The sequence below is a fragment of the Coregonus lavaretus genome, assembly GCF_964263955.1.
Source record: "Coregonus lavaretus genome assembly, chromosome: 10".
NCBI classification, from domain to species: Eukaryota; Metazoa; Chordata; class Actinopteri; order Salmoniformes; family Salmonidae; genus Coregonus; species Coregonus lavaretus.
The window spans coordinates 56,595,348-56,667,436 of record NC_139997.1 but is presented as its reverse complement, the minus strand read 5'-3'; the positions used below and the strand labels follow the sequence as shown (position 1 = coordinate 56,667,436).

Here is a 72,089-nt window from a genome sequence, read left to right as displayed (position 1 = left end):
ATCATCTAGGCACCTCTAGAATCCTGGCTCCGGACCCCTGTAGGGGTTCACCGGTCCTCCAGATGATTTTGACTGGCCCCTGTATCTTCCTCTGAAATTCCCTCTAAGGTCTCCTCCTGACCAATTACACTCACGGGCAAAGTGACCAACATGTCCACAATTATAACACACATCTGGAGACGGCGGGAAGACTGGCTTACCTCTTCCTCTTCCTCTCCAATTCTGTGTCTGCCCAGAAATTGGCTGTGGGTATGAATTAACTGGTGCCGCCATTGGTGGCTGGTACAATTGCGGTTGGAACTGTTCTGGTGGAAGCTGTGACAGCGCTTGTTGGTTCGGTGCACACGGACTCTGCATAACCAAAGCTTGTTTCTTCTCCTTTTTATTCTCTCCCAGTTGTATTAGATTCAGTTTCCGGAGGGTTTCCTCGTCCTGCTCTTTCTGGTTGAGTTCTTTCTTCCTGTACAGATCCACTTGATGAGCTATGTGATCTGTATAGACCCCTTTTGTCATGCTTCCCAGTCCAACCACTTCTGCCAGTTTGTTTCTTACTGGGGAGGGCAGTCCCATTTGCAGTTTAGCTCTCAAAATTGACTGCTCAATTTGACTCACATCTGGATCATTTCCAGTAATATTTCTCCACACTTGATGAACTCTTGACACATAAGCTCTCGGATTTTCTTGTTGTCCTAGTGGATCAATCAGAATATTATCAGGATGCACATTTGTTGGAAATGTATCTTTCAATGCTCTCCACAGACGATTCCTACTTGCAGCCAACAATTCAGGATCGTTCACTGCCGTCCCAACATATCTCATGAGTCCAGCCCTCTGGAAGACTTCTTCCATATCCGGAATCCCAATGAGATTAGCCAACAGTCTCTTAACGTCTCCTATGGCAGACTGTGTTCCCACCGTAATTTCTTCCAATTTCGAAATCCAAGGATAGGCCCCATTCTGAAGAATAGGCAGCTTCTCAAGTATGTTCGACATATCGGTATTTTGCAACGGCTTATATTCAAAGTTTTGACCTCGAATGATAACTGGTACCATTTTGCTCGGGGTATCTTTACTTGACCTTAATGCATATTTTGTCTCATCTTTTTCAGATTCTCTTCTCAGCTGTCTCTCCTTCCGTATGGTCAGCGTCTGAAGTTGTTCCTGTACCTCTCTTACTTCTCCTGCAGTCCTTGCACTCTTCAGTTCTGATAAGCATTGGTCTATATCTCCGTCTATTTCTTCTGCGACAGTCTTTGCAGGACAAACTCCTTTCGAATACGCAGCACCGTCAGTCTCCTCTTTATCGCTGTCTTCATCTTTGCTTCCCTCAGCACTCGAAGATATTGTATCCTTCTTCTTCGAATCTTCCTCAGCACTGTAATATCTTGTATCCTTCTTCTTCAAACCTTCCTCAGAATATCTTGTATCCTTCTTCTTCAAACCTTCCTTACCCCTTCTCTCCGTTCTGGCCAACCTCCGTTTGATGACCGGATCATATCCACCCATGATCCCCTCTAAATCACTCTGATCATCATCGTCCTCCTCCAATTCCATCCTACTTAACCTCATACCACCCTTAGTTTTCAGACTTCTCGTTTTCTTTCCACCTTTGGTGCTTGGATGCATTTTTACGGTCGTTTCTGCTTGTCCTCTCTCTATAATTTGTTCATCTTCATCTCTGATGTAATAATCCCCCTGCTGGAGGATTACTGGAAGCTGAGGATAAGCATCCCTAAGCTCGACTTCCTTCTCATACGGTGGGGGTCTTCTCGCCGAATCCGTATGTGAGAAAGGTATACCGACCTCTACCCTCAGTTTCTCTGTCGACGTCTCTTCCTGTAGCTTTTTCTCCATACCTTTGCTTCCCTTGTCTTTGGTATCTTTCCTCAGTTTTTGTCCTTCATCTTCAAACAATTTAAGAACACCCAGCTCCCTTTGTCTCTTCTCTTTACGTCGTTCCTTTTGTTTTCCCTTCTTCTGATCTGCCTTGTAAATTGACAGAAGTACTTTCATGATGTTGATAACATCCGGATTAAGAGTCCCTTCCTCTGGCCAGGGTTGTTCAATGTCAGGCCAACGTTTGTTCCATTTGCCGGATAATCTCGCAATACCCTTAACTAAAGGATTACTATGTTCGACTATATTAACTGGTGTAATAACTTTCATAGCCTTGCTATCCTTTCTCCCCATTGTAAGTCCTCTTTTATCTTTCTTTATTGTGAACTATTTATTTTAGCCTATATAGCCTATGGCTTCCCCCCCTTTAATTATTAATATAACCTAAACAACCCAAGAGAAAACCAAGATTTTTTTTTTTTTTTTTTTTTTTTTTTTTTTTAATATGACTAGTAAAAAAAATTAAAATATGAATAATAAAAAATTTAAAAATCTGAATATTAAAAATTATGAATATTAAAAAATTCTAAAAATCTGAATTTAAAAATTTCTCAAAAAATATGAATATTAAAACTTTTTGAAAAATATGAATATCAAATTTTTTGAAAAATATGAATAATTAAACAAATTAAAATATGAATATTAAAATTTTAATTAAAAATAAACCCCCCTAAAAAAAATCCATTAAATTATTCAATTAAAATCTTAATTAACAACTATGAATAATTATGAATAATGAAGACCAATTTTTATTTCTACACCTATTTTACCAATTTAGGACCCACTTACCTTAACCCCTCCGGAAAGTGAATACCAGTAGTCAACTTCCACAGCAATCCAAACAACATGGAATTCTAATCTACAACACCATCACCCCAATAAATTCCATTGTTTAATATGCACCCAAGTATTTTAATATCACAGAATAAAACAATATGCACCCAAGTATTTTAATATCACAGACTAAAAGACTTCCAATCTACAACAATACCACACCAATATAAACCATTGTTTAATATGAAGCCAAATATTTCAATATCACAGAATAATGTCAGTACCTGCTTTCCAACCGAATCCCCCAGTCAGGTCCAGTAATGCACAGAGACCCAAAACTGCAACTTTTATTCCCTGATCAGTCCGTTGCCAAGCGTGTAAGAGAGTATCATTGCATCCAACATCCTAGGGAAAGATTTGTAGACAAAAAAGTACTAGCCTGAGTTTGAATGCTCCTCTGCCTGCGTCACACCTTGTCACGTCAAGTCACGTCCCGCACACGTTAGCCTCTCTCTCTCTCTCCTTTGCTCCGTTCTATAGCCTCACATAACAAGGGAAGAAAACAATACAGCCAAGCATTTAAAGTTTACACTTAACCAAGGTATTCCCCACTCATATTTGCTACCAAACGGAACCCAGGAAGAAATAAATCACTCAAAACATTTTAAAACCTGACCCCAAGAATAAATAGATCGCTCAAAACATTGTAATTTTATTTTAATCCGTCATTCAAATCAATGCATTATACTTCGTCAACATATATTCAATTTATAAATTTACTACATCTCTACAAAGAGTTTAACGTTCACATAACAGTTACTTTAACAATTTTAAAAGAGTCGTGTTCACCTTTCTTTTCCGGTAGCCATTAAACCCCTAAAAGGAAACCCCAAACAATCATATGACCCATGCCACCATTTTGTTCCGTCGACTCAGCACGACCGCATGTCGTAGCTCTCGCCCTGTAAAATCACACGCATGCGCACATCCAATCAAAACCACATTTTCACCTCCACGAAACGGATACCAGTCCAGCTGTACCTTTCGTTCCCCTCCTAGTCAAACAACATTTAACAGCGCTCACAAAACATACAACCTGACTTACAGACAGTGACAAGTTTAAGAGACTTTAATCCATCGCAATGGAATCTCTAAGGATATCCGTTAGCATGTAGCATGCAACACAATTAGCATTAGCAGTTAGCATTAGCCTGAGGTACACTGTGACACAAAACCCAGTTAGCCTTTAGCCTTAAGTATTAACATTAGCCTTTAGCCTTAAGCATTAGCATTTAGCATTTAGCCACGATGTACCACGTGGCCCAAACCATACAATCAAGCCTTAGCCACGAGGCACCACGTGGCTGAAACAATCCAGCATTAACACCAACCTCCAGCTAACTGCAGCCTACTAGCTATACAAATGAACACCCCGCACCGCGGCCCAATCATTGTCCATGATTATCAATAATATCTCCTTCTAACTTTGTGTTGCCGTAAGTTCTGGATAATCATAGAGAGGTTACCCCAAGCATTATAGTTCGTCAACCATACGATGAGTATATAACATACATATAATTCGTCCAGCTTAATAATTCCCAGAATTAACCATACACCACATAACGCGTTGCAAGGATTTTATGGCCCATTCCTAAAGAATCGCCTCGATTCGAGGGCTTTTCCAGATCCCCCGGTGCCCTAACTATGCAGACGTCTTCCAACCTTTATTCTCTACCAATCCATTGTCCTAAACCTGCTATTATTCCCCGTTACCCATCAACCAAATTTAGAATATTTGTTATCAGACTCCTAATCGACAACAACACTCCACATCAACCACGACCCAAGTACTTTTAACTGTACACCGTCAAAGCCCTCTCATGAATCAGCGGGATAACCAATGGCCAAATTTCTTTGTGAGTAATCTCTCACCTTTAGAGCCGGCTTGGCCAGTAGTCAACTCGCGAATCCAGGAAAGGGACCAACAACGATGCAATCAATATCTCAGCGGAGCCTCCATTTGTAGTGTAGGTTATTCGTAGGTGTTATCATCAATCAAGGAGTCTGCTTAGGCTGGATCGTGTTCAAAGGCCTTTATTCAAACCACGAGGTTCCAGCGTAAGTACGGACACAATATCCGGAGAACCAGACCCCAAATAAATCTTGCTGTATTCTAACTCTTCGTCACCGCTCCCCCCTTTATATAGCCTTCCAAGAGTTGAATAGCTCCCTCTACTGTTCAATCCCCGTATCTTACCACCCACTTCCTGTTTGTCATATGTGACGTCACGCTAAAACCTTCCCTCTTAATAGCAATAATCAACCTTCCATTTCTTCATGAAAAACCGTTAACAAAGACATAATTTTAATATACTACACGTTGAAATGCGACTCCACTTTGTCTCTATACTGATGTTTTGCCAGTTAATTGCCTCGCGGAGTGAGTAGCTACACTGTTTGTATTCTGCCATATTCCTAGTCACCTTGCCATGGTTGAATGCGGTGGTTCACACTTTCAGATTTGCGCGAATGCTGCCATCTATCCATGGTTTCTGGTTAGGGTAGGTTTTAAGAGTCACAGTGGGCACAACATCACCTATACACTTCCTGATAAACTCAGTCACCGTTTCAGTGTATTAGTCTAAATTATTTTCGGAAGCTACCCGATTCCGATTGGTCAGACCAGCGTTGAATAGTCCTTAGCACGGGTATTTCCTGTTTGAGTTTCTGCCTATAGGAAGGGAGGAGCAAAATGGAGTCGTGGTCAGATTTGCCGAAAGGAGGGCAAGGGAGGGCCTGATAACCATCCCGGAAGTTCAAATAGCAATGGTCGAGGATTTTGGCAGCGCGACTACAACAGTCGATATGTTGATAGAACTTCGGCAGCCTAGTCCTCAAATTTGCTTTGTTAAAATCCCTGGGTACAATAAATGCAGCCTCAGGAAATGTGGTTTCCAGTTTGCATAAAAATATCCACGGCCGTGACTATAACCGAAGAAAATTATCTTGGGAGATAATACAGTCGGCATTTGATTGTGAACAAAATGACTCGAGTTCCTGTATGTTACTACAATTACACCATGAGTCGTTAATCATGAAATACACACCTCCGCCCTTCTGCTTCCCGGAGAGATACAGTGGGGAAAAAAAGTATTTAGTCAGCCACCAATTGTGCAAGTTCTCCCACTTAAAAAGATGAGAGAGGCCTGTAATTTTCATCATAGGTACACGTCAACTATGACAGACAAAATGAGAAAAAAAATTCCAGAAATTCACATTGTAGGATTTTTAATGAATTTATTTGCAAATTATGGTGGAAAATAAGTATTTGGTCAATAACAAAATTTTCTCAATACTTTGTTATATACCCTTTGTTGGCAATGACACAGGTCAAACGTTTTCTGTAAGTCTTCACAAGGTTTTCACACACTGTTGCTGGTATTTTGGCCCATTCCTCCATGCAGATCTCCTCTAGAGCCGTGATGTTTTGGGGCTGTCGCTGGGCAACACGGACTTTCAACTCCCTCCAAAGATTTTCTATGGGGTTGAGATCTGGAGACTGGCTAGGCCACTCCAGGACCTTGAACTGCTTCTTACGAAGCCACTCCTTCGTTGCCCGGGCGGTGTGTTTGGGATCATTGTCATGCTGAAAGACCCAGCCACGTTTCATCTTCAATGCCCTTGCTGATGGAAGGAGGTTTTCACTCAAAATCTCACGATACATGGCCCCATTCATTCTTTCCTTTACACGGATCAGTCGTCCTGGTCCCTTTGCAGAAAAACAGCCCCAAAGCATGATGTTTCCACCCCGATGCTTCACAGTAGGTATGGTGTTCTTTGGATGCAACTCAGCATTCTTTGTCCTCCAAACACGACGAGTTGAGTTTTTACCAAAAAGTTATATTTTGGTTTCATCTGACCATATGACATTCTCCCAATCCTCTTCTGGATCATCCAAATGCACTCTAGCAAACTTCAGACGGGACATGTACTGGCTTAAGCAGGGGGACACGTCTGGCACTGCAGGATTTGAGTCCCTGGCGGCGTAGTGTGTTACTGATGGTAGGCTTTGTTACTTTGGTCCCAGCTCTCTGCAGGTCATTCACTAGGTCCCCCCGTGTGGTTCTGGGATTTTTGCTCACCGTTCTTGTGATCATTTTGACCCCACGGGGTGAGATCTTGCGTGGAGCCCCAGATCGAGGGAGATTATCAGTGGTCTTGTATGTCTTCCATTTCCTAATAATTACTCCCACAGTTGATTTCTTCAAACCAAGCTGCTTACCTATTGCAGATTCAGTCTTCCCAGCCTGGTGCAGGTCTACAATTTTGTTTCTGGTGTCCTTTGACAGCTCTTTGGTCTTGGCCATAGTGGAGTTTGGAGTGCGACTGTTTGAGGTTGTGGACAGGTGTCTTTTATACTGATAACAAGTTCAAACAGGTGCCATTAATACAGGTAACGAGTGGAGGACAGAGGAGCCTCTTAAAGAAGAAGTTACAGGTCTGTGAGAGCCAGAAATCTTGCTTGTTTGTAGTGTCTTGTTTTGTATGCTTTGTACAAAATAATAAAATGCAGGACGACAGGATCTTTATAAACGTAGCTCTTTATTAACTAGCTATAACTTGCATGTCCATGTGTCTCTGGCCATGATCATCTTAGAATGACCTCACAACCTGGGTGGTCTTAACCAATCATAGCACAGTATAATGCATCCAATTACAATTCAGTATGCTGACACATGAATATTACATCCCCCTTCTTTAAAAAAAAGAAAAAATATGTAGAACAATAAAGCGTTTCTTTTGAATATATGCTCTGTAGTTTGAACTCGAGGTAAGTAACCATTTAAACTGCACCAACTGCATCAACATAACAGACAAACAATGATTCAGCATACTGTTACTTTTGGAACAAATATTTCTCAGCAACTCAGCTTTTCACTGTAGCAATGACATCTCAACATATCAAACAAATACCATACCAAAGCATTTCAAGTTAACTTTCAATAACAAGTTTACAGTCTGGAACTCTTTTAGGGCAGCGATCCGCCTACACCCTTTGACATTTCACAGGTCTAGGACAGCTCTAGGCTTGACCTCTCTTCCTGACCTTGTGTGATATGAAGCTGAGCATGCTTCTGTGTCAGTCAACAGTTATTGTGGTGTTGCAGGTAAGTATGGTGTATGTTGTGTTGTGTCTGTGTTTAGTCCACCCCGTTCTCTTTCAGGGGAACAGTTCATCTCGTCAGTGTGTTGTTCTTTTGTGTTCAGTAGGTGACGACGATTGCGGCGGTACACCGCTCCTTCTGCGGTGCGAACGAGATATGAACGTTCAGTGTCAGCTGGTTGGATGACGACTGCTGGCTTCCAGTAGCCATGTTCCTGGATTCTAACTGACTCTCCGTCGTTCAGTGGTGGCAGTGGTCTGGCTGACCTGTCGTAGTATCGCTTTTGCTGTTGTTGTCTCTGTGCACGTTTTGCATGCACTTCCTTGTAGCTGACGACCTCAGGTTGCAGCTGCTGGTTGGTGCTGGGAAGGATTGAGCGAAGTCTGCGGCTCATCAACAGCTGGGCTGGTGATTTGAAGTTGTCAACTTGAGTGTTGCGGTATTCAAGGAGACTGAGGTAGGGGTCTCTCTTGTCTGCTTTTGCTTTGTCCATGAGTGATTTAGCGATCTGCACAGATTTTTCAGCAAGGCCATTACTTTGAGGGTAATGTGGGCTTGTGGTGACGTGTGTGAACTCCCATGCTTTTGTGAAGGATTCAAACTCATTTGATTTGTAACAGGGCCCATTGTCAGATATTAAAGTCTCTACAATGCCATGCCTGGCAAAGGCTGCTTTCAGCTTGTGTATCACAGCTGCAGATGTGGTGCTGTGAAGCTTGTCGAGTTCGAAGTATCTGCTGTAGTAGTCCACTGTTATAATGTAGTCCTCGTTGTTCCACGTGAACAGATCGGTTGCCACGACCTGCCAGGGTCGGTCTGGGATACGGTGAGGTAACATTGGCTCTTTGGTGTTTGAGGGGCGTTGTTCAAGACAGGTGGGGCATTTACCAACCATGTCCTCTATTTGTTTGCACATTCCGGGCCAAAACAAAATGTCCCGTGCTCTCTGTTTGCACTTTTCCATGCCCATGTGTCCAGCATGGATCTTTGTCAAAATCTCTTCTCTGAGACTGGTAGGAATGATGATTTTCTCTCCTTTGAAAATTATTCCGTTGATCTGTGATAGTTCGTCACGATGGTTCCAGAACTCTGAGATGCTCTGAGGGCATTTTCTCCTCTCCTCAGGCCATCCTGACTGTATGACTTTCCTCAGCTGTGTGAGTTGTGTGTCTTTTTCTGTTTCTGCTCGGATCTCCTTCAGTTTTGTGTCACTAACTGGTAAGTTGCTGTACACAGTGTGCACCTGCATGTCCATGCCTTCACTGAGGCTGCTGTCCTTGTAGGTAAGAAACTTCCTGGAGAGTGTGTCTGCGACAGGGATGTCTTTGCCTGGACGGTGAGTGATTGTGAAGTCGTATTTTTGTAGTTGAAGGATCATTCTCTGTAGCCTTGGCGGGGCTGCGGCTAACGGTTTCCTCATGATTGACTCGAGGGGCTTGTGGTCTGATTCCACAATGACTTGTCGTCCATAGACATACTGATGGAAACGCTTACATCCGAACAGAATGGCGTACAGCTCCTTTTCGATTTGAGCGTAGTTGATTTCACAGTCTGTGAGAGATTTGGAAGCGTAGCCGATGGGTTTTCCTTCTTGCAGTAGCACTGCCCCTAGTCCATACTTTGACGCGTCCACCTGGAGTCAGAGCTCTTTGTTGGGGTCGTAGTAGGCAAGGATTGGTCTTGGTTCTCTCGTGATCAAGTCTTTCACTTTCTGGAAAGCGATGTCGTGTTGGTTGTCCCAGAGGAACTCACTGGACTGCTTTAGCAGCTGACGCAGGGGTGCATTAGCATTGGAGAGGCTGGGTGCGAACTTGGCTAAGTAGTTGACCATGCCAAGCACTGTTTCCAGCTCTGCACGGTTCTTTGGTGGCTCCATTTCCTTTATGGCTGAGATCTTCTGCGGATCTGGCTTGATTCCATTCGCTGTGAGAAGATGTCCGAAGTAGCTGACCTCTGTAGCGCCGACTGTGCTCTTCTCGGGGTTGAGCCGGACTCCTCTCTCGCGGGACCTTTGCAGCATCGTGTTGAGGTTTCTGTCGTGTTCCTCTTTGGTTCGACCATAGACAAGGATGTCGTCCACAATTGCCACGACTCCGTCGAGGCCTTCGTACACCTCGTCGATCTTTCGCTGAAACTCGTCTTGGGCTGAGATAATCCCAAAAGGCAGGCGACGGAACCTGTAGCGTCCAAACGGTGTGTTGAACGTTGTGAGCTTAGATGACTCTTCTGTGAGCTTGATAGCCCAGTAGCCTGATCTGGCGTCCATGACACTGAAGTAGCGTGCGCCCGCTAGCTTGTGTGTGATGCCATCTAGCGTCGGTAAGGGGTAATGGGGGCGTTTGATAGCCTTGTTCAAGTCTCTTGGGTCGAGACATACTCTGAGCTTGCCTGTGCGTGGTTTCTCCACCACCACTAACGCGTTGACCCAATCCGTCGGTTCTGTAACCTTGGTGACGATGTCAGATTGCTCCATGCTCTCCAACTTTCTTCAGACGGGCGCAGAGAGCAAGTGGAATCTTTCTCGTGGGTAGACCACAGGGGTTGCGTCTGGGTCAAGGTGAATGGTACATTCTCCTGGGAATAGTCCTATTCCTGTAAAAACATCAGCAAACTCCTCCATGACATTCTCTATCTCTACTGGTGCTGTCACTGATAAAACTAGCTTGATAAGGTCCATGTCTAAACATGCTTTAAGACCTAGCACTGCAGGTGCTCGAGTGTCAACAACGTAAAAGTCCAACATCATGTCCCTTTCCTTGTATTTGCATTTGAGAGTGCATGTGCCTTTTACTGGGAGCTGTTCACCACCATAATCAGTCAGTCTGCGCGTGGTGGGCTGTAGCTCACACTCAGATGTCAAGCTTCTATACTTACTCAGAGGAATAATGTTTACTTGTGCACCAGTGTCTAGTTTGAATTTTAGCTCTGTGCCTTGTCTTCCTATCTCAATGTCAGCAAAGGCTTGCTCTGTCTCTGATATCTGACTTTTCTGTGTCACTGAATCAATAAACAGTTCATCAGCATTTGACTCTTTGATTGACATTTCATCTTCACTCACTGTATGTACTGTTTTTCCACGGTTAACTCTGCACACTTTTGCAAAGTGATTCCATTTTCCACATTTAGTACACTGTTTGCCTTTAGCTGGGCAATTCCCCTGTTCGCCATGCACTTTGTATCCACAATATCCACATGTTTTGGGGCGTTTGGAGTCTGTGTCGCTCTGTCTGTCTCCGTTCTGAAACATGCTCTCTGCGCACTGGAGGTGTGCTTTGATGTCTGCCTGACTGCGTGCACTGCTTGTTCACGTGATGCGCTCGTGCTGCCGAAATGGTTTTCATCTGAACCTGTGCTAGCTCGTGAGATCTGGCTATGTCGATAGCTTTGTCCAGCGTTAACTCTGATCCAAAATTCAAAAGTTTCTCTCTCACTCGCGGTGAGTGTATTCCAAATACAATACGGTCCCTGACCATCTCATCCTTGTTTGCATAATCACAGTCTTTCACAAGCAGACGCAGCTCAGTGACAAACTGTTCAAACGATTCGCTAGCGCCTTGTACTTTCTCATGGAATTTGTACCTAGCGAAAATTGTATTGGTCTTTGGCACAACATATGCTTCAAAACGATCGTAGTATGTTTTCAGTACCTTTGATTCAGCCTCGGTAAGTGTCCATGTGTTGTAAATGTCTCTCCCTTTTTCACCGATCCAGAGGAGCAGGTAGCTGCACTTTTCCTCTTCTCCTCTTTCCTTCAGAGGACCCGTGAACATCAGCTCCACATGCTGTTTGAACTTACGCCATGCATCGGGTAGATTTGTAGACCCCCAATCCATTCGAGGTGAAGGAACTCCAGCAAAATCCATCTTTTAGTCCTTTTACTCTGACACCATGTCTTGTTTTGTATGCTTTGTACAAAATAATAAAATGCAGGACGACAGGATCTTTATAAACGTAGCTCTTTATTAACTAGCTATAACTTGCATGTCCATGTGTCTCTGGCCATGATCATCTTAGAATGACCTCACAACCTGGGTGGTCTTAACCAATCATAGCACAGTATAATGCATCCAATTACAATTCAGTATGCTGACACATATGAATATTACATGTAGGTGACCAAATACTTATTTTCCACCATAATTTGCAAATAAATTCATAAAAAATCCTACAATGTGATTTTCTGGATTTTTTTTTCTCGATTTGTCTGTCATAGTTGACGTGTACCTATGATGAAAATTACAGGCCTCTCTCATCTTTTTAAGTGGGAGAACTTGCACAATTGGTGGCTGACTAAATACTTTTTTCCCCCACTGTATTTATTCCTGTCTGCTCGATGAACTGAGAACCCATCTGGCTGGACCAATTTCGACAGATTATCCCAGAGAGCTATGTTTCCGTGAAACAAAGTATGTTACAGGCCTTGATGTCTCTCTGGAAAGAAATCCATGCCCGGAGTTCATCGATCTTGTTAACCAGAGACTGAACATTAGCGAGTAGTATACTTGGAAGCGGTGGGTGGTGTGCGCGCATCCTAAATCGAACCAGCAGGCCGCTCCAAGTGCCTCTGCTCCGCCGGCGATGTTTTGGGTCAGCCGCTGGAATCAGTTCAGTTGCCCTGGGGAGAGCAAACAAAGGATCTGCTTCGGGAAAGTCGTATTCCTGGTCGCAATGCTGGTGAGTTACCGCCACTCTGATATCCAAACGTTTTCCCTGGCTGTATGTAATGATACAAAACACTTTCTGAGCTAATAATGTAAAAAATAATATAAAAAACAAAATACTGCAAAGTTTCCTAAGCGCTAGTCGCGAGGCCGCCATCTTCGTCGTCGGCGCCACGGTCGTCGGACCACAGAGCAGTGGCGGCTCCTGAAAAAATTCTCAGGAGGGGCAATTTTTCTGATGATTTAGGTGACCTACACACATTTAAAAAAAGATATGTCCAGCAACAACATGAAGACAGGGGCAGCATATAAGTCAATACCAGAAGCATTTATTGACTGATCTGGGGAGATGGATTCCAGTTTCTGTGACAGATTATAAATAATCTCTGATGCCTTTGTTATATTAGCTTTTGGTTGAATGTACTGTCGTAGTAAATATATAATGTTATAGCTTGGTCTGACTAAAATCTTGTGCATGACCCATTTTGTGTTGGGCGTTTGTTTTCAATCAATGCTGTTCCTATCCTATAACAATGGACAAAAGAGTCCTATCTTGTCAGCCTTGTCAGCAGGTGGCCAAGGACAACACCCACGCCATAGGTCTCTCAGTTCTTCCAACTCACGAGTTCTTGCTCTGAGGACACACACACACACACACACACATCATCACTGATAACACACACACACACACACATCATCACTGTTAAACACACACACACACACACATCATCACTGTTAAACACACACACACACACACACAAAAATCCCCTCTCTTTAGGCTGAACATTTGAAGACAGAGAACCCGACTCAGAGCCAATGCAACAGTGGAGGGGACCTCGCCCAACTCATCAGGACCAATCAGAAGATCAGAACTACTAGATTCAACCTACATCATTTATTGTATAAAATGTCAGCACACAATGTTTTCGGGGCTCTCTTCAGATAGCTCCCTAAGAGTTTGACGAACGAGTCCGTGCACGCGATTCCAGATATCTTTACCTCTGAATAAACTGCCTTTATTATACCATATCCACCCTGTCCAAAGTCTCTACTTGGTCTCAGTTCTCCAGTAAACTTGTGATTATCAACAGTACACAACGGTAACAAACAATTGGGGGAACTCACGGGGCAGAGAGTAAGGTCGCAGTGACACAGAAAGCAGTTCAATGTCGGGGCTCGGGGGTACAGAGTCGCTCTCTTACCAGGATCGATTTTCCCTGTGACTGTCAGATCGAGGTCCGCTCCGACCAGGGTGAAGCCGGCCGGCTCCACTTCTCTGTCCGGGACTCTGTCATCCAGCCAAGTCTCCCAGCTGTATTGGATTCCGCTGCCAGCAACGTTTTCATTATTTAGTCCGTTCGTAGCGGGTATGTACACGATCAACAAGATCAGTCCAAAACCCACCACTGGAAATCCATGGTTGGCAGAATGTTTGTAAACTAAGTGTACAAATTAAAAACATAAAATAACGCCACTAAGTGTACAAATTAAAAACATAAAATAACGCCACACTGCAGGTCGCAACAGAGACGCTGCTAGCCGCTATTTGCTTAGTTACGTTCATGGTTACGTCACGTATGACGAAAGCGCGTAAGTGCAAGCCCACAGACACCCATAGAGAATGTATTGAAAGCTTTGAAATTTGAAAAAAATAGATTTTACATGACAGGCTATGAGAGACTTCTGGGCGATTTTCAACCTGACTGAAATCGCCCAAAAACGGGCGGGGCCATTTGAAGCACGACTTTAGCCTGATTTGACATTTAGTGGCAGTCAGATCAGATTACAACACTGATAACTACTGTTGCCGTGATATAATTGATTAGAAAAAAAATCCCTTCCTTTTCCCGTTTGGCAGTGCGTCGCCCATATCGCCCTATTGAACAGGCCGTCCCTGCCACAGAGTGAAGGAAAAGCAGCCAACAACTGCTCAGCATATGTGGGAACTCCTTCAAGACTGTTGGAAAAGCATTCCAGGTGACTCTGGTTGAGAGAATGCCAAGAGTGTGCAACGCTGTCATCAAGGGAAAGGGTGGCTATTTGAAGAATCTCAAATATAAAATATATATTTTGATTTGTTTAACACTTTTTGGGTTACTACATGATTCCATATGTGTTATTTCATAGTTTTATGTCTTCACTATTTTTCTACAATGTAAAAAATAGTAAAAATAAATAAAAACCCTGAGTAGGTGTATCCAAACTTTTGACTGGTAGTGTATGTTTCAATAAGGTTGGATTCTTAACATTCATGGTAATGGTCATCAACTGTACCGCAGAAATGGAATGTAGATCTCTGGCAGCTGCAGAGAAGTATTTGTGTATACGAGATTTGACTTCAGAAGAGTTACAGGGTGGTGGTGTCCTGTCCTCCTAGGTCGTTGGCATGGTGCAGGTACAGATAGGGTCAAGGTAGTGGAATGGGGTTGTGGGTTTTTAATGAGTGAAGGGTTTGTTGGAAGGGTGTATTTTTGTGTACATTTATTATTATTATTATTATTACTTCTTTGGGGTTTAACGGCAGTTGGCATCCAATATTTTCCCCTTTGGAATCACAAAGTATAATGGATTGATATTATAGTCCCGTTGGGGGCGGAAATGCAAAATATTGGATTCCAACCGCCGTTAAACCCCAAAGAAGAAAAAGAAGAAGCAGAAAGGTTTGCGTTTCCGGTGTTGCAAGTCGCATGCGCTCTGGTGCAGAAGTTGAACGCAATCCCAGACAGCAGCTACCGCCGAACACCCATCTAATCAGAAAAGAGAAATCAAGGTATTTTCATATTGGTTGCATTATATTAAAGAAGAAAGGTTAGCTAAGTTAATGCATTTGTAAGAATTCATGGGTCAAGTATTTATACTTTCGTTTTCTAATTGACGTCGATTAATGGATAAGCCATGTGAGTCTTGTTGAGGCCTGCGAGGTCTTTGTCTGCGTGCGGATAGCATGCTTTGTCTAACTAGCCAGCACCGTGTTTAAGACTAGTTTTGAATGATTGCTAACTTGCATTGTTGCTGGTTTCGTAAATTATCATTCAGGCACTTACATACTTGCTAGTTTAGATAACATACGTTCAAGAGAATAATATCAGAGCCTAACAACTGATATTAGCTACCTAACTATACTCATTCTTTGAAATGTTCGCGAGCCGCCTAACGTTAGTTAGTTAAATAAACACTCACTGGCTGTTTTTTTGTTTTTTTTTTATAGGTCAGCCCATCCAAATCATGAAATGTTACTTTTTAGTTAGCATTTCAAATGGCCATGCCGTTGATGCAAGAGTTGAATAAACTCTGTCACAATTTCTTAGCTTAACTAACATGTGGTTCCGAAATAAAATGTATTCAGATTCTGCGTTTCTCGAGTTCTGATTTGAAGATATATTGAGTGATGCGCGCTGGCTTTACCTCTAAAAGCCAATGCCGGCTGATGGCGATGTTGAGTCGTTTCATCTTATCATCCAAAGGGAATGTATACAACCGGCTGCACGCTCGTATCCCCCGTGGACCGGTTTGTACATAAACATTCTCCATTCAGGCTGCAAATCCGTCGATATCCTCATTAACTCGTTCTAATGGCGGGAAACAATGCATGCTTTCTTTTCCACCACACCATGCTACTGTGGCTAATGCTAGTCTACTCAGATGGTGCAGGCCTGACCCGTTTGTTCTCATTTACATTTTAGTCATTTAGCAGACGCTCTTATCCAGAGCGACTTACAGTTAGTGAGTGCATAAATTTTTCATACTGGCCCCCCGTGGGAATCGAACCCACAACCCTGGCGTTGCAAGCGCCATGCTCTACCAACTGAGCTACAGGAGGCCTAGGGTTCTCCTTACATTTTAGTCACATAGCAGACGCTCTTATCCAGAGCGACTTACAGTTATTGAGTGCATTCATTTTCATACTGGTAGTCTGTGGTTCAGCAGAATCCCGCACTCTTGTCAGATGGCCAATTTATATTGAGCTACAACCCTAAACTACATGGTCATCTGGAATATGGTAACTTTTCATTAAATGTTAGTTAGCCCATCTAGATGCACTTTGACTGTATAGTATCTTACTTGTTGATTCTGTCTCAAAGGGCTGTCCGACCATAAGCCAACCATGGCAGATGGAGAGGGTTTTGTGGTGCGTATTCGTGGCCTTCCCTGGTCTTGCGCGGTGGACGAAGTGTCAAGATTTTTCTCTGGTAAGAGAACCTGGCTACTTATATTGTTCAATGAAAATGAGCCTCTAAGGAAGTCTGACCTGATTTTTCAGATGACTAAATTGGTATAATTATATTCCAGATTGTAAAGTTGCAAACAACGGCACAAGCATCCATTTCACATACACTCGTGAGGGCAGGCCAAGCGGAGAGGCCTTCGTAGAGCTGGAGTCGGAGGACGACCTGAAGATTGCCGTCAAGAAAGACAGAGAGACCCTGGGTCACAGATATGTGGAAGGTATTCATTAATAAGGTTTTGTCTCCCTGTGCCAATAGTGTCTTTTAAGGTGATTGTGCCAACATTATGTTCTGATATAGGATTAGATGCCAAAGAATCCTCACGTTCAGTTTTTTCTCAGTATTCAAATCGAACAATGTGGAGATGGACTGGGTCATGAAGCACACCGGTCCAAACTGCCCAGAGACTGAGGGGGACGGGCTTGTGCGGCTGCGTGGCCTTCCCTTCGGCTGTAGCAAGGAGGAGATTGTCCAGTTCTTCTCAGGTGTGTTTGGTGCCCTTTTCCTCCACTCTGATTAATTATTAAGCCTGTCACATGAAGCAAAACAAATGCAATTGAAATTGCATGCAACATCCAATCTTGTCATACATCATGGTTTCATAAATGATTTGTTTATCCAACTATTTGGTAATTGTAACATTATCGATATAGACAAAATGCTGGATTCAATTTAGCTAACTAGACAAAATGTAGCCTATTTGCTAACCATGTTTTACCACGCTAGCTAGCTAACCAAGCTAGAAACGAGCTTAGCTAGTGCAGTTCATGTTGGACAATTTCAGTTGAAACTGGACAGAATGGTCTGGGTTCACTATTCAAATTGTATTTATTGACTGCAGGACCATCTACATAAACCATGATGACTAACCGTGATGTCTAGAATGTTTTATACATTTCCCATTTGGCAAGTCTCATCATTCGCGGATTGTAGCAGCACTGACAGCTGTAGACATGACAACTGGGTCGGCGTTGCGAACGGAATGATATGACTAGTCATGTAAAAGTTTCTCTGCTCACTGATTGGACATTAAGTACAGTAGGTTAGATTTTTATCTCTTGCAATGCAAGTGTGACACACTGAGCAACACATATGCTACTTTTTTGCAAGCAACATAAATTGCATCCGATTGCTTCATTTGACATATGCTTTAAGATAATCACCCTTAGTTGATATGAACATGGCTTTGAAAATACACTGCCCGTAGTTCAAGATTTGGCTGAAGGAAAACTCTAATCTCAAAGTCCTCTTGACATTGAATTGGCATCTGAACTCTTTGATATGAGCATACTTCACCATGATAGTCAATCAGAACTGAGACAGATTAGATTCAAGATGGATACTATTTTTTTTTTTTTGGATGATTCTTAAAGTAACTGTCCAGTGAGAATCTCACTTTTTAAAAGCTCATGTGTTAATTTTATTTGTGGCCAAAAGCATATATAATTAAAAAAGCACTTCGAAAACCCCACTTCGAACTTGTGTATCAAACAGACCATTTTGAAAATGCTTGCTGTTTCCTCATAGATTATGTCATGTTTTTGGCCGAGACAACTCAGGTGTTTACTTGTAATTTTTATGGACCGGTAGACACCCACTCAATTTTGCTGTTGGTATGCCCATACCATTCAACACAAAAGCTTATTTTTGTATATACATAAATGAACTACTTCACTCATATTGTAATTAATTATATCATATTTAATAGAAAACTGGAAACACTGGGCAGTTACTTTAAATTCAGACAGTCATACACAGCAGTAGCATCACCTGAAACTGGTATAAAAACTTAATTTCTCTCTAATATTCTATGGATCCTTTTATTTGGTTCATGTTCCCAGAATGAATAAAATAAACACTAAGTTAAGAATCAAAGTGGTGACACCGATCTCGTACGCTGTTCATAGGCTTTCCTTTTCATAGGGTTCTCGTGTCTGATGTGTTTTCATCTTGTTCTTTTTGAATGAAAAGAGCAACAACTCTGAATGGGCATGTCATTTAATATGTCCCCCGCTGGGGTTATCTGTCCTTGGGTTGAAGGGTTGGAAATCGTGCCAAATGGGATTACATTGCCGGTGGACTTCCAGGGGAGGAGTACGGGGGAGGCCTTCGTGCAGTTTGCTTCACAGGATATAGCTGAAAAGGCTCTAAAGAAACACAAGGAAAGAATAGGTCACAGGTGGGGATGGATGGTTGGCTGGTTAAGCTGCTTTTCTTATGGTATTCATCTGTTGCCACAATCATCTTCTGTGGTAATGACACATGTCAAGAACCTGCACATGCTACAAGGACATTCATACATGTATCCATATGAGATCATCAACAATAGCCTCTTCGAATTCAGAGATGCACTTATTTTTTGCCAAAAAATACTTTAGTGCTGAGTGATTATCCTGGACTCAGTTTTTAGTTTTTGATTGACTTCCACTCAAGGTGGTCAGGAAACACCTTTTGTAGATAGAGAATTCACAATATATGTCACTAAACTGGGTTGGGCACAAATAACATTGCTTTTCATCTTCACATCAATCCAATATGCTAGTTTTTAATGTTATTTAAATGTGGCATCTCAACCAAAAAAATGCACTTTGATATCATGGTGTTTTTTTCCGTAGAAGGTACCAGTTTTCACTCGGCACTAATCCACAGACCCTCATGTCACACAATGTGTAACTGAGACCAAGTCTTCCTTGGGCCATGGATCCTGCAGTCACAAGGAAAGCTTTGGTTGTCTGGGGTCAATGATAGCATTTCTACACTGACAAGTGTAATTATCTGGTTCTTTTGAGTGATAGTTTATTTTAAACATCAACAGGAAAATAGCTTTATCATTCCAGGGGCTATGTATGTTTGTCATTAAACCTAATAAGTAAAACATTGATGTTCAGTCAGTAAAAATACATAGTTTCAGAGGCATCAATTAGCTTATAGATACTATGATTGACGATTGACATGCATGGCTGTGAGCAACAGGACGAACATGCAACAGACCTATGTCCTTAGTACTGGCAGATTATTTTTCATTTTTTTCTCCATGTACAGTATTCGCCTCAATAGCCGTTAAACATTTTGGGTCCGGGACCCTGTCCTAATGCTTGTCTGTGTGCCTGTAGGTATATTGAGATATTCAAGAGCAGTGATGCAGAGGTGCGGACGAATTACGAGCCCCCACGCAAAACGATGGGTGGCATGCAGAGACCAGGCCCCTACGACAGGCCCGGTGGTGGTGGTGGCGGCCGTGGCTACAACGGCATGAGCCGCGGAGGCTCCTTCGACAGGATGCGCCGTGGGGGCTACGGTGGAGGTGAGGCTGGTGAGAATAAAGGCTATTGTCAGTACTTTGTCCCTTCCATGCTTCTCTCTAAAAAAACACTTTCTGGTTTCTGTTCTATCTTATTTGGAAATCACAGGTGGGTGGTGATGGGACATAGCAGCAAGGGAAAACTGAAAATGTTTATTGAACGCATTGTATATTAGAATGCAAGGTTCGGGAACAAAACCAGAAAATAAATGTTTTTCAAGTAACGGAACCTGGAACCTAACCTGGAACGGAAGTGGTTCATATTGTTCCGGAACAGAAACGTTATTTTAAAAGCTTAGGAACCTGTTAAAAATTAAATGTTACATTCCAAATACTTTTTTTCTAGTCCCACAACAAAGTGCCTATGTAAAGCCCACACTGTCACTCAAACTTATTCCGGTGTCTGCCTGCAAGCTGAAAATGTTTGCCTGTGCAGGCAACCAGCCCCTCCCCCCTCCCCCCTCCGAAGCATAGGCTACTGTACAAGCTTGATTCAGAAGATGGGGAGAGATTTTTAATTAGGTAGAGATAACTCGCATTGAAGTTCATCCATTTAAGGATACTATAGATCTAGTTATCACGTTGGAATTAAACAGGTAAGATGTGTTTTTAATTATTGTACCAGTCTGCACACACAAACTTGTTAGCTAGCTAGCTCAAAGGTCATTCAAAGTTCTTCCATGGAAGCGGCTCCTCCTAGGTATAATCCTTTGGACCTAATTCAGATAATGCCATAACAAGATGCCCAGCGCTTCAAGCTGCCTCAACCCTGTCTCGCTCTCTCCCCACCCGCAAAAGTTGTCCTATCTTACGCCATAGGCTGCACTTGTCTGTCCACCACACATGTAAACAACTAGTTTGCCTGATCAATCCACACTGATTGGTAAAGTAATTTTAATGGTATAAAAAAAAAACTATTGTATTCACAGGTTTAAAAAAGGAAATGTTAACCGGTTATTTGGGGCGGGGTTGAACCAGTTCCAAACTTTATTTTGCTGGTCAGAACAATGGAACAAAACTTTTTTGGGGGATTCTGTACATTGTGAAACGATTGGGAAATAATTTCGGTTCCAACCCCTGGTAGAATGCATACTGGAGTTGCTTTGAGTTGGTATATTTCTAATGTTTTCGTAGGTGAAACAATTCATAAGCTTTCTACCTCTGTCGACTTTCCTAACGACTATAGGTTCAGATCGTTATGGCGATGGTGGTTCAAGTTTTCAGAGTACGACCGGGCACTGTGTGCACATGAGGGGGCTTCCTTACCGGGCAACAGAGACTGACATCTACAGTGTGAGCACCAGCACTAGTTACATAATATACACTCATCCGTTGACGGTCACTGATGGCAAGGTAAACTGGGAATGCTAATGGTCTCAATTTTCTCCCATGTAGTTTTTCTCGCCGTTGAACCCAGTGCGTGTGCACATCGAGGTTGGTCCAGATGGGAGGATGACTGGAGAGGCTGATGTGGAGTTTGCCACACATGAGGATGCTGTGGCAGCTATGTCAAAGGATAAAGCCAACATGCGTGAGTCTGCAGTAATTTGATGGGGGGGGTCATCACTTTTACATGATTTACTGTTCCTGTCTGGATAGTTGCATCCTAAATCCTTTGTCTTTTAATCCAATGAAGAAGTTTGAGGTAACTCCGCCCTCTTTCTCTCTTCCTCATCAGAGCACCGTTATGTTGAGTTGTTCCTCAACTCAACAGCAGGGGGCAGTAATGGAGGCTATGGCGGTCAGATGGGCGCTATAGGTGAGTATTTTCAGTTGGGAGTAGATGAAGGTATAAAAGTGGATATTCTGGGCCAATGGGGGTAGAGTTCTCTGTGCAGAATTTGGCATTAATTGGACAAACACCATATTGTTAAGTTATTTTATTTGAGAGTTCTATTTTCCACAGCCAACCAATCTTCCTATGGAGGCAGCCAGCAGATGAGCGCTGGTTACACGGGGGGCTACAGCAGCCAGTCCAGCATGGGGGGGTACAATGATTACAGTAAGTGTCAGCTCTCTGCTGCCTGTCACAGGAGGGTTGTTACTAGGGCTGTTACGGTGACCTTATTACTGCGGTCACGAGTCACGACCGCAGTCAAATTCTACGTGACCGTTTAGTTACGGTAGCTAGGCTTCTCCAAGCTCTGCTGCTGGTCATTACTAGCCTACTAAACTTGCTAACTGCCGGGTACTCAGCACTGTTGTCCTGCTAATCACTCTGACATCAATGCAAATGTTTTCGAAAACGTGTGCCACATTTCTATAGGTTATGCAATTGCGTGAGAACTGTTTTGATGGCCTCTATTAAAAAGAGGATCTCATCAGCTTTCTATAGGCTATTGATCAACATTCCTAATATTAAGCACATTGCTTTACAACAGGAGTATAGCCTACCTGGCTGGTATGAAAATGAACCATGGGAAAAGCGTCCTCCATTCATTATTTAAGTGCATAGATTACGTTTTTTTTTCTTTCCATGTCCCTGTTCCAAGACGGGTGCATGAAAATGGTCCATTTTAAATGAACAAATTTCACACGTATATTATTTAGCATACAGTACCAGTCAAAAGTTTGGACACACCTACTAATTCAAGGATTTTTCTTAATTTTTTAAAACTATTTTCTACACTGTAGAATAATAGTGAAGACATCAACTATGAAATAACATATGGAATCATGTAGTAACCAAAAAAAGTGTTGAACAAATCAAAATATATTTTATATTTGAGATTCTTCAAAGTAGCTACCTTTTGCCTTGATGACAGCTTTGCACACTCTTGGCATTCTCTCAACCAGCTTCATGAGGAATGCTTTTCCAACAGTCTTGAAGGAGTTCCCACATATGCTGAGCACTTGTTGGCTGCTTTTTCTTCAGTCTGCGGTCCAACTCATCCCAAACCATCTCAATTGGGTTGAGGTCGGATGATTGTGGAGGTTGATGCAGCATTCCATTACTCTCATTGGTCAAATAGCAGTTACACAGCCTGGAGGTGTGTTTTGGGTCATTGTCCTGTTGAAAAACAAATTATAGTCTCACTAAGCACACCAGATGGGATGGCGTATCGCTGCAGAATGCTGTGGTAGCCATGCTGGTTAAGTGTTACCAGCAAAGCACCCCCACACCATCAAACCTCTATGCTTCACGGAGGGAACCACACATTTGGAGATCATCCATTCACCTACTCTGCGTCACAAAGACCCAGAAGTTAGAACCAGAAATCTCATATTTGGACTCATCAGACCAAAGGACCGATTTCTACCGGTCTAATGTCCATTGCTCGTCTTTCTTGGCCCAAGCAACTCTTCTTTTTATTGGTGTCCTTTAGTGTTTTTTTGTTGTTGCAGCAATTCGACCATGTAGGCCAGTTGATGTTGATTCACGCAGTCTCCTCTGAACAGTTGATGTGTCTGTTACTTGAACTCTGTGAAGCATTTATTTGGGCTGCAACCTGAGGCTGGTAGCTCTAATGAACTTATCCTCTGCAGCGGAGGTAACTCTGGGTCTTCCTTTCCTGTGGCGGTCCTCATGAGAGCCAGTTTCATCATAGCGCTTGATGTTTTTTGCCACCGCACTTGAAGAAACTTTAAAAGTTCTTGACATTTTCCGTATTGACTGACCTTCATGTCTTAAAGGAATGGACTGTCGTTTCTCTTTGCTTATTTGAGCTGTTCTTGCCATAATATGGACTTGGTTTTTTACCAAATAGGCCTATGTTCTGTATACCCCCCCTACCTTGTCACAACACAACTGATTGGCTCAAATGGTTGAGAGAATGCCATTAGTGTGCAAAGCTGTCATTAAGGCAAAGGGTGGCTACTTTGAAGAATCTCAAATATAAAATATATTTTGATTTGTTTAACACTTTTTATTTGGTTACTACATAATTACATATGTGTTATTTCACAGTTTTGATTTCTTCACTATTATTCTACAATGTAGGAAACAGTAAAAATATAGAGAAACCCTGGAATGAGTAGGTGTGTCCAAACTTTTGACTGGTACTATATGTAAAGACAACATTCAATTAAGAATAGTGTGACAGTATTAGCCTATCACTTGTGAATGATGTATTATCACTTTTGAATGATGCCCAATGTGTGCAGTAAGGCAAACAGCTCATGCCTTTTTTTGCGACTTTCAAATCATAGTCACACGCATCATGTAGTCTAGTCCATAGGCCTGTATGTTTTGATAAGGTTTATCAGAACTAAAGTGGCCAAATAACTTCTTAAAATTAAGCACATTATTCCGTTTTACAGCCGGTGTGGAGCCTAACTGGCATACATACATACACAGCATGTGAGTCAAGTTTGGGGAAGATAATTTTAACAATAAAAATGTACCTTTTATAATTAAGCATTACATGCATAATAGCATTTGCGGTGACTTTAGAGAAGTGTTTTCCCGCCAATTGATTGCATTTTGGAACATTCGTGCTTACAGCCTACTGCCGTGTGCGTATTGCTGGCTTATAATGTGAAGAAATGGCCTAATAGTTTATAAACACTTTAAGCTAAACGTTCTGATCTGTTGCATCAGCCTCATTGCTTTTAAAATGTTTTTTAATGCGTGTGGTTGTATTAATTTGGGTTCTATCGCCAGCTGTTAATGCTTGACAATCACCGGCTGAATACATTTTATGCCACCACAGCCCTAGTTGTTACAAACATTAAGCCCTAGTTAAACTCCATAACAGATGAGAATAACTCCTGGCACTACATAGTTCACTATTTGTATCTCTTACCAAAATACGTGGTCATATCGTTTGGAAAGTGGAGACATCATAGAACATCAATGTAAACATTGACACCTTCCTGTTTTTGAGACAGCGTCCCGTTTGCTATCAAAGAGATTTGCGGTCGGTAAATAACTGAATTGTTTCGCCCTATGGTTAACCAAGAAAAGTACCGCTGCTGTGTCAATGTCTCTGACTTTGTCTCCCACCTTGTTTACATTTGACCATTGTGATGTGCATCCATGCGTGTTGTTGCGTAGTTTTGTATTGGAGAAGGTAAGCCTGCGTCGGTCCTAATGTGGATATTTCTTTCTCCTGTTAGGTAATCAGAGCGGGATGAGCAGCAGTTACTATGGCAGCAGCCGCGGCTCCATGGGCATGAACGGCAGTATGAGCATGGGAGCCGGATGGGGCATATAAGAGTTCCAGTGGGGTGCTCCGCTGTTGGCAAAATGTTTATTTTTTTGAGATGGTTACAGATTTTGTACAGATTGGGGTGGTTTAATTCTAATGTATGAAAGATGAGGGGAGGACAAGTTTTTACCCCAGCCTTTCTTAAACTTATCATTGGAGCCAGTGTGTTATGTTTTTGGGATTGTGAATGAGATGGCATGGGGTGACGGATTTTGGTTCCACCCTAGTTATACCTGTAGTTCAACTCTGAATGACTGGATGCTGTTTGTGAAGCCACGTGTGCTTTTGTAAATATGGTAATCATGACTGCTTGTAATTACTCCTCGGTGTCTGCAACAATGTTTTGCTCCTTTTTCATGGTTCCTATACACTTGGTTTGAGCCAGAGGGATTTTTATAATAAAGAGCATGTTGAATTTGCCTCTTTTTATAAACAGGATATTATTTTTGTTGACTCACTACAAATTGCTAACCGTTTTAAACATTAATGTCTCAACCCCGCTCACTGTTTTGATTCTGCTAATGAGATCGTTAATAAACATTTATTCACTGATTGATTATTTTGTCTCCTTATAGAGCAATATGTTTTGGGGCATTATATAGTGGTGTAGGACTAAACACCATGGGCTGGTTTCCCAGATGCAGCTAAAGGCTAGTACTGGAATAAAAATGATGCTCATTTGGCATTCTACTGTTAGATTTTCAATTGGCCGAAGAAAGGCCTTTGTTCCTGTATCTGCCCCATTCTAACACTGGGTGGTGCTTTTGCCCTATTTTCCTCAGTTGCACTTTCTAGGCTAAACCATTCCCTAGGGCCATAATTCCACGCTATCTTAAGCACATGTTCAAGAGTTTAGGAATACCATTCAGTAATGCAAGGTGCGTACCACCTAACACCTATCAGAACCTTGAGCTCAGAGCATTGCAGAACACGCGCCAGTATTTGTGCCAATATCGACTGTAGGCCTACCTGTTGATGTGCCCACCTAGCTTGTCTGTAATCTTTTTGACTATTCCATCATCTTCTATCCTCAAAAACATTTAAAGTCTTCAAATGTAGATTTGTTGACTGTCATGATTATTAGGTCTACTATAAAGGATTCCTTTATTATAGGATAACGCAGCACGGTACCTGTCATTGCGGTGGAGGCTGCGTAATGTCAGAAGTAACATTTGAATGTCCACTCATTGAATAGGCCTATATGTTACAGTCCATGACCAAAAGTATGTGGACACCTGCTCGTCGAACATCTCATTCCACATTCTTGGGCATTAATATGGAGTTGGCCCCACTTTGCTATAACAGCCTCCACTCTTCTGGGAAGGCTTTCCACTAGATGTTTGAACATTGCTGCAGGGACTTGCTTCTATTCAGCCACAAGAGCATTAGTGAGGTTGGGCGATTAGGCCTCGCTCGCAGTTGCCGTTCCAATTCATCCCAAAGGTGTTCGTTGGGGTCAGGGCTCTGTGCAGGCCAGTCAACTTCTTCCACACCCATCTCGACAAACGGTTTCTGTATGGTCCTCACTTAGTGCACGAGGGCATTGTCATGCTGAAACTGGAAAGGTTTTTCCCCAAACTGTTGCCACAAAGTTGGAAGCACAGAATCGTTTAGAATGTCATTGCATGCTGTAGCGTTAAGATTTCCCTTCACTGGAACTAAGGGGCCTAGCCCGAACCATTATTCCTCCTCCACCAAACTTTACAGTTGGCACTATGCAGAGGGGCAGGTAGTGTTCTCCAGGCATCCGCCAAACCCAGATTCGTCCATTGGACTGCCAGATGGTGAAGCGTGATTCATCACTCCAGAGAACACGTTTCCACTGCTCCAGAGTCCAATGGCGGCAAGCTTTACACCACTCCAGCCGACACTTGACATTGCGCATGGTAATCTTAGGCTGCTCGGCCATGGAAACCCATTTCATCCGATGATGCTCATAGATGTTTCCACTTCACAATAACAGCACTTACAGCTGGCCGGGGCAGCTCTAGCAGGGCAGAAATTTGACAAACTTACTTATTGGAAAGGTGGCATCCTATGACGTCACAGAGCTCTTCAGTAAGGTCATTCTACTGCCAGTGTTTGTCTATGGAGATTGCATGGCTGTGCGCTCGATTTTAGACACCTGTCAGCAACGGGTGTGGCTGAAATTGCCGAATCCACTAATTTCAAGAGGTGTCCACATACTTTTGTATATGTAGTGTATCTGCCATGAAATTCATACTTTACAGTTTAGGCTCTGCCCCCGTTATTGAAAGGTGTGGCCATGGGTCATTGGACGGCAACATACATAGGATTATTGCGCCACAGGGGAATGAACAGTTATTTTTCAAAATTCTGTGCCAAGCACTGTGATATAGAGGCCACTAACTGAGAAGCAGCGACACCTTTCCTGGACAGAGAAACTTAAAAAGGTTTATGGAGCATTGAGTTTATTATCAGTAGCTCCAAAAAAACAGCCATGAACATTGTATATCTCATATTTGCGCTTTTTATCTTCCATGGATCCGTTGAGTTAGTTGGGACTGTTAAAATGTTGCAGTGGTCTGTTTATCTTGGTGTAGGTTATATTATATAGCCCAGCCTATAGTCATAACAATGTATAGGCTAATCATGGGCGTATATTCTAGGAATATATAATATATGATATATATAAACATTTATAACATGATTATAAAATAGGTGTATAGCCTAGTATTAAAATGTAAATTAACTGGAGTCAGAGCATATGTTTCCTCTGACTCTTTTTGCCTTGACTCGGGAGGGATTACTTTGTGTGGCTGCGTTCAATCTTATTCCCTAATAGTATTCAAATAAAAGTTTCCCCATGTGTGTCTCCAGTGTCTTTCAGGCTATCCAGTGGTGCCAATGCCACTGACAGGCAGGAAGATAAGTCTCCTGCCCAGATATCTGTGGACAGTCTCCTCCACAATGATAACAAAATAACCGACGAACAGGTGGAATATGACAAGGAGGAGGGATACTATTATGAACACGGTGAAGACGACCATCGGTCTGGGGATTATGGAATGCAATTTCCAAGAGGTACAGTAGTTTACCACCGTTTATTAATACGTATTCATCAGCCTCTCTCATCTAAAACGTTTTGTGGGAAACTGTTTGCAAAGATTCACATAGTTTAGTAGTAAACCTATTTACAATGTAAAGGGATCTTATATACTGAGTATACCAAACATAAAGAACACCTTCCTAATATTGAGTTGCCTCAATTTGTCGGGGCATGGACTCTACAAGGTGTCGAAAGCGTTCCACAAGTTGGCTGTATGGCCTTTGGTTTGAGGACCATTCTTGATACACGGGAAACTTTTGAGTGTGTAAAACCCAGCAGCGTTGCAGTTCTTGACACAAACCGGTGCACCTGGCACCTACTGCCATACCCTGTTCAAAGGCACTTACATTTTTTTGTCTTGCCCATTCACCCTCTGAATGGCACACATACACAATCCATGTCTCAATTGTCTCAAGGCTTAAAAATCATTATTTAGCCTGTCTCCTCCCCTTCATCTACACTGATTGACGTGGATTTAACAAGTGACATCAATAAGGGATCATAGCTTTCACCTGGATTTACCTGGTCAGACTATGTTATGGAAAGAGCAGGTGTTCTTAATGTTTTGTATACTCAGTGTATATTATATTGTATAAATATGTTGTACATTATTTTACTTTCCTCTCTCCCGCTTATCTCCAGTGGCATTTTCCACCCAACCGAAAGATCTGCCGGTGCCCCCCTTCACAGACAGGAGAAGGCAGGGCAAGAGAAAGGGCAATGGTAAGAAGAGGAACCCCTGTCTATATGTGGATATATTCAAATAAACAACAATTTTGTACTATTTTTCTGCTACTGTATAATACATTTCCTAGTATTTTTCTCAATTCCCCAATGTCAGGTTGTTACTACTACTGCTCTACATACAGTGGGGAAAAAAAGTATTTAGTCAGCCACCAATTGTGCAAGTTCTCCCACTTAAAAAGATGAGAGAGGCCTGTAATTTTCATCATAGGTACACGTCAACTATGACAGACAAAATGAGAAAAAAATATCCAGAAAATCACATTGTAGGATTTTTAATGAAGTTATTTGCAAATTATGGTGGAAAATAAGTATTTGGTCAATAATAAAAGTTTCTCAATACTTTGTTATATACCCTTTGTTGGCAATGACACAAGTCAAACGTTTTCTGTAAGTCTTCACAAGGTTTTCACACACTGTTGCTGGTATTTTGGCCCATTCCTCCGTGCAGATCTCCTCTAGAGCAGTGATGTTTTGGGGCTGTCGCTGGGCAACATGGACCTTCAACTCCCTCCAAAGATTTTCTATGGGGTTGAGATCTGGAGACTGGCTAGGCCACTCCAGGACCTTGAAATGCTTCTTACAAAGCCACTCCTTCGTTGCCCGGGCGGTGTGTTTGGGATCATTGTCATGCTGAAAGACCCAGCCACGTTTAATCTTCAATGCCCTTGCTGATGGAAGGAGGTTTTCACTCAAAATCTCACGATACATGGCCCCATTCATTCTTTCCTTTACACGGATCAGTCGTCCTGGTCCCTTTGCAGAAAAACAGCCCCAAAGCATGATGTTTCCACCCCCATGCTTCACAGTAGGTATGGTGTTCTTTGGATGCAACTCAGCATTTTTTGTCCTCCAAATACGACGAGTTTAGTTTTTACCAAAAAGTTATTTTTTGGTTTCATCTGACCATATGACATTCTCCCAATCCTCTTCTGGATCATCCAAATGCACTCTAGCAAACTTCAGACGGGCCTGGACATGTACTGGCTTAAGCAGGGGGACACGTCTGGCACTGCAGGATTTGAGTCCCTGGCGGCGTAGTGTGTTACTGATGTTAGGCTTTGTTACTTTGGTCTCAGCTCTCTGCAGGTCATTCACTAGGTCCCCCCGTGTGGTTCTGGGATTTTTGCTCACCGTTCTTGTGATCATTTTGACCCCACGGGGTGAGATCTTGCGTGGAGCCCCAGATCGAGGGAGATTATCAGTGGTCTTGTATGTCTTCCATTTCCTAATAATTGCTCCCACAGTTGATTTCTTCAAACCAAGCTGCTTACCTATTGCAGATTCAGTCTTCCCAGCCTGGTGCAGGTCTACAATTTTGTTTCTGGTGTCCTTTGACAGCTCTTTGGTCTTGGCCATAGTGGAGTTTGGAGTGTGACTGTTTGAGGTTGTGGACAGGTGTATTTTATACTGATAACAAGTTCAATCAGGTGCCATTAATACAGGTAACGAGTGGAGGACAGAGGAGCCTCTTAAAGAAGAAGTTACAGGTCTGTGAGAGCCAGAAATCTTGCTTGTTTGTAGGTGACCAAATACTTATTTTCCACCATAATTTGAAAATAAATTCATTAAAAATCCTACAATGTGATTTTCTGGATTTTGTTTTCTCAATTTGTCTGTCATAGTTGACGTGTACCTATGATGAAAATTACAGGCCTCTCTCATCTTTTTAAGTGGGAGAACTTGCACAATTGGTGGCTGACTAAATACTTTTTTCCCCCACTGTATTGTATGGTTTGAAACTTAACGTAATATTTTCAACTTATAATACAGTTATTCAAATGTAATAATAACCAGCAACATACATAGTTAAAAACTGGTTTTGATAAAAAAGTAGGCATGAAATGTCAAACTGAAATTAATCAATCTCCACTCTACAAAATGATGAAAAATAAAAGATAATCATGGCTGCCTCTCTCCTGCATGAAGTTACCACATACAATAAACCCTCTAGACCAGGGATGGCAACATTGATGGGGTGGGTGCCACAAATAAATCTGAACTCATCACGAGGGGTTGCAGTGGCTCTTGGGTCTGCGTACCAACATACATACCCGCACATGCAGTCAGAGCAAAACATTTTAGCGGCCCCCCTCTTGACAGCGGAGAGAAAAATTGTTTTAACTGCAATATGTTACTTTTTGGGTGACTTAACCAAATTCACATAGAAATGTGAGTTATCGATCTGTCATTCTCATTGAAAGCAAATCTAAAAAGTGGTAGATCTGTTCTATGTGTGCTATTTCTATGCAAAATACATCATAAGGGTATGCTTGCCTTTAAGAGTTTTCCTTTTAAGTTTTGTTTTTGCATCTTTTACTTTTGGTTTTGTACACCAGCTTCAAACAGCTGAAAATACAATATTTTTTGTTATGAAAAATATATTTCACAGCGGTTTAGATGGTACACTATACTTGCTTGTTTTGTCACATAAACTGAAATTAGGCGAACTATTAGAATTTTAGCAACCAGGAAATGGTGAAGCGATTTCTGCATATTGCATCTTTACGTTTTATAGTTAATTTCCTGCAATTCTACATATTTTGTCATGCGGCTTAGAGAAAATGTTGCAGTTTTAAATTACGTTTGTTGCAATTCTACACCTTTTGCCATGGAGTGGAGAGAGGATTTTGCTATTTTATAACTCATTTCATGCAATTCTACTTATTTTGCAATGGGGCAGAGAGAAAAGTGTGCAGTTTTACAGCTAATTTCCAAAAATTCAACATATTTTGCCGTAGGGTGAAGATAAATTTTGCAGTTTTTAATATGATATCTGAGTGAGAGTTACTAACAAAATCAATGGGGCCCCCCGGGTCGGTAATTCGACCATGATTACTACAAGTTTAGACAGCTGGCTAGACTAAATAAAAAAACTGTTAGCTGACATGGGCTAATTGAGTGAATACAACCTTGAGGACAATGAGGAGAAGGTCAAACTGAAGGCAGATGCACATCCCTGAGAATCTAGTGACAGAGTGAGGGTCTTTCTATTACGCAACGATAATGGCCTGATCAACTTTTTATCAGGGGTGTCAAACTCATTTTGCCCCGGGGGCCGCATTCGGTCTTCAATGAGGTCCGCAGGGCTGCACAATTTTTAAAAAATATTTCCTTGCCGTCAAAATAAAAAAATTAATAGTCCTCTATCCATCGTTTAATATCACATTTACATAAGTATTCAGACCCTTTACTCAGTACTTTGTTGAAGCACCTTTGGTAGCGATTATGGCCTCGAGTCTTCTTGGGTATGACGCTACAAGCTTGGCACTTCTGTATTTGGGGAGTTTCTCCCATTCTTCTCTGCAGATCCTCTCCTACCGCAGCCCTCATACTCCACATACAACCCCCGTTCTGCCAGTCACATTCTGTTAAAGGTCCCCAAAGCACACACATCCCTGGATCACTCCTCTTTTCAGTTCGCTGCAGCTAGCGACTGGAACGAGCTGCAAAAAACACTCAAACTGGACAGTTTTATCTCCATCTCTTCATTCAAAGACTCAATCATGGACACTCTTACTGACAGTTGTGGCTGCTTCGCATGATGTATTGTTGTCTCTACCTTCTTGCCTTTGTGCTGTTGTCTGTGCCCAATAATGTTTGTACCATGTTTTGTGCTGCTACCATTACATTTTAGTCATTTAGCAGACGCTCTTATCCAGAGCGACTTACAGTTAGTGAGTGCATACATCTTTTTCATACTGGCCCCCCGTGGAAATCGAACCCACAACCCTGGCGTTGCAAGCGCCATGCTCTACCAACTGAGCTACAGGAGGCCATGTTGTGCTGCTGCCATGTTGTGGTCATGTGGGGTTGTTACCATGCTGTGTTGTCATGTGTTGCTGCCATGCTATGTTGTTGTCTTAGGTCTCTCTTTATGTAGTGTTGTGGTGTCTCTCGTCGTGTTTTGTCCTATATTTTTAATTTTTAAACCCAGCCCCCATCCCTGCAGGAGGCCTTTTGCCTTTTGGTAGGCCGTCATTGTAAATAAGAACTTTTCTTAACTAACTTGCCTAGTTATATAAAATAAAATAAAAAAAGCTCTGTCAGGTTGGACAGGGAGCGTCACTGCACAGCTATTTTCAGGTCTCTCCAGAGATGTTAGATAGGGTTCAAGTCCGGGCTCTGTCCCGAAGCCACTCCTGCAATGTCTTGGCTGTGTGCTTAGGGTCATTGTCCTGTTGGAAGGTGAACCTTCACCCCAGTCTGAGGTCCTGAGTGCTCTGGAGCAGGTTTTCATCAAGGATCTCTCTGTACTTTTCTCTGTTCATCTTTCCTTCGATCCTGACTAGCCTCCCAATCCCTGCCACTGAAAAACATCCCCACAGCATGATGCTGCCACCACCATGCTTCACCGTAGGGATGGTGCCAGGTTTCCTCCAGATGTGACACTTGGCATTCAGGCCAAAGAGTTCAATTTTGGTTTCATCAGACCAGAGAATCTTGTTTCTCATGGTCTGTGTCCTTTAGGTGCCTTGTAGGAAGAGTCTTGGTGGTTCCAAATGTCTTCTATTTAAGAAAGATGGAGGCCACTGTGTTCTCAGGGACCTTCAATGCTGCGGAAATGTTTTGGTACCCTTTCACAGATCTGTGCCTCGACACGACCTGTCTCTGAGCTCTACGGACAATTCCTTTGACCTCATGGCTTGGTTTTTGCTCTGACATGCACTGTCAACTGTCGGCCCTTATATAGACAGGTGTGTGCCTTTCCAAATCATCTCCAATCCATTGAATTTACCACAGGTGGACTCCAATCAAGTTGTAGAAACACCTCAAGGATGATCAATGGGAACAGGATGCACCTGAGGTTAATTTTGAGTCTCATAGCAAAGCGTCTGAATACTTATGTAAATAAGGTATTTTTGTTTCTTATTTTTAATCAATTTGCAAAAATGTCTAAAAACCTGTTTTCACTTTGTCATTATGGGGTATTGTGTGTAGATAGATGAGGATTTTATTTTATTTAATCAATTTTAGAATAAGGCTGTAACGTAACAGAATGTGGAAAAATTATAATTTCTACACAGTTTTGATTTGGTTTTAGTAATTTTGCCATGCGGCAAAATTTTAAAGTATATGGATTTTTTTTTCTTTTCTCAAAATGTTTTTTAATACCCTGTGGACTTTAAGAGACAGCAGAGGGAGCACACCCTCAGCCACATCGATGGGGCCGCAGTGGAGAAGGTGAAAAACGTAAAGTTCCTCGGCGTACACATCACTGACAATCTGAAATGGTCCATCCACACAGACAGTGTGGTGAAGAAGGTGCAACAGCCTTCTTCAACCTCAGCAGGCTGAAGAAATTCGGCTTGGCCCCTAAGACCCTCACAAACTTCTACAGATGCACCATTGAGAGAATCCTGTCGGGCTGTATCACTGCCTGGTACGGCAACTGCACCGTCCACAACCGCAAGGCTCTCCAGAGGATGATGCGGTCTACCCAACGCATCACCGGGGGCACACTGCCTGCCCTCCAGGACATCTACAGCATCCGATGTCACAGGAATGCCAAGAAGATCATTAAGGACCTCAGCCACCAGAGCCACGGCATGTTCACCCCGCTACCATGTAGAAGGCGGAAACAGTACAGGTGCACCAAAGCTGGGACCAAGAGACTGAAAAACAGCTTCTATCTCAAGGCCATCAGACTGTTAAATAGTCACCACTAGCCGGCCTCTGCCCAGTACCCTGCCCTGAACTTTAGCCACTGTCGCTAGCCGGCTACCACCCTGCACCTTAGAGACTGTACATAGTCATGGAACACTGGTCACTTGAATAATGTTTACATACTGTTTTACCCACTTACATTTACATTTACATTTTAGTCATTTAGCAGACGCTCTTATCCAGAGCGACTTACAGTTAGTGAATACATATTTTTTTTATACTGGCCCCCCGTGGGAATCGAACCCACAACCCTGGCGTTGCAAACGCCATGCTCTACCAACTGAGCTACATCCCTGCCGGCCATTCCCTCCCCTACCCTGGACGACGCTAGGCCAATTGTGCGCCGCCCATGAGTCTCACTTCATATGTATATACTGTATTCTAGTCAAGGACTACCCTATTTAACTATTGCTGTACATATACTATTCTATCCTACATAATCTACAGATATACTACATATTCTATCCATATACTGTCCATAATGTCTATACATCCCATCATATACACTACCGTTCAAAAGTTAGGGGTCACTTAGAAATGTCATTTTTTTCGAAATAAAAGCAATTTTTTTGTCCATTAAAATAACATCAAATTGATCAGAAATACAGTGTAGACATTGTTAATGTTGTAAATGGCTATTGTAGCTGGAAATGGCTGGTTTTTAATGGAATATCTACATAGGCGTACAGAGGCCCATTATCAGCAACCATCAGTCATGTGTTCCAATGGCACGTTGTGTTTGCTGATCCAAGTTTATCATTTTAAAAGTCTAATTGATCATTAGAAATCCCTTTTGCAATTATGTTATTATTATTATAATAAGTTTGCTAATTTCTAAAAACCATTTTTTGCTTCATCATTATGGGGTATTGTGTGTAGATTGATGAGTGGAAAAAACGATTTAATCCATTTTAGAATAAGGCTGTAACGTAACAAAATGTGGAAAAGGTCAAGGGGCCTGAATACTTTCCGAATGCGCTGTATTTATATTCTGGACTCTGACATTAGTCATCCTAATATTTCTATATTAATTAATTCCATACTTTTTAGATTTGCGTTTATTGTTTTGTACACATAGCTATTACTGCACTGTTGGAGCTAGGAACATAATCATTTCGCTACACCCGCAATAACATCTGCTAAATATGTGTATGCGACCAATAACATTTGATTTGATTTGATTCACAGGCTGAGTGCACTACCATCTGTACCATAAAGGTCTTGCCCTCAAGGCAGAGGCCATAGTACTCTCACATACAGATTACATTTATTACAGCTTTGCTGATGCTGACAAACTATGACAGTGTGCCAACCATAAACATTAAACCAAATGTTTTTCATCCATCTGTCAAATAACATTATGCATAATAAAAGTACGTCTCTGGGCCGGCTGTGCAATGCAGGAAGGGAAGGCTACTTTTATGGGCGTGGTTTGCTGTTACGTTCTCGTTGTGTTCGACATGGCGACCCCCATAGATTTAGAGCTGAAGAAGGTAAATCATTTAACCCTCTTTTAATTATTTATATTAAATACAATTGTAGAATAATTTAAGTTAACGGGGACATGATTCAAATGTTTTCAAAATGGTGTATGTGTTATTTATAACAAAGCGTTAAGATGTGATTGAGTCATGCTGCATGGCTTGTGCGCTAAGGTTAGCTAGCTAGCCAACGTTAGTTTCTGAATTCATGCACTGTCAGTTAGCTAGCTAAGATCGTGGCAGTTAGGTTAGCTATCTAGCTACAGTGTAGATACTAACTAGATGAAAATGAGATTTGACACAATTAGTCATCACTTTAATTTTCATCAGCCAATATTAGACCTAGCTGGTCAAACAAAACTAATACAAGTAAAAGCACAAGGCTGTTCTAGCTAGCCTGGTAACTAACGCTAACTGTAATGAGCAAAGATGGTTCCTCAGTGATAGGACAATGGGATCATCAATAATTTTGACCAGACCAAGGTTCACTATTTGCAATCATTTCAAATACTTACTGAAGCTATGCTAGTCTTGAGCTTGCCTGTTGCAATAGAACCAATAGAAAAGTGTAAACCCCACCCACCGAGCACTCCAGGCAGCCTAAAGCAATTGTTCAAACGATTTTTAAGACTTCAAATATGTGTTGTATTGGAACTCCGGTATGATTTTGAGGTTTGAAATAATGCTGTCTTATTTGTTCATGCAGGCCTTTGCAGAGCTGCAATCGAAAATGATTGACACACAACAAAAGGCGAAACTGGCAGATCTTCAGATCGACCAGCTCACTCGCATGAAGAAACATGCCAACCTGACACATGCAGAAATAAAAACCCTACCAGACAACACCCGCATGTATGAAGGAGTAGGACGCATGTGAGTAGTATTCTCTGGCTGTTTACTATCAGAATTCACTAAGAGAACACTTCCCATGAAGAAACATAGGTAACACTTTACTGTAGGTGTCCTTATGTATGCATTCATATAGCCTTTATGACAGATATATAACGCACTATAACATTTGTCATAACCTGTCATAAGTAGTTATAAATAGTTATGAGTAATGACATGAAATGGTATTTTAAAAAACTAGTTATAATGGGTGTTGTAGATCAGGGGTTCCCAAATCTTGTTGGTGGAGAGAATTTTGCACGTTTAAAGCGTATTTCCTGCAATTCTACACTGTCATGGGGTGCAAATAATATTTTGCAGTTTTAAAACACATTTTCTTGCAATTCTAGGGGGCGAGCCCCACAGTTTGGGAACCACTGTTGTAGATGACTTTTCATCTTGTGGTCATATACTCTGCAGGGGTTCCCAAACCTTTTGAGCCCACAACCCCATTTTGATATCTGAAAATTCTCGCAACCCCGACTAGGGCTGTGGCCGGTTATTGTCATGCAAAAGAAAGCCGGCCTCACGGTAAATGACAGTTAATTAACATGAACACGTTTAGCATCTCCAGGCCCCTAATGCACGCCTTTGGAACATCTACATAAAAAAAACTCTTAATAAATCAATTTAATATACACCATCACAATAAATCCATGATTTATTTTAGTCAGGTCTAAAGAAACATTGTGATATGAAGAAAATGTATTTCAGAAGAACAGAATATGAGTTGGCCTACTGTATGTTAGTTATCTGGCTATGCTCAATGCCATAGGCTGTAGGCTTGTTCATTTAGCCGACAAGATATGCTTATAAGTCCCGTGCCATTGTTTTATTTTATATGATTTTATAGTAAGAAGAATATAATTGAACTTAGCTGAATAAAATAGAAAGGATATTTGTCCCATTACGGAGCGAGTGCGCATATGAAGTGAGCGTAAAAGTGATCATTTGAAACATATATGCTAGATTTAGAGTTATTTGGCAACTTTAATTGTGAATGATACAAACCTTAGAATGTCTTAGAAATCAAAACATACACTACATGACCAAAAGTATGTGGACATCTGCTCGTCGAACATCTCATTCCAAAATCATGGGCAATAATATGGAGTTGGTCCCCCCTTTGCTGCTATAACAGCCTCCACTTCTGGGAAGGCTTTCCACTAGATGTTGGAACATTGCTGCGGGGACTTGCTTCCATTCAGCCACAAGAGCATTAGTGAGGTCGGGCACTGATGTTGGGCGATTAGGCCTGGCTCGCAGTCGGTATTCCAATTCACCCCAAAGGTGTTTGATGGCGTTGAGGTCAGGGCTCTGTGCAGACCAGTCAAGTTCTTCTAGACCGATCTGGACAAACCATTTCTCCATGGACCTCGCTTTGTGCACGGGGGCATTGTCATGCTGAAACAGGAAAGGGCCTTCCCCAAACTGTTGCCACAAATTTGGAAGCACAGAATTGTCTAGAATGTCATTGTATGCTGTAGCGTTAAGATTTCCCTTCACTGGAACTAAGGGGCCTAGCCCGAACCATGAAAAACAGTCCCAGACATTTTTCCTCGTCCACCAAATTTTACAGTTGGCGCTATGCATTGGGGTAGGTAGTGTTCTCCTGGCATCTGCCAAAACCCAGATTCGTCCATCGGACTGTCAAATGGTGAAGCTTGATTCATCACTCCAGAGAACGTGTTTCCACTGCTCCAGAGCCCAATGGCGGTGAGCTTTACACCACTCCAGCTGACGCTTGGCATTGCGCATGGTGATCTTAGGCTTCTGTGCGGCTGCTCTGCCATGGAAACCCATTTCATGAAGCTCTCGATGAACAGTTATTGTGCTGACATTGCTTCCAGAGGCAGTTTGGAACTCGGAGTGTTGCAACCGAGGACAGATTATTTTTACATGCCTCAGCACTCAGCGGTCCCGTTCTGTGAGCTTGTGTGGCCTACCACTTCGCGGCTGATCTGTTGTTGCTCCTAGACGTTTCCACTTCACAATAACAGCACTTACAGTTGACCGGGGCAGCTCTAGCAGGGCAGAAATTTGATGAACTGACTTGTTGGAAAGGTGGCATCCTATGACAGTGCCACGTTGAAAGTCACTGAGCTCCTCAGTAAGGCCATTCTACTGCCAATGTTTGTCTATGGAGATTGCATGACTGTGTGCTCGATTGTATACACCTGTCAGCAACGGGTGTGGCTGAAATAGCTGACTCCACTAATTTGAATTTAAAGGTCTCATCCTCTCCACAGATCCCTGCATAAGTCTCACATCACAATGTGAAAACATTAGCCTGGATGTCAGGGGAAACCCACAACACATAGAGCCCTGAAGTCGCTGTGGTAACCGCTTAATGAAATGACCCTCCTCATATCCATGCCCTTGCGACCCATGACATTTCAGATGGTGATGGGGTGTGCAGAGAGGGGTTCTTACTCAGTTACCCATGCCACAAACCCTCATTCACGTTCACTACCTGTGTGTCTGTGGTGACCCTCAATTGGTCTCAATTCCCTCTACTTCATCAATGTCCTTTGTTGAGACTTGTATAGTTAGTGTACTGTCTTATCACTAAACCAGGGAAATGCACATTTGATGGGGATGGGGGCCACAAAAAAAACTGCTCGTGTGTCTGCGTACCCACATCCATACCCCCCTCCCACCTTGTGAGCAAAACATTTTAGTGTCCCCCTCGTGACAGCAAAAAAAAAAAAAAAAAAAACTTTAAAGTTGATTTTCTGCAATTCTACACATTTTGCCATAGGGTGGAGGCAAATGTTTGCCGTTTTTAATATGATAACTGATGATCAATGGGCCCCACCACGGTCGGTAATTCGACCATGCTTACTACAACTTTACATAGCTGGCCGCTAGACTAACTTACCAATCTAAAACAATTTAGCTGACATGGGCTAATTGAGTGACTGCTGATGCACAACCAAATGTATATTATTCTAACGCTCAACAGTAAGTTGAGACCCCGACTGAGTTTTTATTGGTCCTACAAAAGGGGGGCTGCGGGCATTCAATTGCCCATCCCTGCCCTAAACAATAGCACCTCAGTCCACCATTAGGCAACATGTTCACAACATTTTACTTCTCGTTTCTATTTGTGACCCAATTTATCTGGAATTCAATGTGTGTTGTTATTCCCTTTTGTTAGCATAACAAGGGTTTACGTTATTTTTTCAAAATGTTTCATTGTTTCATTCGTGTGAAAGGCTTCTCCCCTCGCACCCTAGTCTCGAAAACCCGCCCCTAGGCAACAGCGGAGACTAGGGTCTGGTTTCAATTCCGGACGCTTTTGGCAACTTCGATAAGGGGAAGCAATTTTCTCCGGGGTGGGCCATCACAACAAATCACAAGGCAGAAACCAAAGTTTGCAGGCAAAACCTTTGCAGTGGTTTTAGTGAAGGTAGTTGATGCAAACTAGCCACTTGCAAAATGCACTCATTAAAAATGACCTCTGTGATCTCCATCGTGCTAGCTACTATTTGGTATTTTATTCAAGTGGATAAGGTAGTGACGTGAATTAGTTCCTCTATGCCAGGGGTCTCCAACGTTTTCTAGCATGAGAGCTACTTTTTTTTTTAAATGAACATGTCGCGAGCTACTAATTTTCTCTACCTTTCAAGTAGGCACATTCTTCTCTTCTCCTCTCCCCTGCAACTCTTCCCCGGGTCCTTAGTGTACAAGAGAAATTAGTGCACAATATTTTCTGTCAATATACCTGGAAATAAATGGTTAATAGCAACTCTAATCGGGGCCCTATAAAATATTAGATTTTTTTCTTCTCCCAAATTATGTTTGATGTTTTTATTTTTCATGGTTTTAGATGTGTTTTGTTTTTCACTCAAAATTACAATTGTTCATAGAGAAAAAACTAAATAGGATATTCTGAGTCGTCCATGTCAATGCTTAACCCTCCCGTTGTCCTAGGGTCAAAATGACCCACCACTGTGTTGAACCAACTTTATTTAATTTGTATATTTTTGGGATCATTTGTGAGAAGGAGGCAGTGATACTTTCTTTAAAGTCTCACTGCCTCCTTCTCACAAATGATCCCCAAAATATAAAAATTAAATAAAGTTGGTTCAACACAGTGGTGGGTCATTTTGACCCTAGGACAACGGGAGGAATCACATTAGAATACCGTTTTTTAGGTCTTGAAGAAAACGAAGATTGCTATTTTTTGGTGTGTAATTCCCCTTTAAATGTGCATCTAGCGAATAGAAATGTGCCGGTCAATGGTTCTGTACGGCTGCTGCTCATTTCATGGCTAAGTTAGCAAATAACAAATAGTCGATACAAATGATATACTTCTGCCAGGTGAGCCTACTTTGCACTTAACATTTAATTGTTGTTTAAAGTATCACATCAACTGGCTACACACGGAGTGATAGACAAACGCATACACCACAGACGGGCAAAATTGCTGGAAATTAATTAGCAGATATTGTGTTATGTTTGGCTTTTTAAGCCAATAGTGGCTAACCAGGGGTGGGATAATATCAATGTTGCGTTGATTAGATAGTAGCTGGCAGCTTGTGGTGTCTGATACTTGTGAGATTTGTTTATAACAGTTTGCGGTGGAAAACATGAAATATTGCATGTACTTTCTGAATTGTTTGGCGAGCTACTCGTATGTGGGCTGAGAACTACTGGTAGCTTGCGATCGACCTGTTGGAGACCCCTGCTCTATGCTAAAAGAGACCGTCATTGAAACAAACCAGACCCTAGTCTTTGCTGTTGCCTAGGGTTGTGTTTTCGAGACTACTCGCCCTCTGACTTCATGCTCTTCTCTCTCTCGCTCTCTCTCAGGTTCATCTTGCAGTCTAAAGAAGATATCAACACACAGCTGACTTACAAACAGAAGACAGCAGATGAGAAAATTAAGGAGCTTGAGGTATGCAGTAATATTGACACAGATAGGCCTATGTGTGCACACATATCCATACACTTTTGAATATTTAAAAGGTTCAATCCTTGATATCTCTCCCACTTATTTTAATGGTCTTGTAGTGTTGGGATCAATTCACTTTTAAATTCACTCAATTAAGGATGTGAATTGAAATGCAACTCATCAATTGCAGTTTTCAATTAGGGATTTTAAAATACACAAGTTGAATTTCCAGTCACTTTCTGAATTGACCCAAACCCTACTGTAGATGTTGTAGTCAATGCACGGTGTGTCCTAAAACCAGTTCTTGCATTATTTCCATTTGTGGAAAGCCGCTCTTTAAAAAAAATCAGAGACGGATGTTTGTTTTCTTTTTGCGGTCTCCAATATACCCTGTAACATTTTCTGTACCATGTATGCCATTCATATTTGAGACCAGTCTAATTCAAATGAATGATGGCTTAAGGGCATTTTTATATCGGGTTGTAACAGATATCTGAAAAAACAGACTTCTCATGTTTGCCAAATACAAATGGTGCAAATAGTATATAATTAACTTCTAAAATATACACGTGTTCTTCCCTTATGAAGTCTGTGGCTGTGTGAACGGCCCTGTGTCTATTTTAAGCAACTTGACAGTGACACTGGGTTATCAGGCCATGAAGGAAGAGACTGAGAAAAGCATCTCTCTATCGCAGCATGCATGGAATTCTCTCCCCTAAGTGTGTAGATATACAAAGTGACACCGAGACTTAAACACTCCCACAACTTCTCTGTAGCATCTTTAAGTGGAACTCCAAGAGCTGATCCTTACTCATGTTTTAGCAGACACAAATAGCTTTTCCTGGGTATTGAGTTGGGGTTTCATTCCCATTTCTCTATTTCTGAAGTACATAGAAATGCACTCCTTATTAGACGTTTAATGACCAATTCAACTAACATGGAATTTATTACCCTAACAACTAGTGTCAAAGACCTTGATTGAACCTGTGGTGTGAGATGTATGATGTTAGGGTGTCAGAATGACTTTCCAGCCTGGCCTGTCAAGAACATGGCCTGTGGGGACAACTCCCATACACCACCCTGTACCATAGGAAATATTGGTCACAAAGAATGGCGTCCGCTGGAACTTTTTAAAACAAATGCTTCTCACTGGGGTCCTTTGTCTGCAATCGACCAGAAGAGCAGTTCCTAGTTTCCTCCTTGTGGAAACAAGCATTGGGTTCAGTGGGATTTCCCTTTGTTATATCAATCAGCAGTTGGTTTGGTGCCACTTGTTGTTGGATCAATAGGCACCTTTCCACTCTTCAATGTAACATAAGTGCAAAGTAGAATATAACTGTATATTTCAGGGAAGGGATGTTGTGTCATGTGCTCCATTGGGCCTTGTGTATCAAAGGACAAGGAATGATCATACAAGGGAGCTACTGTGGTTGTGTTCTACGCAAACAAAGGGAAGTGTAACTTCTGTGGACACCTGGGAGGTCCTGCTCGAAACAGTTGAGCCTGTCTTACTCCACACAGACCTCCTATGCCCCAGAACAGGAGCAGGATGACACAGGGACATGTCTGGGTATAAAAATATATATATTGCACTGATTTATAACTGTGGTTTTGGGCTCATCTGTGTTGATACAGTGCATTCCTAAAGTATTCAGACCCCTTCCTTTTTTCCACATTTTGCTATGTTACATCCTTATTCTAAAATTGATTAAATAAATAAAACATCTCAATCTACACACAATACCCCATAATGACAAAGCGAAAACAGTTTTTTAGATATTTTAGCAAATGTATTACAAATAAACAACAGATACCGTATTTACATAAGTATTCAGACCCTTTGCTATGAGACTCGAAATTGAGCTCTGGTGCATCCAGTTTCCATTGATCATCCTTGAAATGTTTCAACAACTTGATTGGGGTCCACCTGTGGTAAATTCAATTGATTGGACATGATTTGGAAAGGCACACACCTGTCTATATAAGGTCCCACAGTTGACAGTGCATGTCAGAGCAAAAACCAAGCCATGAGATCGAAGGAATTGTCCGTAGAGCTCCGATACAGGATTGTGTTGAGGCACAGATCTGGGGAAGGGTACCCAACAAATTATGCAGATTGTTTTCTACACACAATCCCCCATAACGCTTGGCATTCAGGCCTAAGAGTTCAATCTTGTTTCTCATATTCTGAGATTCTTTAGGTGCCTTTTGTCAAACTCCAAGCGGGCTGTCATGTGCCTTTTACTGAGAAGTGGCTTCCCTCTGGCCACTCTACCATAAATGCCTGTGCTGCAGAGATGGTTGTCCTTCTGGAAAGTTCTCCCATCTCCACAGAGGAACTCTGGAGCTCTGTCAGAGTGACCATCGGGTTCTTGGTCACTTCCCTGACCAAGGCTCTTCTCCCCTGATTGCTCAGTTTTGCCAGGCAGCCAGCTCTAGTAAGAGTCTTCGTGGTCCCAAACTTATTCCACTGTCTTCTTGGGGACCTTCAATGCTGCAGAAATGTTTTGGTATGCTTCCCCAGATCTGTGCTTCGACACAATCCTGTCTCGGAGCTCTACGGACAACTCCTTCGACCTCATGGCTTGGTTTATGCTCTGACCTTATATAGACAGGTGTGTGCCTTTCCAAATCATGTCCAATCAATTTGAATTTACCACAGGTGGACTCCAATGAAATTGTAGAAACATCTCAAGGATGATCAATGGAAACAGGATGCACCTGAGCTCAATTCTGAGTCTCATACAAAATTATGTGGACACCCCTTTAAATGAGTGGATTCAGCTATTTCAGCCACACCCTTTGCTGACAAGTGTATAAAATCGAGCACACAGCCATGCAATCTTCATAGACAAACATTGGCAGTAGAATAGCCTTACTGAAGAGCTCAGTGACATTCAACGTGACACTGTCATAGGATGCCACCTTTCCAATAAGTCAGTTCGTCAAATTTCTGCCCTGCTAGAGCTGCCCTGGTCAACTGTAAGTGCTGTTATTGTGATGTGGAAACGTCTAGGAGCAACAACGGCTCAGCCGCGAAGTGGTAGGCCACAAATGGCCACAGAACGGCACCGCCGAGTGCTGAAGCGCTTAGCAAGTAAAAATTGTTTGTCCTCTGTTGCAACACTCACTACAGAGTTCCAAACTGCCTCTGGAAGCAATGTCAGCACAAGAACTGTTCGGCGGGAGCTTCATGAAATGGGTTTCCTTGGCCGAGCAGCCGCACACAAGTCTAAGATTACCATTCGCAATGCCAAGCGTCGGCTGGAGTGGTGTAAAGCTCTCTGCCATTGGACTCTGGAGCAGGGGAAACATTCTCTGGAGAGATGAATCACGCTTCACCATCTGGCAGTCCGATGGACAAATCTGGGTTTGGCGGATGCCAGGAGAACGCTACCTGCCCCAATGCATAGTGCCAACTGTAAAGTTTGGTGGAGGAGGAATAATGGTCTGGGTTCAGGCACCTTAGTTCCAGTGAAGGGAAATCTTAATGCTACTGCATACAATTACATTCTAGATGATTCTGTGCTTCCGACTTTGTAGCAACTGTTTGGGGAAGGCCCTTTCCTGTTTCAGCATGACAATGCCCCCGTGCACAAAGTGAGGTCCATACAGAAATGATTTGTCAAGGTCTGTGTGGAAGAACTTGACTGGCCTGCACAGAGCCCTGACCTCAACCCCATCGAACACCTTTGGGATGAATTGGAACTCCCGACTGCGAGCCAGGCCTAATCGCCCAACATCTGTGCCCGACCTCACTAATGCTCTTGTGGCTGAATGTTCCAACATCTAGTGGAACGCCTTCCAAGAAGAGTGGAGGCTGTTATCGCAGCAAAGGGTGGACCAACTCCACATTATTACTCATGATTTTAGAATGAGATGTTCGACGAGCAGGTGTCCATATACTTTTGGTCATGTAGTGTACATCCCCCTATATGCTGATATAGGCCCATATGTTTCTGTGGAGCATGGCTGACTAGGTAGTAGTAGTAGCACTCTTTATTATCAATTGACTGGCTTTAGGCCTATAAATTCATATAAACATAAATGATGTGCCCAGTCTAGAGCGTTGCTGTGTCAGTGACCATGTATTGAATTAATCCTAAACTATCAGTGAATGATGCTGTAAGTCCCTTTATGGCAGTGAGGCTGCCTGAGGGCGTGGGTTTATCTTGGCTGGCTGGTAGACTCTACGGCCGACTGGCTCTATCACTGGGTGTTTCACAACCACACTCTCTGACATTCTCTGACTCGCTCACCAGTTGTCCACACACCACTTAGATCTTAATGTAGAGTCACTTTTCATAGAAACTAGCTCCAGGAGTGGATATTTGGGTAATTCTTTGTACAGAATGGGTAGTTCTTTGTACAGAAAGGTTTAAATGGTATTCCCCTCGATTTCACTTCAATTTCAGGAAATCCTATTTAGGATGTGTCTCTGTATGTAGGTCTCTTTGTGTGGGCATGTTCATGTACATGTATCCATTTCTGGTGTTCCCCAGTATTGTGAAGAGATCTGCCATCATCTCCAGAAATGAAAAAGGGAAATGATCCCTCTGAGGTCATGATGGGTAATTGAGTGGTTGACTTAATCTGTCCTCTGTCCTCTCCACAGCAAAGGAAGACGTACCTGGAGCGCACCGTGAAGGATGCTGAGGACAACATTAGAGAAATGCTCATGTCCAGGAGGGCCCAGTGAGATATAAACACCAATACAAACTCATTGACAAATGCAGTCTGCTATTGTCCAAATGGAGTCTGTAGAGTTTTTCTGGCTTCTGTGACATCTGCCCTGTTACTTAAGATATACAATCTGAAGGGACTGTATCTTCACATTACCTTAGGCAAGTTAAATCATCCGCTTGTGAAGTGTCTTGCAATGTCATTTTAACTTCTCAGCTGTTTTTGTTTGTTACTGCTGCAGTTTGTTGATATGATAATAAAAATGGGTATTGTAACGAGAGGATTGTGCCATGCGTTTATTTTAGACGTTTATTGTACTTCTTGGCTGCTGGTGTGACTGTTTAATCTAATCAGTCAAGGGTAGACTTGTTTGGTTCCTGTGTGCGTGTGTGTGTGTGTGTGTGTGTGTGTGTGTGTGTGTGTGTGTGCGTGCACGTTCGTTTGTTTGTTTGTTCCTTCCCATACGTCACTGGTTTCCTGTCAGGAGGTTTTGGGTTCCCTGATATCCTGTCTGCTCTCTCCATCTCTCTCTCTCTCCTTGAATTGTCCTCTTGCCCTCCTCTCCCCTCCCCCTCTCTCTGACATCACCACCCCACTCTGTATCACTCACTGATTGTGTGTCCGTCTGTCTGTAGGCGATGTCCTACTAAGGGTCATGACCTCCGTATTGGCAAGGTCTGCTCCAGATTTACCCTTTGACTTCCTCCAGACAGTCCTTCCTGTGTCAAGCCAGTCTAGTGGGTCCGTACACTTGTATGAGCAACGTGTGCATGTGTGTCTCTGTTTGTGAAGGTGTGTGTGATGCACAAGGCCGGGTGTGTCTTCTTGAGTAAAATCATGATTTTTAGAGGATGAAATGCATAGCTGTGTCTCTGGATTGTACATTCCAATCAAGATCAAGGGATACTTTACCTTTTCGATAAGACGCAGCAAGGCAATGGATACAGCAATGTGCGGTATGATTAAGCCCTTACTCTATTATAGAATATGAAGTCATGCCTTGGTGTCTCGACCTCTTGTGGTTGGTATGAGTCATGAGAGTTTGTGTAGTAAAAATAAATAAAAGTCCATTCATTTGTTGCCAGGTGGTTATTTTCCAGAATGTCTGTTTTTTGAACCCCCCCCACCCCCCTTCACCCACATACTGGAAGGAGTTAAGCATTCTGGATTTTATACATCAGTCTTCCTTATAAGATCTCATTATCAGTGGTGGAAAAAGTACCCAATTGTCATAATTGAGTAAAAGTAAAGATTGGTGGTCCTCTGTAGCTCAGCTGGTAGAGCATGGCGCTTGTAACGCCAGGGTAGTGGGTTTGATCCCCAGGACCACCCATATGTAAAAATGTATGCACACATGACTGTAAGTCGCTTTGGATAAAAGCATCTGCTAAATGGCATATTATATTATTATATTATATTCCATATTAATTACTCAAGTGAAAGTCACCCAGTAAAATACTACTTGAGTAAAAGTCAAAGTATTTGGTTTTAAATGTACTTAAGTATCAAAAGTAAATGTAATTGCAAAAATGTACTTAAGTATTAAAAGTATAAATCATTTCAAATTGCTTATGTTAAGCAAACCAGACGGTACAATTATCTGTTTTTTTAATGTATGGATAGCAAGGGTCACACTACAACATGCAGACATAATTTACAAGCGAAGCATTTATGTTTAGTGAGTGCCGGATCAGAGGCAGTAGGGATGACCAGGGATGTTCTCTTGATAAGTGCGTGAATTGGACAATTTTCCTGTCCTGCTAAGCATTCAAAATGTAACAAGTACTTTTCGGTGTCAGGGAAAATGTATGGAGTAAAAAGTACATAATATTCTTTAGGAATGTAGTGAAATAAAAGTTGTGAAAAATATAAATAGTAAAGTACAGATACCCTAAAAAATGACTTAAGTAGTACTTTCAAGTATTTTACATCACTGCTCATTATTACATCAAATGAGACTATGGCAGTCTACTTGTATGTAGTCCATGCGGTCATTTAATTTTTTTCTTAACACCTTTGTGTAAACAGTTATAACATCAATGACAGCAACACTCAAGGACAAAGCCTAGATCAGGGGTACTCCAATACTATTTGAGAATGTCCGGTCACACACATTTTTTTAGGTTGCAAAGGTCCAAATGGATATTGTAATTTTTCACCATAGTAACAAACCCTCACCGTTCACCCCATGCGACCCCAAACTTTTGTTGGCGGAGAGAACATTTTGCAGTTTTAAAGCTCATTTTCTGCAATTCTACGCATTTTGCCCTGTCTTTTGTGTGTTCATGATACCTGAGGGACTCAAAATCAATGGGGTCCCCCTGGGTGTCGAGGCCATAGACAGTCAAAAAAAAAACAGGTAGAGGGCCCTGGGCATGTAATCTGGCCATGATAACTACAATATTTAGATAGCTGGTTATTTACCTACCTAGCTAGCATGGGCTAGTTGATCAACTGGACATTTCTGACAGGTCTGTCAGTGAATGAAATGACGAGAGGAAAACTGCACGTTGCGCATTCCACTATTACAATTCTCAACAGCAGTATGTTAAAAGCCAGATTTTTTACGTAACATACAGTACCAATCAAAAGTTTGGACACACCTACTCATTCAAGGGTTTTTCTTTATTTGGACTATTTTCTACATTGTAGAATAATAGTGAAGACATCAAAACTATGAAATAACACACATGGAATCATGTAGTAACCAAAAAAGTGTTAAACACATCTAAATATACAGTTGAAGTCGGAAGTTTACATACTCCTTAGCTAAATACATTTAAACTCAGTTTTTCACAATTCCTGACATTTAATCCTAGTAAGAATTCCCTGTCTTAGGTCAGTTAGGATCACCACTTTATTTTAAGAATGTGAAATGTCAGAATAATAGTAGAGAGAATGATTTATTTAAGCTTTTATTTCTTTCATCACATTCCCAGTGGGTGTGAAGTTTACATACACTCAATTAGTATTTGGTAGCATTGCCTTTAAATTGTTTAACTTGGGTCAAACATTTTAGGTAGCCTTCCACAAGCTTCCCACAATAAGTTGGGTGAATTTTGGCCCATTCCTCCTGACAGAGCTTGTGTAACTGAGTCAGGTCTGTAGGCCTCCTTGCTCACACACGCTTTTTCAGTTCTGCCCACAAATGTTCTATAGGATTGAGGTCATGGCTTTGTGATGGCCACTCCAATACCTTGACTCTTCGGCTTGCAAGCTACCCCCTTTTTCCTCCAAACATAACGATGGTCATTATGGCCAAACAGTTCTATTTCTGTTTCATCAGACCAGGAAGTACGATCTTTGTCCCCATGTGCAGTTGCAAACTGTAGTCTGGCTTTTTTATGGCGGTTTTGGAGCAGTGGCTTCTTCCTTGCTGAGCGCCCTTTCAGGTTATGTCGATATAGGACTTGTTTTACTGTGGATATAGATACTTTTGTACCTGTTTCCTCCAGCATCTTCACAAGGTCCTTTGCCATTGTTCTGGGATTGATTTGCACTTTTCGCACCAAAGTATGTTCATCTCTAGGAGACAGAACGCGTCTCCTTCCTGAGCGGTATGACGGCTGCATGGTCCCATGGTGTTTATACTTGCGTACTATTGTTTGTACAGATGAACGTGGTACCTTCAGGCGTTTGGTAATTGCTCCCAAGGATGAACCAGACTTGTGGAGGTCTACCATTTTTTTTCTGAGGTCTTGGCTGATTTCTTTTGATTTTCCCATGATGTCAAGCAAGTTTGAAGGTAGGCCTCGAAATACATCCACAGGTACACCTCCAATTGACTCAAATGATGTCAATTAGCCTATCAGAAGCTTCTAAAGCCATGACATCATTTTCTGGAATTTTCCAAGCTGTTTAAAGGCACAGTCAACTTAGTGTATGTAAACTTCTGACCCACTGGAATTGTGATACAGTGAATTATAAGTGAAATAATCTGTCTGTAAACAATTGTTAGAAGAATTACTTGTGTCATGCACAAAGTAGATGTCCTAACCGACTTGCCAAAACTATAGTTTGTTAACAAGACATTTGTGGAGTGGTTGAAAAACAAGTTTTAATGACTCCAACATAAGTGTATGTAAACTTCCGACTTCAACTGTATTTTATGTTTGAGATTCTTCAAATAGCCACCCTTTGCCTTGATGACAGCTTTGCACACTCTTGGCATTCTCTCAACCAGCTTCACCTGGAATGCTTTTCCAACAGTCTTGAAGGAGTTCCAACATATGCTGAGCACTTGTTGGCTGCTTTTCCTTCAGTCTGCCGTCCGACTCATCTCAAACCATCTCAACTGGGTTGATGTCGGGGGATTGTGGAGGCCAGGTCATCTGATGCAGCACTCCATCACTCTGCTTCTTGGTAAAATAGTCCTTACACAGCCTGGAGCTGTGTTGGGTCATTGTCCTGTTGAAAAAAAATTATAGTCCCATTAAGCCCAAACCAGATGGGATGTCGTATCGCTGCAGAATGATGTGGTAGCCATGCTGGTTAAGTGTGCCTTGAATTCTAAATAAATCACTGACAGTGTCACCAGCAAAGCACCATCACACCTCCTCCTCCATGCTTTACGGTGGGAACTACACATGCAGAGTTCATTCGTTCACCCACACCGCGTCTCACAAAGACTTGTGTTTCTTGGCACAAGCAAGTCTTTTCTTATTGGTGTCCTTTAGTAGTGGTTTCTTTGCAGCAATCCGACCATGAAGGCCTGATTCACAAAGTCCCATCTGAACAGTTGATGTTGAGATGTGTCTGTTACTTGAACTCTGTGAAGCATTTATTTGGGCGGCAATTTCTGAGGCTGATAACTCTAATTAACTTATCCTCAGCAGCAGAGGTAACTCTGGGTCTTCCATTCCTGTGGCGGTCCTCATGAGAGCCAGTTTCATCATAGCGCTTGATGGTTTTTGCGACTGCACTTGAAGAAACTTTCAAAGTTCTTGACATTTTCTGTATTGACTGACCTTCATGTCTTAAAGTAATGATGGACTTTCTCTTTGGTCATTTCTCTTTGCTTATTTGAGCTGTTCTTGCCATAATATGGACTTGGTCTTTTACTAAATAGGGCTATCTCCTGTATACCTCCCCTACCTTGTCACAACACAACTGATTGGCTCACACATATTAAGAAGGCTGACCTGTTAATTGAAATTCATTCCAGGTGAGTACCTCATGAAGCTGGTTGAGAGAATGCCAAGAGTGTGCAAAGCTGTCATCAAGGCAAAGAGTGACTATTTGAAGAATCTCAAATATATAATATATTTAGATTTGTTTAACACTTTTTTGGTTACTACATGATTCCATATGTGTTATTTGATAGTTTTGATGTCTTCACTATTATTCTACAATGTAAAAAATAGAAAAAATAAAGAAAAACCCTTGAATGAGTAGGTGTGTCCAAACTTTTGACTGGTAGTGTATATTCATTTATTGACTTTAGTTGGGACCCGCAGTCCATATTGACCCTGTTCTGGGTCCAGATCCGGACCACTGTCCGCCTATTTAATATGGCTGGCCTAGATGCCATCACAACCTCTTCTGATAAAATTAAATGCACAATTGGTCACATATCTCCTCGCTCATCAATTCATCCTTGTCCGCTGGCTATGTCCCTTCCATCTTCAAGAAAGCGAGAGTTGCACCCCTCCTCAAAAAACCTACACTTGATCCCTCTGATGTCAACAACTACAGACCAGTATCCCTTCTTTCTTTTCTCTCCAAAACTCTTGAGCGTGTCGTCTATAGCCAACTCTCCTGCTATCTCTCTCAGAATGACCTTCTTGATCCAAACCAGTCAGGTTTCAAGACTAGTCATTCAACTGAGACTGCTCTTCTCTGTGTCACGGAGGCTCTCCGCACTGCTAAAGCTAACTCTTTCTCCTCTGCTCTCATCCTTCTAGACCTATCTGCTGCCTTTGATACTGTGAACCATCAGATCCTCCTCTCCACCCTCTCTGAGTTGGGCATCTCCGGCGCGGCTCACTCTTGGATTGTGTCCTACCTGACAGGTCGCTCCTACCAGGTGGCGTGGTGAGAATCTGTCTCCGCACCACGTGCTCTCACTACTGGTGTTCCCCAGGGCTCAGTTCTAGGCCCTCTCCCATTCTCTCTATACACCAAGTCACTTGGCTCTGTCATATCCTCACATGGTCTCTCCTATCATTGCTACGCAGACGACACACAATTAATCTTCTCCTTTCCCCCTTCTGATAACCAGGTGGCGAATCACATCTCTGCATGTCTCGCAGACATATCAGTGTGGATGTCGGATCACCACCTCAAGCTGAACCTCGGCAAGACGGAGCTGCTCTTCCTCTCGGGGAAGGACTGCCCGCTCCATGATCTCGCCATCACGGTTGACAACTCCGTTGTGTCCTCCTCCCAGAGTGCAAAGAACCTTGGCGTGACCCTGGACAACACCCTGTCGTTCTCCGCTAACATCAAAGCGGTGACCCGATCCTGTAGGTTTATGCTCTACAACATTCAAAGAGTACGACCCTACCTTACACAGGAAGCGGCACAGGTCCTAATCCAGGCACTTGTCATCTCCCGTATGGATTACTGCAACTCGCTGTTGGCTGGGCTCCCTGCCTGTGCCATTAAACCCCTAAAACTCATCCAGAACGCTGCAGCCCGTCTGGTGTTCAACCTTCCCAAGTTCTCTCACGTCACCCCGCTCCTCCGCACACTCAACTGGTTTCCAGTTGAAGCTCGCATCTGCTACAAGACCATGGTGCTTGCCTACGCAGCTGTAAGGGGAACGGCACCTCCTTACCTTCAGGCTCTGATCAGTCCCTATACCCAAACGAGGGCATTGCGTTCTTCCACCTCTGGCCTGCTGGTCCCCCTACCTCTGCGGAAGCACAGTTCCCGCTCAGCCCAGTCAAAACTGTTTGCTGCTCTGGCACCCCAATGGTAGAACAAGCTCCCTCACGACGCCAGGACAGCGGAGTCACTGACCACTTTCCGGAGACACTTGAAACCCTACCTCTTTAAGGAATACCTGGGATAGTATAAAAGTAATCCTTCTACCCCCCCCCTACCCCACCCCCACAAAATATAAAATAATAATAATAATAATAATAATAATAAATATATATTACTTTTTTTTATATATATATAAAACAAATGAAAATTCAAAATATACTCTAGAAATCAAAAATTCAAAAATTCAAGATAAAAAAAAAATGTTATGTGTAAAGTGGTTGTCCCACTGGCTATCATAAGGTGAATGCAGCAATTTGTAAGTCGCTCTGGATAAGAGCGCCTGCTAAATGACGTAAATGTACATGTAAATATATCTATAACTACAAATGTAACCCTTCCGATGTAGTTTTTTCTGATAGCTATCCTGATTCTAGCACACTAGCTCTCATTCCAAGAAGTGTCTTCTTGACCCCTGGGTCCTTTACCTTTAGGTTTACAGTCTCAGCCTCTTGATCAGCACCAGTGGGTAAAGTCCGCCTCTGGGGCAGATTATTAACCTGGCTAATCTGGTCCCCTCTATCCCCATAAAATGGGCTGCACTTCTCCTGTATAGGGCTGAGGTCACACGTGTTGAGGTGAGAGAGCACAGAGAGAAGCACCCTTACCCAACAATCCATCACAAGGACCTGATGAAGCAGATGCAGCACACAGAGACACAACCAGACCACAAGGTAAACTCTTAATTTACTAGCATTTCAATACATTGATGCGTTAAGTTTTGTTGTTAATGTTTGTAAGTATACATTATCTGGCCTGACAAGATCATGATTATGGGATGATTGAGTTCACGTGTGGTGTGTAGGTCATGTGTGGTGTGCTATGGTTTTCTTTCTGTCAAGTGTAAAGTTGAGCTTGTTCGGTTATCCTGTTACTTCATTATATTCCCACAGTGTTTCTGTTTACTTTTGGGGTGAAATGACCCTGTGGGAAAAACTGTTTACCATGCTCAGACTAGGGTCCTTACTGCCATGATGTCTGACTGACTAACAACTGAACTTGTGGAGGTTCTGGATTGATATCTGAAACAACGCTTTTGCAGGGTATTTGTGGCTATTGACACGGGGCAGACACAATACCTCATGGACACAAACAAACAAATGTGGATACACTGAATTGTGTTTTACTTCCATGGTGTATGAGAGCCTTTGTCATCGATTATTCCCAGTGGTTGAACACGTCTCTCTGCGTTCAAGATTTGTGTATGCCAAGTTGCCAACCCAATCCAAAATCAGTTTAGATGTGTGAATGTCTCCCTCAGACTCATGATGTCCAGAGTCAGACAGAGGAACAGGAGCAGGGTGCTGAGGGGGGGAAACTGGCTGCAGAGGAGCAGCAGCAGAAACAGCAGCCAGGCTTTGACATGATCTACACCATAGAGGATGTCCCGCCTTGGTACCTCTGCATTCTACTGGGCCTCCAGGTACACACATACACTTTCTTTCACACACACCTTGTTTTCATGAATGGTTTCATCAATAGACTCCACCTTCCTCTTGCTCTTTTGTGTGCTCTCTTTTCCCATATGTCTCTCGCCCCACTCTCTTTCTTTCTTCGTCTTTGATCGCAGCACTACCTGACGTGTTTTAGCGGGACCATTGCTGTGCCCTTCCTGCTAGCGGAGGCCATGTGTGTGGGAAAGGACCAGTACACAGTCAGTCAGCTGGTGGGAACCATCTTCACCTGCGTGGGAATCACCACGCTTATACAAACCACCTTTGGAGTCAGGTGTGTGTGTGTGTGTGTGTGTGTGTGTGTGTGTGTGTGCATGTGTGTACATGTGTATGTCGGCTAATGCTTATCATGCACCCGTGTTTCATCTTCGATTTGTAGGTTACCTCTTTTCCAGGCCAGTGCTTTTGCTTTCCTCATCCCTGCTCAAGCCATCCTAGGGCTTGATAGATGGAAATGTCCCTCTGAAGGTGCGTCCCTCAATCCCAACCTGTGTGAAAAGAATAGGGCCCAGTCACAGACAGAACCTCACTAATGGGCTGTTGTGTCTGTCTGTCTTTCCACAGAGGAGATCTATGGGGACTGGAGTCTTCCTCTGAACACCTCCCACATCTGGCACCCAAGGATGAGAGAGGTACTTCCTGCTTCTTGTCAGTGGGCCTCCATCTTGTGGTCCATCCTTCTGAACTATAGCATCTCTCACTTTGATTGACATTATCTGAGACATCATGTAGACCTAACTAGGATCCATCGTTTTTCCTGGTCAGGTCGCATGGTGGTCCTCCACATAGGCTGCTGCTACTGTCAATGATCTATTCTGTTGCCTAGTCACTTTACCCCTACCTATATGTACATAGCTACCTCAATTACCTCGTAGCCCTGCACATCAACTCGGTACTGATGCTCCCAGTATATACAGTGCATTCGGAAAGTATTCAGACCCCTTGACTTTTTCCAAATTTTGTTACGTTACTGCTTTATTCTAAAATGTATTAAATAAATAAAAATCATTATCAATCTACACACAATACCCCATAATGACAAAGTGAAAACAGGTTTTTAGAAATCTTTGCAAAGTTATAAAAAATTAAAAACCGAAATACCTTATTTACATAAGTATTCAGACCCTTTGCTATGAGACTCGAAATTGAGCTCAGGTGCATCCTGTTTCCATTGATCATCCTTGAGATGTTTCTACAACTTGATTGGAGTCCACCTGTGGTATATTCAATTGATTGGACATGATTTGGAAAGGCACACACCTGTCTATATAAGGTCCCACAGTTGACAGTACATGTCAGAGCAAAAACCAAGCCATGAGGTCAAAGGAATTTTCCGTAGAGCTCCGAGACAGGATTGTGTCCAGGCACAGATCTGGGGAAGGGGACCAAAAAATGTCTGCAGTATTGAAGGTCCCCAAGAACACAGTGGCCTCCATCATTCTTAAATGGAAGAAGTTTGGAACCACCAAGAATCTTCTAAGAGCTGGCCGCCTGGAAAAACTGAGCAATCGGGGGAGAAGGGCCTTGGTCAGTGAGGTGACCAAGAACTCGATGGTCAGTCTGACAGAGCTCCAGAGTTCTCTGTGGAGATGGGAGAACCTTCCAGAAGGACAACCATCTCTGCAGCACTCCACCAATCAAAGTACAGAGAGATCCTTGATGAAAACCTGCTCCAGAGTGCTCAGGACATCAGGACAACAACCCTAAGCACATAGCCAAGACAACGCAGGAGTGGTTTCGGGACAAGTCTCTGAATGTCCTTGAGAGGCTCAGCAAGAGCCCGGACTTGAACCCGATCGAACATCTCTGGAGAGACCTGAAAATAGCTGTGCAGCAATGCTCCCCATCCAACCTGAATACAGGTACTCCCCAAATACAGGTATGCCAAGCTTGTAACCCAATTAGACTCAAGTCTGTAATCGCTGCCAAAGGTGCTTCAACAAAATACTGAGTAAAGGTTCTGAATACATATGTAAATATCATATTTCCGGGGGGGGTGGTTTATACATTTGCAAAAATGTATAAAAACCTGTTTTTACTTTGTCATTATGAGGTATTGTGTGTAGATTGATGAGGGGAAAAAACAATTGAATCCATTTTAGAATAAGGCTGTAACGTAACAAAATGTCTAAAATGTCAAGGGGTCTAAATACTTTCCACGCACTGTAGCCATGTTACTTTTACTAGTTATTGTTATTTATTAATTCTGTGTATTTATTCCTTGTGTCACTATTTCTATTTTTATTTAATTTTTTATCTTTAACTCTGCATTGTTGGAAAAGGACCCGTAAGTAAGCATTTCACTGTTAGCCTACACTTGTTGTTTATGAAGCATGTGACAAATAACATTTGATTTGATTTGACATATCTAATGATAATAACAGTCGGTCTCTCTCCGCTGTAGATCCAGGGTGCCATCATAGCATCCAGTGCCGTGGAGGTGGTTATCGGGCTGGTGGGTCTCCCTGGTATCCTGCTGGACTACATTGGGCCCTTGACCGTCACCCCCACCGTGTCCCTCATCGGCCTGTCTGTCTTCCAGACCGCTGGGGACAGAGCCGGCTCTCACTGGGGCCTCTCAGCACTGTAAGAGCACAATTCATCCTCTGTCTATTGAATTCACTCCTTCTCTGTAATGTATCCTCCTACCTGATTTCCCTCTGCTCTTTCCATCTGATCCTCTTCACTCATGCGTACACTTGAGATCCAACAATGTTTTCTGAGTTGTATTACTCTCTAGGCCTAAGGCATGTTTTTCTTACCTCTGTTCCTCGCTTCTATAGTAGAAATTGATTACTTCGACTAGGACTTGTGACTCTTTATTGTTTTAAATCCAAGGTCATTGAAGCTATTGAATTTAATCACATACTATTAACGTAGCCCTTCACACTCGTACCCATATACAGGTTGAAAATGCAGATTTGGGCACTGATAAACGCCTAAATTGGAACACAGTGGCTGCACAGTAATGTGCTGTACATGACGTCAGAGCTCTGGCTCTACGCTTCCCAGCACTTCCCGGTAATTGGGCAACATTTGCAAATTTTTTGTTGTCTGAGTGAGGGAAATGCTGTACATTAAGATGAGTGTATGTATTTTGAAAGATAAGACGTTGAGGGTTATAATAGATACCGCTTTGATGTCATAAAAGCTGTGAGTCCAAATGTGCACTTCACATTTCCAAATCATAAAACTCATGTCTTATAAAGTACAGTGTCAACGTTTATGATCACTGTGCTTGATGTACCCTGGCGTCATACCCTGGGTTGTTCTGAACAGAATGAGCCTATGTTTGTTTATTGTGAAGAAGATTAGCCGCGGCACACACACACCTGAATGCACTCATGGCTCCTTTCAATGCACAGCAAAATTACGATCTGTTTCTCTGAATTGCCTTGTGAACGCCTAATACTGTAAGATCGTATTTTATAACTTAGCTAGTCATGTTTGCAATAGAACAAGCTTTCAAATCATGCCCACCTGACCCAGATTGGGATGTATAATGGACCGGTTTTGGATCACGTAAACAACAGTAATTGTGTGATTGCAGGGTTGTGTTCCTAACGAGTGTGCTTGTCTCACCTTTGGTCTAATAATTTTCCCATTATCTCCAAACTGTTCCCTTTCAATTGCTACCATGGTTATGCATTTCATATTTATTCTGTAAGAAACATTTCATTTTAGCCTTATCCATATAGGCAATTCCCACAAGTGTAAAGGGTTAATGACCTTTTCCCTGTTTGATGTCTTTGATTGGGTTATGTTGTAGCTATATCACTGCCTAACTGATCCTCTGTCTCTCCCCAGGTGCATCTTCCTCATTGTGCTGTTTGCTCAGTACCTGAGGAACTGGTCTTTCCCTCTCCTCACCTACAACAGGAAGAAAGGCTTCAGCACCGTCAGGTTCCAGATCTTTAAGATGTTCCCGGTTAGAACCAACAAACCACACATTTGTCTCACAGGGATGTTAAAAAGTCCTCCGATTCATACTAATCAGATGTTCCCATGTGGGGCATGAACTAATATTCATCAAATACACCAAGCTATTCATTCACAGCACTTATCATGTCATCCCAATCTTGAAAGGTATAATAAAGTCTCATTTTAGGCAGAATATATTGCATTTCCCTCGGTGTTACTGCCTTAATCAGTGCTGCCAGCCAGGTCATGGGGACACTGTCAAGGCCAGGCTATAGAAATGACTCACTGTGATAGATAGACACAGACCATGGGTAATTTCACCATAATGTTAATGCAAAGTATTAGCTTCCTGATGAAAAGGGCTGTAAGAATAGGTCTACATAATAAGCTCTATGATTACGTTGTATGATACAGTGGGGGAAAAAAGTCTTTAGTCAGCCACCAATTGTGCAAGTTCTCCCACTTAAAAAGATGAGAGAGGCCTGTAATTTTCATCATAGGTACAACTATGACAGACAAAATGAGAATTTTTTTCTCCAGAAAATCACATTGTAGGATTTTTTATGAATTTATTTGCAAATTATGTTGGAAAATAAGTATTTGGTCAATAACAAAAGTTTCTCAATACTTTGTTATATACCCTTTGTTGGCAATGACACAGGTCAAACGTTTTCTGTAAGTCTTCACAAGGTTTTCACACACTGTTGCTGGTATTTTGGCCCATTCCTCCATGCAGATCTCCTCTAGAGCAGTGATGTTTTGGGGCTGTCACTGGGCAACACGGACTTTCAACTCCCTCCAAAGATTTTCTATGGGGTTGAGATCTGGAGACTGGCTAGGCCACTCCAGGACCTTGAAATGCTTCTTACGAAGCCACTCCTTCGTTGCTCGGGCGGTGTGTTTGGGATCATTGTCATGCTGAAAGACCCAGCCACGTTTCATCTTCAATGCCCTTGCTGATGGAAGGAGGTTTTCACTCAAAATCTCACGATACATGTCCCCATTCATTCTTTCCTTTACACGGATCAGTCGTCCTGGTCCCTTTGCAGAAAAACAGCCCCAAAGCATGATGCTTCCACCCCCATGCTTCACAGTAGGTATGGTGTTCTTTGGATGCAACTCAGCATTCTTTGTCCTCCAAACACGACGAGTTGAGTTTTTACCAAAAAGTTATATTTTGGTTTCATCTGACCATATGACATTCTCCCAATCCTCTTCTGGATCATCCAAATGATCTCTAGCAAACTTCAGACGGGCCTGGACATGTACTGGCTTAAGCAGGGGGACACGTCTGGCACTGCAGGATTTGAGTCCCTGGCGGCGTAGTGTGTTACTGATGGTAGGCTTTGTTACTTTGGTCCCAGCTCTCTGCAGGTCATTCACTAGGTCCCCCCGTGTGGTTCTGGGATTTTTGCTCACCGTTCTTGTGATCATTTTGATCCCACGGGGTGAGATCTAGCGTGGAGCCCCAGATCGAGGGAGATTATCAGTGGTCTTGTATGTCTTCCATTTCCTAATAATTGCTCCCACAGTTGATTTCTTCAAACCAAGCTGCTTACCTATTGCAGATTCAGTCTTCCCAGCCTGGTGCAGGTCTACAATTTTGTTTCTGGTGTCCTTTGACAGCTCTTTGGTCTTGGCCATAGTGGAGTTTGGAGTGTGACTGTTTGAGGTTGTGGACAGGTGTCTTTTATACTGATAACAAGTTCAAACAGGTGCCATTAATACAGGTAACGAGTGGAGGACAGAGGAGCCTCTTAAAGAAGAAGTTACAGGTCTGTGAGAGCCAGAAATCTTGCTTGTTTGTAGGTGACCAAATACTTATTTTCCACCATAATTTGCAAATAAATTCATAAAAAATCCTACAATGTGATTTTTTTTCTCAATTTGTCTGTCATAGTTGACGTGTACCTATGATGAAAATTACAGGCCTCTCTCATCTTTTTAAGTGGGAGAACTTGCACAATTGGTGGCTGACTAAATACTTTTTTCCCCCACTGTATGTCATGCTGTTCCCCTTCTCTGTTTAGATCATCATGGCCATCATGTTGGTGTGGCTTCTGTGTTACATCCTGACCCTGACCGACGTGCTGCCCAGTGACCCCAGCCAGTACGGACAGAAGGCACGCACCGACGCCCGTGGTGACATCATGACCCTCTCCCCCTGGTTCCGCGTCCCCTACCCCTGTAAGAGGCCAGCCTTACCGCCATTGTGTCTCACAATGTGGCAGTTTGGACACATGAGCTAGATCAAGGGTCAAGTTAAGAGAGTGGATGTCACTGGCCATTTATGATCAACTTTAGAATGGCCTTATACAGTTGAAGTCGGAAGTTTACATACACCTTAGCGAAATACATTTAAACTCAGCTTTTCACAATTCCTGACATTTAATCCTAGTAGGTCAGTTAGGATCACCACTTTATTTAAAAAATTTGAAATGTCAGAATAATAGTAGAGAGAATAATTTATTTCAGCTTTCATTTCTTTCATCACATTCCCAGTGGGTCAGAAGTTTACATACACTCAATTATTATTTGGTAGCATTGCCTTTAAATTGTTTAACTTGGGTCAAACATTTCGGTTAGCCTTCCACAAGATTCCCACAATAAGTTGGGTGAATTTTGGCCCATTCCTCCTGACAGAGCTTGTGTAACTGAGTCAGGTTTGTGGGCCTCCTTGCTCGCACACGCTTTTTCAGTTCTGCCCACACATTTTCTATAGGATTGAGGTCAGGGCTTTGTGATGGCCACTCCAATACCTTGACTTTATTGTCCTTAAGACATTTTGCCACAACTTTGGAAGTATGCTTGGTGTCATTGTCCATTTGGAAGACCCATTTGCAACCAAGCTTTAACTTCCTGACTGATGTCTTGAGATGTTGCTTCAATATATCCACATAATTTTCCTTCCTCATGATGCCATCTATATTGTGAAGTGCACCATTCCCTCCTGCAGCAAAGCACCCACACAGCATGATGCTGCCACCCCCGTGCTTCACGGTTGGGATGGTGTTCTTCGGCTTGCAAACTACCCCCTTTTTCCTCCAAACATAACGATGGTCATTATGGCCAAACAGTTCTATTTCTGTTTCATCAGACCAAGAAGTACGATCTTTGTCCCCATGTGCAGTTGCAAACCGTAGTCTGGCTTTTTTATGGCGGTTTTGGAGCAGTGGCTTCTTCCTTGCTGAGCGGCCTTTCAGGTTATGTCGATATAGGACTCGTTTTACTGTGAATATAGATACTTTTGTACCTGTTTCCTCCAGCATCTTCACAAGGTCCTTTGCTGTTGTTCTGGGATTGATTTGCACTTTTCGCACCAAAGTACGTTCATCTCTAGGAGATAGAACGCGTCTCCTTCCTGAGCGGTATGACGGCTGCGTGGTCCCATGGTGTTTATACTTGCGTACTATTGTTTGTACAGATGAACGTGGTAACTTCAGGCATTTGGAAGTTTCTCCCAAGGATGAACCAGACTTGTGGAGGTCTACCATTTTTTTTCTGAGGTCTTGGCTGATTTCTTTTGATTTTCCCATGATGTCAAGCAAAGAGGCACTGAGTTTGAAGGTAAACCTTGAAATACATCCACAGGTACACCTCCAATTGACTCAAATTATGTCAATTAGCCTATCAGAAGCTTCTAAAGCCATGACATCATTTTCTGGATTTTTCCAAGCTGTTTAAAGGCACAGTCAACTTAGTGTATGTAAACTTCTGACCCACTGGAATTGTGATACAGTGAATTATAAGTGAAATAATCTGACTGTAAACAATTGTTAGAAGAATTACTTGTGTCATGCACAAAGTAGATGTCCTAACCGACTTGCCAAAACTATAGTTTGTTAACAAGAAGTGGTTGAAAAATGAGTTTTAATGACTCCAACTTAAGTGTATGTAAACTTCTGACTTCAACTGTATAACATTTTGAATGGTTTAAATGATCTGAGTTGTCATCCATTGCCATTGCCTCTTATCTTGCTGCGTAGGGGAATGATTCCGACTTGTTGTGTTTGTGTGTCCCTGAAAGGTCAGTGGGGGTTGCCCACAGTGACCATCGCCGGAGTGCTGGGCATGTTCAGTGCCACACTAGCTGGCATTGTAGAGTCTATCGGGGACTATTACGCCTGTGCTCGCCTCTCAGGGGCACCTCCGCCACCTGTCCATGCCATCAACAGGTGAGCATCAGTCTTCTACGCCAGAGTCTAGATTTCAGACACGGACCTAAGGCCCTGACATGAACCTATGTTTGAGAGTCCTCTATGGTCAAGCTTCAGTACCCTATTCTCTGTGTTGATGTATGTATGTGTCTGTATCATTCATTAACCTTCGTGTTATGTCTTTCCCATACTAGGGGTATCTTCACAGAGGGTGTGTGCTGTATTATAGCAGGACTGCTGGGTACAGGAAATGGCTCCACCTCCTCCAGTCCCAACATTGGAGTTCTGGGAATCACTAAGGTTAGGTTAGCCCCTCAGCCCCTCCCCAGTTTGTTTTCAGACATGATGTCTTTAATCTATTTACATAAAACACATGAGTGTACATATGTAATCTCAGATGTTGTATTTATGTCTAGTTCAAGTTGGAATCAGCAATAGTACAGTGCCTTGCAAAAGTATTCATCCCCCTTGGCGTTTCTCCTATTTTGTTGCATTACAACCTGTAATTTAAATGGATTCTTATTTGGATTTCATGTAATGGATATACCCAAAATAGTCCAAACTGGTGAAGTGAAATGAAAAAAATAACTTATTTCAAAAAATTATAAAAAATAAATAACGGAAAAGTGGTGTGTGCATATGTATTCACCCCCTTTGCTATGAAACCCCTAAATAAGATCTGGTGCAAGCAATTACTTTCAGAAGTCACATAATTAGTTAAATAAGTCCACCTGTGTGCAATCTTAGTGTCACATGATCTGTCACATGATCTCAGTATATATACACCTGTTCTGAAAGGCCACAGAGTCTGCAACACCACTAAGCAAGGGGCACCATGAAGACCAAGGAGCTCTCCAAACAGGTCAGGGACAAAGTTGTGGAGAAGTACAGATCAGGGTTGGGTTATGAAAATATACTACCGTTCAAAAGTTTGGGGTCACTTAGAAATTCCTTGTTTTCCATGAAAACATACATGAAATGAGTTTGAATAGGAAATGTAGTAATTGACAAGGTTAGAAATAATGATTTTTAATATAAATAATAATTGTGTCCTTCAAACTTTACTTTCGTCAAATAATCCTACATTTGCAGCAATTATAGCCTCTGGCATTCTAGTTGTCAATTTGTTGAGGTAATCTGAAGAGATTTCACCCCGTGCTTCCTGAAGCACCTCCCACAAGTTGGATTGGCTTGATGGGCGCTTCTTACGTACCATACAGTCAAGCTGCTCCCACAACTGCTCAATAGGGTTGAGATCCGGTGACTGTGCTGGCCACTCCATTATAGACAGAATACCAGATGACTGCTTCTTCCCTAAATAGTTATTGCATAGTTTGGAGCTGTTGTAGGAGGATATTGGCTCCAATCAAGCGCCGTCCACAGGGTATGGCATGGCGTTGCAAAATGGAGTGATAGCCTTCCTTCTTCAAGATCCCTTTTACCCTGTATAAATCTCCCACTTTACCACCACCAAAGCACCCCCAGACCATCACATTGCCTCCACCATGCTTGACAGATGGCATCAAGCACTCCTCCAGCATCTTTTCATTTGGTCTGCGTCTCACAAATGTTCTTCTTTGTGATACAAACACCTCAAACTTCAATTCGTCTGTCCATAACTTTTTTCCAATCTTCCTCTGTCCAGTGTTTGTGTTATTTTGCCCATCTTCATCTTTTCTTTTTATTGGCCAGTCTGAGATATGGCTTTTTCTTTGCAACTCTGCCTAGAAGGTCAGCATCCCGGAGTCACCTCTTCACTGTTGACGTTGAGACTGGTGTTTTGCGGGTACTATTTAATGAAGCTGCAAGTTGAGGACCTGTGAGGTTCCTGTTTATCAAACTAGACACTCTAATGTATTTGTCCTCTTGCTCAGTTGTGCACCGTGACCTCCCACTCCTCTTTCTATTCTGGTTAGAGCCAGTTTGCGCTGTTCTGTGAAGGGAGTAGTACACAGCCTTGTACAAGATTTTCAGTTTCTTGGCAATTTCTCGCATGGAATAGCCTTCATTTCTCAGAACAAGAATAGACTGACAAGTTTCAGAAGAAAGTTATTTGTTTCTTGCCATTTTGATTCTGTAATCGAACCCACAATTGCTGATGCTCCAGATACTCAACTAGTCTCAAGAAGGCCAGTTTTATTGCTTCTTTAATCAGCACAACAGTTTTCAGCTGTGCTAACATAATTGCAAAAGGGTTTTATAATGATCAATTAGCCTTTTAAAATGATAAACTTGGATTAGCAAACACAACGTGCCATTGGAACACAGGACTGATGGTTGCTGATAATGGGCCTCTGTACGCCTATGTATATATTCCATAAAAAATCAGCCGTTTCCATCTACAATAGCCATTTACAACATTAACAATGTCTACACTGTATTTCTGATCAATCTGATGTTATTTTAATGGACAAATGGACAAAATCTAAGTGACCCCAAACTTTTGAACGGTAGTGTATATCCGAAACTTTGAACATCCCACGGAGCACCATTAAATCCATTATTAAAAAATGGAAATAATATGGCACCACAACAAACCTGCCAAGAGAGGGCCGCCCACCAAAACTCATGGTCCAGGCAAGGAGGGCATTAATCAGAGAGGCAACAAAGACACCCCTGAAGGAGCTGCAAAGCTCCACAGCGGAGATTGGTGTATCTGTCCATAGGACCACTTTAAGCCGTACACTCCACAGAGCTGGGCTTTATGGAAGAGTGGCCAGAAAAAAGCCATTGGAATAGTTATGCACGCTCAAGTTTTCTGTTTATTTGTCTTATTTCTTATTTGTTTCACAATAAAAAATATTTTGCATCTTCAAAGTGGTAGACATGTTGTGTAAATCAAATGATACAAACCCCCCAAAAATCAATTTTAATTCCAGGTTGTAAGGCAACAAAATAGGAAAAATGCCAAGGGGAGTGAATACTTTCGCAAGCCACTGTATCTGTTTGAAACAGATAAAGCTTATTAACATGGTCTCTAGTGCAAGCCCTTTGCCACAATGGAAATCAATTGTTATTATTTCCACATAATTATTAACTAAGGGTCTACTCATCTTTACATATACTGGTATGTTAATCTAGTGTGGATGAATAATCAATGAACTGCAACTGATACTGGAGGTTGCACAGTTCACATTGAGTCATGTTGTACTATGTCCCTACACACAGGTGGGCAGCAGGAGAGTGGTGCAATACGGTGCAGCCATAATGTTCCTGTTAGGAACAGTGGGGAAATTCACTGCCCTCTTCGCATCGCTGCCTGACCCCATTCTAGGTGGCATGTTCTGCACCTTGTTCGGTGAGTCATTGGGAGAATCTCAATTGCATACATCACCAGAGGTCACCTCGTGTCCTCCCTTGAGAAGGACACGAGGGGAAAGGACACGAGGTGACCTCTGGTGACCTCTGGGTTTCTCCCACTGTGGTCTGTGACTTACTAAAACAGATTCCACACACAGCATCATCTCAGTCTCAGTCTCAGCCACCAGGGGGCAGTATGATCGCAGAAAGCTCACTATTTCAGAAGGGGGGTCATATTATGTTTCTAGCCAGAAACACGAATAATCAGTCAAAAATATGACAATAATAACCTTTTCAACCCCTCTGTTGTTTGTATTGACTATGCCCTGCAGGTATGATCACGGCTGTGGGCTTGTCCAACCTGCAGAGCGTAGACCTCAACTCCTCTAGGAATCTCTTTGTCCTCGGTTTCTCCATGTTCTTCGGTCTCATGCTGCCCAGTTACCTAGACTTGCACCCTGGCTGCATCAAAACAGGTGGGCTGCACATTTAAAAGGGTTTTATTGATAAGAAAAGACATCATAATCTGCTGAGGAAGTGTAGGAGGGGCTTTAGAAAGTTTAGAGTATGTGTACAGTTAGACTGGTATGCAGGTTTAGTATGGTTTTGCTGCTGGATATTATGTTGATGTTATGAATAATGATTAGGATCATTCATTTGTTAATAAATATTTCATTGCCCTCCTCAGGAGTTGCAGAGGTGGATCAAATCCTCACAGTGCTCCTAACCACTGAGATGTTTGTTGGAGGCTTTCTGGCGTTTGCGCTGGATAACACCATCCCAGGTATGCATGCTCTGTGAGAGTGCAACCTCATCTCATTAACAGATGTCAAATGTACAGAACCTCCTAGTCACCTCGTCACACACGGATCAAAGGGCTCCGTTGCTTTGTGTTTGTTTACGTGTCACCACGATATCACTATGGGACACATCAATCCTTCAATTTAGCGCAACTGTTGCCTGTAACTACCAATGTTTGTTTATGTGGCATTGTGTGTGTGTATGTTTTGTGCATGTACACTTGTGTGTGTGTGGTGTTAACAGGCACAAGGAAGGAGAGAGGGCTGTTGGACTGGAAGGCTGATGAGAGCAGTGGGGGAAGCTCAGCGAACATGCATACTACTTACGACTTCCCTATTGGAATGAGCTGCGTCAGGAAGATCAGCTGCCTGCGCTATCTCCCCATCTGCCCCAGCTTCCAAGGCTTCAGGCAGCGCAGACGGAAGGACAGCATGCAGGAAAACAAGGAGGATGAATTAAGAGAGAGGACTGAGAGTGTACGCATGGACACAACAATGAACTTGTCCTGCACCAAAGTATAGTAACAGTCCAATGATTCATCTTTATATTATTTTTATACTGAGCTGTGTTTTTCACAGCTATTTATTGTTTTGGACACTTACAGATATAATCGAGAAATTCAAGGTCTGCAATTGGAAATCAGGACCATGCACAATGATGGCGATGTTGTTTAATGGTGATGCATTGTTGTGACTGGAATATTATTTATTAGAGCACATTCCTCACCATTTATTTTGGTGGTTTGGTCTACCATCACCATTTTTATACTCACCACTACGTATTTACAGCGTCTTATGATTGATCTATGCTGAAGAACAAAGAGCCATATATTCAGAAGCATACTGACCCTTATGCTTGTATGTAGACTGTATCTGAAGAAGCAGAGACAACATTAGCAGTGTTTTTTTATTAAGTCTTTATTGTGTACAAAATGAACAAGTGATTATAGTGTATCTCATCTAATGATCTGAACACAAGCAAATCTGAGGTAATGCAAAACGGTTATGATATAAAATGAAAGTGTAATATATTAAAACATTCCTATTTTTGACTATGTAAAATGTTTGTTTACATTATTAAGGGATACAATAAAATGTTAAAACAGATTAGTGAGAGTAGAGCCGTCGATGAACATATTTACAATCTGACAAAAAACTGCTGTAAGAAAGAAAACCCACATGCTTCTAAGTCAAGTCAACATGGTAATTGTACTGTATTAGCTGAGAGAGACGGAACAACGACACTGCACAGATTGGAAGAAAAAAGGTGCAGACCAAGAGGCTAGCGTCTATTGATCTATCAAGGAAGTACAGGATCAGAATCTTTATGGCTGTTCAGTATTGATTTCAGCGTGACATGATGAAAGATGTTGAATTGAATTTCCCATCCACATTACAACCAGAGCCTTTGTCTGCCAGGGCCTCTGTCAATAGTGCCCATTTCAGTCTGCCCTGGCGATGAGTTTGTAATCTGATGACAGCTGCCCTCTCGGCTTGTTCAGGCCACTCTCCTCAAGTAAACAATGGTGAGATGGAAAAGATAACAAAAGCTTACAAAATAATTCACTCAGTGTAAAAAATAGCACCCACTCAAAATCTAATTTCTCCTTTGAAATTTGGAAAAGAAAATCTGTGTTTTTAAGAAAGTGTTGTTTTATCTATATTACACAACTAGACATGGCAAACATTATCACAAGAAAACTGTTTATGTTAGAAAATGAGATGATCAAGCATCTGCCCACAAAGACACAGTTTCAATAGGGAGGGAAGAGGAGGGTTCAGAGAACCACAGGTAAACACACTGTATGCATTTTAGTTCTGGAAAACATTGCATACCTTAGCAGCCCTCTGTTCTCTCACACAAATATCTGACAACGTGAAGTCCCGGTAGTCTTAATGGGTATTGTCAGGAATTTTCAGATTCAGGTGAATCAGAGATGAGACACTGATTTTCATTACTATTATTGATACCCAAGATTTACTCAACCTGACAGTATGTAAGACACTCTGATCCATCGCTGGGTAGCCTTGAGCGGCCTACCCTCAGTCCTTACCCTCTGGACAGTGCAGTGTAGAGTCCTGTTGTAGTGTTAAGTGTTCTGCTGTTGCAGTCCGGTAGGCAGCAGTCTTAGGGCCCAGTGTGAGGCATCTCCTGTGGATGAGCCTGAACAGAGAGGCACTTGGGAGGGTACATGGCTGGGAATTGCAGCGAGTGGTAAGGTATGGCGCAGGACTGCAGTAGGCACCGTCTGCTGTGGCAGCAGCACTTCCACGTACTGGCAGGTCTCTGGATCGAACAGCATCTTGCGCTGCGGCTGAGGTGGAAGTTGGGCAACGTCGACGTAGAATCGTCTCCCCGTCTCCGGGTCCATCAGCATGTGTCGGGGGCCCTGTCCGTAAACCTGACCTCCAGCCATCTCAGGATATGCTAAGCCTGCACTGCCCTGCCAGTACTCTGTGCTGAACGGGGCCATGAAACCCTGTGTGCTGCACAGGTACTGCTGTTGTTGTGTGTCTGGGGAGGGCATTTTGATTTCTCCATTCCCTGCTGGCTGTGGGGGTGAGCATTTTTCTCCCCTCAGCAGTTGGACTGGCTGGTTTTGAGGTGGAGGCTGCATCAGGACAGGGGCCTGTATGAAACTCATCTTTCCAACGTGGGTTTGGATTGTCTGGTAGTTCATTGGGTTTGGTGGGTAGAAGAAGGGAGATATCAGTGGCTGTGGAGTCCCAGTGGTTTTCAGCTGTACACAGGCAGGGGAAGGTGTGCAAGCGGGTGCAGTTTGACCCTGGGATCTGGGAGGAGGGCCCTGGTTTTGGCTGCTATCCTTGGCACTGGAACACGTTGTAACTGAGGGCTGATACTGTTCTGGCTGGTACAAGTGTGCTGCTGATGAGTAATATGTTGGAACTAAAGTAATACTATTTGTGGCATTTGCTTGTGGTGATTTCTGTTTCTCATTGGTGGCGCCTGTTCTTTCACACCGTTGCTGATTAGACTTACTGGGGGGCTCCACTGAAGACCAGGTCTGCCGAAGCGTCTCTGCTCTGTTTGGGTATTTTGAACATGTACTGGCACTACTACCCAGGTTATCAGACTGGTTGATATTGGGTTGGCTGCCTCTTTTCCCAATAGGCTTTCCAAGGCTTTGGGGTGTGATATTTGTAAATCCAGTGTTAGGAATTCTGTCTTGTGATTCATGGAGAGCTGTGGCTTTGGTTACATATCCCTTGGGGGTGGTGTAAAATGAAGCTGTATCCATGACCTTCAGAGGTGCCAGCGGGGACACTTTCTTCACAAACAGCTTTTCATTAGGCCCGGGAGCTCTGACCCCACAGGCTTCTCTGTGGCTGACCTGGTCATACGCAGACTGCTGATAGAAGGACAGGGAACTGTCCCCTTGTTCCAAAACAGTGTCCCCTGCATTTTTGAATGACAGGTTGTAGGTATTTTTCACCAGCCTCCTCACATCCCTCACCACATGTACTGGGGCCTTGGCTTTAAATATCCCCTGTGTCCCTATGTTCCCAGACTGTCCCACAAACTTAACTTCTCCCCTGTCCTCCATCTCTATGTCCTTTCCTGAGACACCTTCAGGAATTAGTGGCTGCTGACTGTCTTCACTGCCCCAGAGTGTATCAGTCCTCTGTAGTGCCTTAGGCAGGGGGTTCTGTTGTTTATGGACCCCTTGCCCCCTGTTGCATTCCTCTGGTGTGTTTTTCACCGGAGCCTGTTTGCCTCCAGATCTGCTTGAACCAGCACATGTGCTCCACGTTTTGCCCTTTGCTGAGTCACAGGATAGTCTGTCCCCTGGGCTCCGGTTAGCGTACGGCAGAACCCCATCCCTGGGGTTTTGCCTTTCTATTTCCTCACTCTCCAGAGTGGTGGCTATTTCAGCCCTCTTAGTGCTGGTGCTCTGAAACTCAGACCCTCCAAAGCTGCTCACAAGATAAATTGAGTTCTGTTTATAAAGTGGCTTTTGGTGTGTTTTAGTGCTCGCAACCTGATGGTATTGGATAGAGTGACTCTGTCTATGTGAATCAGCAGAGCTCATATCAGTTGTGTTGATCTCTTTGGCTGCCAGAGGGTTCCGGTGACAGTTCTTACCGTTATTCTGGACCTCTAGAGGTGCGAAGGCTCCTTCGTTCACTTCAGAGTTTTGTAGATTCAGCTCACACTGCATCTTCTTTGACAGGACACTCTTGATGATACATGAGGCCATTTTGGTTTTTGTGGAGGTCTCGTCCAGGGACATCGACTTCTGGAGCCTCTGCTTTCGCTCGGCCTGAGCTGACCTGTTCTCCGACTCCATCCCATGTGACTCCTGGTGAAAGGCAGCCGGGGTGCTGTGCTGACGCATAAACACGTCCCTGCGGTGGCTGGCTGTACTGGGTGTACATTGGGCTTCATTTGTCACCTCTCCCTTATCGCTGTCTTGTGATTCCGCCGTGTTACGTCTCTTCAGTTGGATTTGCCTCTTGGGAACAGTTTTCGTTCCCCCTCTGTACACCTCACCCTGGTTTTCCATAACCACATCAATGCATTCGAAGCTGCCAGTTTCTGAGCATGCTGTTGTGCTTTGGATGTTAGCTGAGACAACCGAGGACAGCTGAAGGGAGATATCATCTTCTGACCAGTCGCTGACTGTGGACGGCTGGGTCAAGGACCTACAGCTGGAGTTGTAGACATCCAAGTAGTCTGCCTGGGGGCAGTAGTGTTTGCTGAAGGCCAGGTCTCTGTCTGCCTCATAGAACTTGGTGGTCATGGTGGATGGCTCACCGTTGTGTTGTAGAACCCCTTGGAGCCGCCAGGTGCTTCCACAGGGTTTCTGAGGGAGCGTTCTGGATCTCCAGGTGTCTTGCTGGC

At 42.7% G+C, this 72,089-nt stretch overlaps 2 protein-coding genes and 1 pseudogene across 3 annotated transcripts; all 3 read left to right on the top strand.

Moving 5' to 3' along the window:
* The first annotated feature begins 15,183 nt into the window (after positions 1 to 15,183).
* On the top strand, positions 15,184 to 25,725 carry LOC311136726 (heterogeneous nuclear ribonucleoprotein H2-like; annotated as a pseudogene). The gene is made up of 11 exons (XR_014615443.1): positions 15,184 to 15,266; positions 16,579 to 16,686; positions 16,787 to 16,942; positions 17,064 to 17,207; positions 18,763 to 18,901; positions 19,836 to 20,035; positions 21,210 to 21,316; positions 21,419 to 21,554; positions 21,702 to 21,782; positions 21,930 to 22,025; positions 25,082 to 25,725. The product of XR_014615443.1 is annotated as a heterogeneous nuclear ribonucleoprotein H2-like (transcript).
* A 10,351-nt stretch (positions 25,726 to 36,076) lies between these two features.
* pfdn1 (prefoldin subunit 1) lies at positions 36,077 to 46,886 on the top strand. Its single transcript, XM_084170398.1, has 4 exons — positions 36,077 to 36,147; positions 36,842 to 37,008; positions 41,842 to 41,926; positions 46,539 to 46,886. The coding sequence occupies exons 1-4, from the start codon at positions 36,115 to 36,117 to the stop codon at positions 46,620 to 46,622; spliced, it is 369 nt and encodes a 122-aa protein (XP_084026524.1). The 5' UTR covers positions 36,077 to 36,114; the 3' UTR covers positions 46,623 to 46,886.
* Positions 46,887 to 47,455: 569 nt separating this feature from the next.
* Positions 47,456 to 68,332, top strand: LOC311136266 (solute carrier family 23 member 1-like). The gene is made up of 15 exons (XM_084170397.1): positions 47,456 to 47,562; positions 54,150 to 54,267; positions 54,855 to 55,016; positions 55,164 to 55,321; positions 55,427 to 55,515; positions 55,612 to 55,679; positions 57,452 to 57,633; positions 58,855 to 58,975; positions 60,999 to 61,155; positions 62,996 to 63,143; positions 63,320 to 63,425; positions 66,294 to 66,423; positions 66,758 to 66,901; positions 67,114 to 67,209; positions 67,470 to 68,332. The coding sequence occupies exons 2-15, from the start codon at positions 54,226 to 54,228 to the stop codon at positions 67,745 to 67,747; spliced, it is 1,881 nt and encodes a 626-aa protein (XP_084026523.1). The 5' UTR covers positions 47,456 to 47,562; positions 54,150 to 54,225; the 3' UTR covers positions 67,748 to 68,332.
* The last annotated feature ends 3,757 nt before the right edge of the window (positions 68,333 to 72,089 follow it).

Excerpts from the sequence above, each read along its gene's own strand:
- pfdn1 (XM_084170398.1), top strand. The coding sequence starts at position 36,115 with ATGGCGACCCCCATAGATTTAGAGCTGAAGAAG. Across the intron at positions 36,148-36,841 it reads TAGATTTAGAGCTGAAGAAG|GCCTTTGCAGAGCTGCAATC; the intron begins GTAAATCATTTA and ends TTGTTCATGCAG. Across the intron at positions 37,009-41,841 it reads TATGAAGGAGTAGGACGCAT|GTTCATCTTGCAGTCTAAAG; the intron begins GTGAGTAGTATT and ends GCTCTCTCTCAG.
- LOC311136266 (XM_084170397.1), top strand. The coding sequence starts at position 54,226 with ATGAAGCAGATGCAGCACACAGAGACACAACCAGACCACAAG. Across the intron at positions 55,680-57,451 it reads GGCACCCAAGGATGAGAGAG|ATCCAGGGTGCCATCATAGC; the intron begins GTACTTCCTGCT and ends TCTCCGCTGTAG. Across the intron at positions 67,210-67,469 it reads GCTGGATAACACCATCCCAG|GCACAAGGAAGGAGAGAGGG; the intron begins GTATGCATGCTC and ends TGGTGTTAACAG.